This window comes from Oryctolagus cuniculus, chromosome 7 (genome assembly GCF_051225735.1).
Source record: "Oryctolagus cuniculus isolate XC-2025 breed Fujian yellow rabbit chromosome 7, ASM5122573v1, whole genome shotgun sequence".
In the NCBI taxonomy this organism is placed as follows: Eukaryota; Metazoa; Chordata; class Mammalia; order Lagomorpha; family Leporidae; genus Oryctolagus; species Oryctolagus cuniculus.
In genome coordinates, this window is record NC_142873.1 from 152,819,932 (window position 1) to 152,889,297 (window position 69,366).

The following is a 69,366-nucleotide window of genomic DNA, read 5'->3' on the forward strand; positions in this document are numbered from 1 at the left end:
GAAGAACACGATTGAATTTTATGTCCAGAAGCTTAGGTGGACTATCTTGCTAGTTCTAATAGTTTGTCAATCATCTTGGATTTTTTGTGGAAATAATTCATCGACAAGCTTTTTGGTTTTCTTTCTAAGATTTACCTATTTATTTGAAAGGAAGGCTTATAGAAAAAGAGAGGAAAGGCACAGAGAGATATTCCATCTACTGGTTCACTCCCCAGAGCTGGCCCAGGCTGAAGCCAGGAGCCAAGAGCTTCATCCAGGTCTCCCCTGTGGGTGGCAGGGGCCCAAGGACTTAGATGGTCTTCTGTAGCTTTTTCCAGGCCGGTGGCAGAGAGCTGGATCAGAGGTGGAGCAGCTGGGACATAACAGGCAGCGAAATGCTGTCCTTGAAATGTTTAATTTTTTTCCCATTGAAAAAAAATTTTTTTAAATATATTTGAAAGGCAGAGTGATAGAAAGGAGAGAGAAAGAGATCTTCCACTTGCTTGACCAGGTGGAAACCAGGAGCCAGGAACGCCATCTGGGCCTCCACGTGGGTGGCAGGGGTCCCGGCGCTCAGGCCGTCTTCCATCACCTTCCCAGGCGCATTGGCAGGGAGCAGGAGCGGAAGTGGAGCGCCGGGACTGGGACCAGAGCTCTGAAACGAGAGGTCAGCATGGTGAGTGGTGGCGTCACCCCCTGTGCCACAGTGCTGGCCCCTGCATTTGACTTAACTCAGATGGGAGAGGAAAAGAATCACACAAAATACAGTTATGCTGTCTTTTGTCTGCTAGTGACACATTCTTGGCGTTTTGGGAAAAAAAATTTTCCATTTATTTGGGGGTGGGGAGAAGAGAGAGAGAGAGCGAGAGAGAGAGCGAGCTTTCATTTTCTGGTTCACTTTCCAAATGTCCCCAAAACGCTGGGAGTGGGCCAGGCTAAAGCCAGGAACCCAGAACCTAATCGGGGTCTGCCACGTGGGGGACGGGGATCCAAGGGTACAAGCCGTCATCTGCTGCCCCTCAGGGTGCCCAGGAGCAGGAAGCTGGAGTCAGAGCAGAGCTGGGACTGGCACTCTGACATGGGGTGTGGGCTCCGGTGGCGCACCGAACGCCTGCCCCCGCACCTGGACACGTTCAACAGCAGGAAGTGGCCGCTCAGGAAATCGGATTCGGTGCCCAGGGCCATTGCTGCTGCTCTCATCCTGTCTGTCTGCCTGTGACTTCGCTGCACTGACGCCGTGATGAGTGGCCGAGGCCACCTCTGCCTGTGCAGCCCAGGAGTCAGCGACCTCGACAGAGGTTTTCTCCCAGTGTGGTCCAGCGAGTGGCCCATCCTCTGCCCAGGGGCTCTGCCTGTGCCTTCAGGGTTCCGGCCGTGTGTGGGCCTGCATTAGCCTCACCCCCTGCTCAGGCAGGCTCTCAGACTCGATTACGCTGCCCCCTGGTCGTGCACAGTCACGCACAGCCTCCTAGCCTCCCAGGAACACGAGGGCAGGTTTCAAAGTCCCCTCTGCCCATCCCTGTGCCCAGAGTTCCCTTTTAAGTTTTGGCCAAACTCGCATTTGCTCCAACCTCTCCGTGATGTTAAATAATCGCCACGGGGCCATGCTGTGGCACAGTGGGTTAACGCCCTGGCCTGAAGCGCCGGCATCCCATATGGGCACCTGTTTGTGACCCGGCTGCTCCACTTTCAATCCAGCTCTCTGCTATGACCTGGGAAAGCAGTAGAGAATGGCCCAAGTCCTTGGGCCCCTGTACCCGCGTGGAAGACCTGGGAGAAGCTCCTGGCTCCTGGCTTCAGATCTGTGCTGCTCCGGCCGTTGCGGCCATCTGGGGAGTGAACCAGCAGATGGTTCTCTCTCTCTCTGCCTCTCCTCTCTCTGTGTAACTCTGACTTTCGAATAAATAATAAATAAATTAAAAAAAATTGCCATTGGGCTGGCACTGTGGCTCACTAGGCTAATCCTCCACCTGCAGCGCCGGCACCCTGGGTTCTAGTCCTGGTCGGGGCGCCGGTTCTGTCCTGGTTGCTCCTCTTCCAGTCCAGCTCTCTGCTGTGGCCCGGGAGTGCAGTGGAGGATGGCCCAGATCCTTGGGCCCTGCACCTGCATGGGGGACCAGGAGGAAGCACCTGGCTCCTGGCTTCAGATCGGCGCAGCGTGCCAGCCTCAACATGCCGGCCGTAGTGCCCACTTGGTGAACCAATGGAAAAAGGAAGACCTTTCTCTCTGTCTCTCTCTCTCTGTCTAACTCTGCCTGTCAAAATAAAAAAAATCGCCATTAGCTGGCGCCGAGGCTCACTAGGCTAATCCTCCGCCTTTCGGCACCAGCACACCGGGTTCTAGTCCCGGTCGGGGCACCGGATTCTGTCCTGGTAGCCCCTCTTCCAGGCCAGCTCTCTGCTGTGGCCTGGGAGTGCAGTGGAGGATGGCCCAAGTGCTTGGGCCCTGCACCCCATGGGAGACCAGGATAAGTACCTGGCTCCTGCCTTCGGATCAGCGCGGTACGCCGGCCGCAGCACGGCAGCCATTGGAGGGTGAACCAATGGCGAAGGAAGACCTTTCTCTCTGTCTCTCTCTCTCACTGTCCACTCTGCCTGTCAAAAAAAAAAAAAAAAAAAAAAAAAAAAGAAAGAAAAGAAAAAAAGAAAAAAAATCGCCATTTTCTCTTTCCTTTCTTAAGATAATACATGTCTTTTAGAATTTTTAGAAATATTTATTTGAAAGGCAGAGTGATGGGGAGGGGGAGAGAGAGAAGGAGAGAGAGAGAAAGAGAGAGAGAAACTTGATTTTCTATCTACTGGTTCACTCCCCAAATACCAGTAACAGCTAGGGCTGGGCCAGGCTGAAGCTCGGAGCCAGGACCTCCACCCAGGTCTCCCACCAGCCTACAGGGACCCACGTGTGGAGCCCTTACCTGCTGCCTCCCAGGTGCGCAGTAGCAGGAAGCTGGATTGGAAGCAGAGCTGGGACTGGAACCTGGACACTCCGGCGTGGGATGCGGGGTCCCAGGCGGCGCCTTGACTGCCCCATCCCACGCACGCCTCACATAGGCGGCTTCTAATGAGAGAGCGCTGAGTCAGGTCACATGCTGGTGCCCCTGCAAATGGGACTCTCCCACGGAGCTCCCAGCCCGATGGAGTGGTGAGACTCTCTGGGGCTGGGGCTCTGTAAGGAGAAGCAAACCTCGCGCCCCAGCAGCCGCTGGCCTGCCGGTTTCCCAGCCTCTGTGCTTGCGACTCTGCTATTTCTCAAAGCTAACGTGGACCTGGGAAGAAGGGAAATTAAAACGCCACAGAGCTCGTCCATCTCACAGGACGCAGCTGCGTCCCTCGAATAAATGCTCTTGCGATTGTCACAAGCTATGGGTTAATTGGCACAGTTCAGAAAAAGTTGATTTTGATAATTTTTGCCAATGATCTTCACCGCTTTATAGAGAAGTGGATCTTGAAGGTCAGTATTACTGGTTTTTTTTTTCAACCCTAAATGAGTTTTACACTTTCTCAAATGGTTTTCTAGCCCTATTGGGATGAGAAAATGATTATTCTTCTTAAGCTGCTTCTGTGATCAGTCACTTGATAGATTTTCTGATATTGAGGTACCTTGCAGAGTGCCCAGGGCAAGGGACCTGACGTCTCTGGATTTCATTTTCCTCATTTTCAAATGGGGGGACGTGAGAGCACATTTTTTTTCAAGATGAATGTATTGGGGCCGGCACTGGGGCACAGTGGGTTAAGCCACTGCCTGGGACACTGGCATCCCACACAAGCGCTGGTTGGAGTCCCAGCTGCTCCACTTCCCATCCTGCTCCCAACTAATGTGCCTGGGAAGGCAGCAGAAGATGGGCCAAATGCTTGGGCCCCTGCAACTGCATGGGAGACCCGGGAGAAGCTCCTGGCTCCTGGCTTCAGGCTGACCCAGCCCCGACTCTTGCGGTCATCTGGGGAGTAAACCAGCAGATAGATGGTCTCTGTCTGTCTCTCCCTTTCTCTCCATAACTCTACTTTTCAAATAAATACCACGTGGGTGGCAGGGGCCCAAGCACTTGGCCATCTTTCACTGCTTTCCCAGGCGCATTAGCAGGCAGCTGGATCAGAAGTGGAGCAGCAGGGACTTGAACCGGTGTTCGTGTGGGATGCCGGCACCACAGGAGGTGGTTTCATCTGCTGCGTCGGGACGCTGGGCCCTTCGCACGGATTCTGAGTGTCAGAGAGGACTTTAGGACGATGCCTTGTGTGTGACTGAGCCCTCCACGAGGTCAGAATTGCGCACACATTCCAGGGATAGAGCCTTCGTTGTCGTGATGTGCTGTGGTCTTGAACGGGGCAGCTAAGGCTGCAATTGTAAGCTTGGGTCAGGGGTCCTCATCTTTTACCGTCCTGGCCCGGTTTGGGTGTTAAGCTTATTCTGGCCCCCAAGCTCAGGGTATGAGTGAGCAGATCCCCCACGGCGAGGGCACGGGATAGGCGGGGCTTAGGGAGAGGCGCAGGGACGGCCTCGTAGGGGTAGCTGTGAGAACGCCCCCACAGGCGGGAGTGGCCCGGAGGCTGCTGTGGGGTCTCCCAGCGCCCGCCGTCACCCCGGCAGGATGGCACAGCCAGAGGACACGACTTCCCTTCTCCTCCAAGGCCACGTGCCAGGGCTGCCGTGGAACTGGGTCAGCCCCCTGACTCAGAAGGATGTGGAGGGCTTGGGCAGGAGGTCCATAGCTTTCCTCTCACAGTGGTCCAGGCTGTGGGGACCTTGGGATCTTGTCTCCGTCCTTGAGGACAAACAGGGACGTCTCAGGAGCCGCAGGGCTCGCGTTTCCTGCCTGCCCAGCAGTGGAAGCTTGGAGACGAAGTCTAACTGACAGAAAGGTCCGAGACGGGGCGCACCGCACACCCCGTGGGGTGGAAGCAGCCGCCCACCCACTGCAGACCAAATCCTCGCTTTCCCTGCTGCACCTGTGCCTCTGTGGGCTGTGAGTGCCTACCCAGCCGGAGCCTGGCTTCACTCACGTCTGTGTCTAAAACGCACGCCATGGGGCTAGCTCCAGGCTGGTTCTCTCTTCGCCTGGCTGGAACCCCATGGGAGGCACACAGAAGTCCCCGCAGCTCGGGAAGGCTTCTACTGAGCAAGGCTTTCAAGAAATGGGTAACGGAGAGCCCTGGAAAGGCCGTGTGGTAGCCGTTACTACACCCCGGCTCCGCCTCTCTTCCGGCTCCTCGGAGGCCCCTGCCTAGGCCACGGGAGTAGGCAAGTGAACAGTCAGTCTCCCAGGCTCTCTGGCAGCCCGGTTTTAGATGGGACTTGGCTTCCACCTGCCAGACTCACCTGTGCAAGGCGGGGAGAGGCGGGGCCTGAGGGAGGGGTGGGGCTGGGAGAGGCGGGGCCTGGGAGGAGCGGGGCCTAAGGCAGCCCTGTCTGGCCTGCGTGTGCCATGGAGGGACAGTGTGGTGGAGCAGCCACCAGATTTGCTGGTTTCCTTGGTAACGGCGAGGCTTTGCTGACGACAGCAGAGACAGGCTTGTGGAGGGGGAGGTTTTCCCTCCGTGCTCAGCCCAGAGCCTGCCTCTCCTGCCCTACTGCTGGCCCGCAGCCCCCTAAGACGGCCGCTGATCCCCTCTGCTTCCTGTTACCCACAGCAAACGCAATAGGCAGTGGACTCCAGCTTCTGGAAACCTGTGACCCTTTGCCTGATCTGATTGCATTTGGAGGCCGTGAGGGGCCAGCTGGCAAGAGGACAGCACCTAGCACCAAGTGTGTGCTACGGGCAAGCCTTGACCTGCTCCTGAACTTGGAGCTTAAAGAAAGGGAGCATTCGTGACTCCAGGCCTGGTAAAGGCAGGGGGGATTCTCCGGCAGCCGTCCGAGGAGTCGTCCCCTTGGTGAGCTGGGGATGAGTTGTCCCCTCGGTCAGCTGTGAGTCCAGCGTAGCTGGGGATGAGTCGCATTGCCCAAGCCTGCAGGCCACTGAACTGCATTGCAGGTGGAATTCACAGGTCTTGGGGTGAGAGCAAGGGTACATGTTAAAGGGTGGCGCTTGAGTCCCTGCTACCCACGTAGGGGACTCAGGTTGAGGTCTGGGTTCCTGGCTTTGGGCTGGCCCAGAGGCATTGGCCATTGCAGGCATTTGGGGAGTGAGCCAGTGGGTGGAAGATCTCTCTCTCTCTCTCTCTCTCTCTCTCTCTCTCTGTCTTTCCATCTCTCTGTGTTTCTCTGCTTTTCAAATAAATAAAAAATGTATTTTTTTAAAAGAAGTGGGACTTGAAACTTTCCTGGTGCCTGGGACACTCCTCACTCCACTGAGCTTTCGGGTCAGAAAACCCTGTGTTGGTTGGAGTTCTTGGAATACCTCCCAGCTCGTGGGGGGGCGTGCCCCTCCTGGACCAGCCCACCCGCGCTGTCTGCCCCGAGAGCTGTGACTGTGACTAACGGGAGATCCAAGCCTCTTACTCACCCAAAGAATGAGAACGTTTTGCTAATTCACATTAGCAGAAAATGAGACGGGTGGGCGTGGCCTCTGAAGGTGCTAGAACAGGGAGGGAGAACGGTCGTTCAGCTTCGCATTTCTGATTTACCTCTGGGATGAGGCATCAGGAGGAACTTTCTAGAGAATCTGCATTCAATGTGCTCCCTGGAGCAGGAGTTCTTGTTTGCTGGGGCGGCCCTCAGTCTTGGAAGATGCCCACCGTGACTGCTACCCCCGGGTCTCCACCGGCTTCTGTAATCTCATCTCGTGTTGGATGGGGCCAGCCCCCGTGACTCACGTTAGCCAATGGAGTGCAGCAGCAGCCAAGGCCTGGAGCCCCTGTTTCCGTGCTCCTGTGAGCCAGAGCAGCCGTGTGAGATGCCGCAGTGTCCAGCCCAGGCGGTCACGTGCAGAAGCGAGAGCCAGCGTCAAGGTTACAGCCCAGAGGCTTGGGCTCTTGGACTGTCCACTGTCTCTGGCCAGACTTGGGTCTTTTCTCCCAAGAGCTCAAACCGGGAGGTCTGGGTTTGGTTGGACAGAGGGATGAGCTGGGGGTGGGCCAGACCCTGGCAGCTGGGCAGAGGGCTTTGCGGCTCCATGTGCCTGTCAGAGCCCAGATGCCCCTGTGCAGTTGGAGCCCGCTCGGAGTCCTGGCCTGCAGGAGAGCAGTTTCTCCAGACTCCCTGCTGGTCGTGCTGTGAGTGCCGCCCTCAGGCGCCATGACGACCGGAGTCTTGGAGACGAAGACCAGGGGTTGGCCGTCGGCAATGCCCGATAGGGCTGCCAGGTCATCAGCCGGCAGGGGGAGGGGCCGGAGCAGTCAGGTCTGTGTCCTGGGTGTGTGGAGAGCGGTGGGAAGGACACGACTTCAGGGTGGAAAGAGATGGGCATTTGGTCCTGGTTTTGCTGCTTTCCGGCCGGAGTGGTCCTCGGGCTCAGTTCCCCAGCACCCATTCCTCCTCCGCACCCAGGGGATTGGCTCAGCTGGGAGAGCAACACCTTCAGCCCTCCAAACTGCTGGGTGTAGGGTGGGGCGGTCAGGATCCCCCCGGGTGGCCTGAGTCCCGAGAGAGGCCACAGACAGCAGCTCGCGCACCGTTCGCAATGCCTGTGTTGGTGACTGACTGAGGGCTGGATACCCCTTTCCACCCGGAGCCACGCGGGGGTGGGAGGAATTCCCCTGCGGCAGAGGGAGGAGAGAATCCCCAGGAATTCCAGAAAAGACGCCCGGGCAGAGATGACTTCTCCTGCCTCCGAATGCTGTGTCTGGATAAGGTCACTTAACCTCCAGCACCCCTGCCTGTGCTGAGAATACGGGCAGGTGAGGCGCATCAATCACCCCGTGCATAGCACCCGCCCTCTCGGCTGCAACTGTTACCATTTACGTTAGTCTAACTGGATCCTGGACACTACCGTGCACACCCCAGCTTGCTCCAACGCACAAGACGACCACCAGGCTCCCCTCCCTGCACGCACCTGCTTCTCACATCAAGGGGTGGAGCTGGTTGTCTTTCCTCCCCTTTGTAACTTTCACTTTTTTAAAAATTGTTTACTTGAGAGGTAGAGCTACAGACAGAAAGAGGGAGAGGTCTTCTGGCTCCTGGTTCACTCCCCAAATGGCCTCAATGGCTGGACCAGGGCCGATTGGAAGCCAGGAGGAAGGAGCTTCCTCCAGGTCTCCCACACTTGGGCCATCTTCCACTGCTTTCTCAGCCACATTAGCAGGGAGCTGGGTCGGAAGAAGAGCAGCCAGGGTACAAGCAAGTGCCCGTGTGGGCTTAATCTACTTTCACTCCTGGGACACTGCCCCAACTTTCACTCTTGGGAGATGCCTTGAAGCCTGCTATGAGAAGCCTGTGTTGTGTGGAGAGGCCACGTGATGAAGGAAAGCTCCCAGCTGGGTGCCAGCCATTCCTGGCACTGAGCCTTCGGGGCCACGTCTGCTCAGAAGAGCGCCCTGGGCGATGGCAGCCCACCTGCGGTTGTTTTGAGCCACTAAACCTTGGGGTGCTTTGTTATGTAGCAATAGAGAACAAAAGCGGCTTCTCTCGGTGTATTTCCGCTTTCTACCGAGCTCCTCTCGACCTCCCCTCCCTCCTGCGCACCTGTGCTGTGAGTCAGGGCTCAAGGTCAGGCCCTGGCCACTCTGCTCAGGTGCGACCTTGGGCAGAGTTCTTAACCTTCCGGGCTTCGTGGTTTTCGTCTGAACTGGGGACTGGTAGTAACTTCCTCACAGAGCGGCGGGAGGGTGCAGATGGAAGAGCACCTGGGAGACACTTTGAACAGGATCAAGCGACTCTCCCTGCGTAGACACCAGGGTCATGCCCCGTGTACAGGGGCCGCTAGTCCTCGCGCTTATCCAACAGGAGCCTCATCCTAGGTTCTTACAACAAACTATCCTTTTCTCTCTCTCTGTCTCTGTCTCTCTCTCTTAATTTGAGAGACAGAGTTGGAGAGAGAGAGAAAGAGAGGGAGAGAGAGAGAGAGGTCTTCCATCCGCTGGTTCACTCCCAGCTTGACGCAAGGGCTGGAGCTGAGCTGATCCAAAGCCGGGAGCCAGGAGCTTCTTCTGAGCCTCCCATGTGGGTGCAGGGGCCCAAGCACTTGGGCCATCTTCCACTGCTTTCCCAGGCACTGGTAGGGAGCTGGACCAGAAGTGGAGCAGCCAGGACTTGAACCGGCGCCCATATGGGATGCCAGCGCCGCAGGTGGAGTCTTAACTTACCACGCTACAGTGCCGGTCCCGTGAAACACCCTTTCAGCTGCTGCAGATCGTGCACCGTCTTTGGCAGAGGAGGAAATGAGCTTGGTTGAGGTTAACCCACTTGCTCCAGAGCCTAACAGGTAAGCTGGGTGCTCACTGGGGCAGCGCACGGAGGAAAATCAGAAGGGACGGCGAACATCGGTGTGGTTCCTGCGTAAGCGAGGCACACAAACGTGGGAAGCAGTCAGGATTTTCCATCTCGTAGAAGAGGAGAGTGGGATGGGGTCACCGGGGCGAGGGTGGGGGCTCTGTGATGGGCAGGACCTATAGCGAGGGGGGCGGCTGCTCGACACGGCAGAGTGAGCCCGTCACAGTCGACAGCCATTTACGATGCGATTCAAAACAAGCAAAGCAGCAGCGCGCGTTGTTTCCTGATGCAGAGATGATAACTGTCTGGGGAGGCGGAGGTGGGAATCACTCTAATTCGATCACGGCCCACAGTAGACATGTGTCAAGTTGCCATCCTATACCCCGTAAATATGGACACGCAGGATATGCCAATTAGAGATGAAAGAATTCCAAAAAGGAAACGCACTCGGCTCATTGGAGAATTGAGAAGCAGACATAGAGGACGTCGGTTGCCCCACCCTCCACAGTTGTCCCCGCCCCCTCGGCCTCGGAGGGCCGAGGACTCGGAGGTGGACACAGCTTGGGGTGTCTGGGACGTCAGCATCATGCTAAGTGGCTCTTTAAATGTCAAGGATGGTAATGGGACTTCTGGGGGGACCCCTGCCAGCACTGGAATGGCGGCAACGCAGGCTGCATCCGGAGCCGTGGCGCCCCTGGAAGCCCGAGCCGAGGGGAGACCACGCGCCCCTGCTTTATTGCTGTGTGCAGCCGTCTTCGGCGAGCCCGGCCGGCGCTAATTAGACCAGTGCGGAAAGTTGTTCACGCTCACTGGAAGCTGTCCAAATTGCTCTCTTTGTTCCGAGGCCTGGAAGAGGATGTCTCCCCCAACTCTACCCCCGCCCCGGCTTGCCAAACCTCAAGGACCACAAATGCAGTTAATTATGTGGACTGGGCTTGGCACTGGCTTCCCCGAGAGCATCTCTCGTCAGCAGTGGCCTTCCGGCTGCCTGGCTGCCTTGGCTGCCTTGGCTGCAGGGCTGTGGGGGATGTGCTGGTTACCCTGGTGACGCAGGAATGTGGTAGGGGGGAGGCAGAGGGGGTGCACGACGTCTCCATGGGGCCTCCAACCTGACTGCTCCCCGATCGCACTGAGCCCTTTAGGGACGCCAGCCTAGTGACTTTCAGGGTATGGGGAGGAGCAGGCTCAGTCTGCTGGCCGTCTCAACTCCCGCATCTTAAAGGCACCTGCTGGGTGGCCTCTGGGGGCAAGGTTTTAAGGGCGGGCAGAAAGATTTATAAGAATTTATTGTCCCTGTTCTCTCTCTCTCTCTCTCTCTCTCTCACACACACACACACACACACTGGCCACCCAGCCCTAGCAGCTGGAGGCTCTTAGTGTCTGTGGCATTGCATTGGCACCAGTGATGCACTGGGCCAAAGGCACAGGAATGATAACTGATCTGCTTAAGAGCAAACTGTAAATTCTTTATGGCTCAAGCTGAGCTCTGAGCCCAGGAATCATGCTAAGAGGGATTGCGTACTGTGAATCTTGGATCTGTGGATCGCGCTTCCTAAACTCTCTACAAAGCTGGGAGAACATGGCTTTGAAGAGACACAATGCTACCCAGCACGTTCAGAGGCTGAGCGCCTGCGTGCCCTAGATTTTCTCACAGCACTTCTCCGAGCAGATGGTCTTTCCCTTCGGCCAAGCATGTCGCTTCTTGGTCCCAAGAAGGCTCTGGTCTTGGGTCCAAAGTGGTCGGGTGGCAGCTGACCAGAGATGCCTTGTATCACTGCCTGTCCCTTGCCGGACGCACGGCTGTCCCTAGTGTGAACGCTCGTCCTTGTTGTGTGCACCCCTGCCCCTTGTTTCATCTCCACCCATCCCTCGTATGCACACCTGTCTCTTGTACGTACAACCCCCTTGGTGTGTGTACACCTTCCGTGTTGTATGTACACCTGTCCCTTGTTGTACGTACAACCCCCCTTGGTGTGTGTACACCTTCCGTGTTGTATGTACACCTGTCTCTTGTTGTATGTACAACCCCCCTTGGTGTGTGTACACCTTCTGTGTTGTGTGTACACCTGTCCCTTGTATGTACAACCCCCCTTGGTGTGTGTACACTTTCTGTGTTGTATGCACACCTGTCTCTTGTTGTACATACAACCCCCCTTGGTGTGTGTACACCTTCCGTGTTGTATGCACACCTGTCCCTTGTTGTATGTACAACCATCCCTTGTTGTACGTATGCCATTCCTTATTGTACATACACCTGTCCCTTGATCACCCACGTTATGGCCCAGCTAATGGGAGAGGGAACAAGAATTACTTTTATTTTTTAAGGTGCACACAGTGATAATCAAATGTATTCAAACAGTGAGAAAATGAACACGCATGAGCCCAGGTTGCCCACACAGATAAATGCCAGTCACAAGTGGGCAGTGGACCAGAGGACGACCCAGAGAGAGAAGGGGAGAGGGAGAGAAGAGAGAGAGCAGCTGACAGCACGTCCAGCTGTGGGCTGTGATGAGAGAGAGCCCCTCCCACTGCTGGCCTCTACAGGAATTATATGACCCCTCCAGAAGTCCCACGTGGAGCCCAACATCCATATTTTCATGACGACCATCTTAGGTACCAGATGCATCCTGGGAAACAGGTCTCTTTGCTTGACAAGTAGGAGGATGGAACAACACAAGGGGGCTTGCGGCAGCATCCAGCTCAGCAGACCGACTCACTTCCTGCCCGCGTATCCCACATCATCCCCGACCTTGGAGATGTCCGTCCCTTCACCGTAAGGGGTGCCAGGGGATATGACCCAGCTTCTGCGTCTACTTCCTGCTGACCAGGGTCACGGGCCCTGCCTACTCCAATACATACTTTTCACCCCTCCATTCCAAAAACCTTTCTGGTTCCTCGTGTGACCAAGACTACAAGGCGAGACCAACGGCAAGCATTTCCATTTCCCCCGAAACTGGAACCACCAACATCCAGCGTCGGCTGACTTCTTGCTGAGCCATCACACGCCCAGCCTAGCCCAGGGGAGGTCAAGGGCTCATCTGCAGTGGTCGGCCAGCCTAGCCCAGGGGAGGTCAAGGGCTCATCTGCAGTGGTCGGCCAGCCTAGCCCAGGGGAGGTCAAGGGCTCATCTGCAGTGGTCGCCCAGCCTAGCCCAGGGGAGGTCAAGGGCTCATCTGCAGTGGTCGCCCAGCCTAGCCCAGGGGAGGTCAAGGGCTCATCTGTAGTGGTCGGCCCGGCAGCAACCGCAGAGCAAATCCTCACTTCCCTGGTGTTAGCAGCACTGAGAACAAGTTGGCATTAAGACCAAGATTCCCCCAAACCAACAAGATGCGGGCTTCAGCTATGATCCTTATGAAATATACAGGTGGACGGCGGATCGGTTCCTATTGACAGGAGAAAAAATATTCCCTTCTCAATTCCAGCCCAGAAAACTTGGCTGGTGTCCCGGTTGGCTGCACTACGGAGGTCGGTGCAGACAGATTTCGCCTCTCTTGTTTGCAGGAGTTACCTGTGGAAGAACAGTCAGCAAACAAGTCAGAAGATGAGCGCGCCTCCTGTACTCCACCAGAGACGGAGCTCCACGTTGGGAGTTCATGCCGACACTAACTCATGGGCGAGAGACCAGGGAGAAGCCCAGCGCTGCTCGTCTGCTTGGATCAGCCATGCGGAGACAGGCGGAGACAGGCGGGAGGCAGACGGCCCCGCTGAGCTCTGCCCCAAGGCAGGGCTGTTTCCCGCACACCGATGCTAGGACTTGCAGCCTGGTGGTCGGCGCAGGTCGGCTGTGCTTAGTCCTACAGCAGCTGATATTCGTTAATTTTCATGTACAAGCACTGTGTTAAGCATTTATTCAGCCTTGGGAGAGGCTCATCTCCACTTACGCCCGCACATCAATCCCTGGGCCTTGGAGACGGAGTGAGCACTTACACGGAGTCACCAAGCCGGCAGGCTGAGAAGCCAGCATCCGAGTTCCAGGCGTCCCCGTCTCCCCGAGCCCGTTCTGTGCTGATCACATCAGGAGGTCAGGATCTGAAGCATCAAGGCCCACAGTAGCCTCGTCTTGCAGACACTTGCATCCTGGCCTGCTGTCTGGCTGGGCTTTGGGGCAGGAGTCAAAGCAGCCTGGCCCAGCCCATGGCAGCGTCGGGGGACCGCGCACAGAGCCAGGTCAGTTGCTGGAGTGCTGTGTCCTGTTGTGAAGTCTGACCTCGCCCTGCCGCCTGCTCCCTCCAGGTTCGATGATGAGGAAGTGGATCTGAGTGGAGGCGGAACTCTGTGCTGAGAGAGGAAGTGACAGGAGGGCGGGGGAGGTACCGTGGGGCTGGGACGCAGGTGATGGCATCTCTGGGGGCTGCGCTGTACCCTAAGGTCGAGGGGAACAGAGCTGACGCCAGGGACACGACCAGCATGCTGACTACCCAGTGGGAACCCTGCTTCCCCAATACCAGAGACCAGGTGTCCCCGGAGCCCATTGTGCTCACCTGGGCAGACGGGGACACGGCTGTGTCTCGGCAGGGTGAACAGTCTGGAGCCCCTTTATGTGCGGTGATTTTGGTATCTGCTCAACCTTTTTCTTCAAAGAGAAGCTGAATTCTGGGGGCAGGCAGAGGATGATTCTTGGTGGTGGCGCTCAGCGTGACTCCACGTTCAGAAACTTCATCCAACAAGCCCAGAGGCCTCCAGTAAACACAACTCCAGCCTGTCGAGTGGTCCTCTGCTTTGCCAGAGCTTGCTGTGGTGGTTTAAAGCACATCAGGGGGCCGGCATTGTGGTGTAGCGGGTAAAGCCACCCCTTGACGTGCCAGTATCCTGTATGGGCGCCAGTTCGAGTCCTGGCTGCTCCACTTTTGATCCAGCTCTCTGCTATGGCCTGGGAAAGCAATAGAAGATGGCCCAAGTCCTTGGGCCCCTGTACACATGTGGGAGACCTGGAGGAAGCTCCTGGCTCCTGGCTTCAGATCGGCGCAGCTCTGGTCATTGCTGCCAACTGGGGAGTGAACCAGTGGATGGAAGACCTCTCTCTCTCTTTCTCCCTGCCTCTGCTTCTCTGTAACTCTGCCTTTCAAATAAATAAAATAAATCTTAAAAACAAAAACAAGGATAACGTCCATTAAAATAAAAAGTCAGAGGGGCAGGGATTTGACCTCGTCACTAAGATGCCCAGGCCCCCCGTTGGAGGGCTTCGGTTAATTCCTGGCTCCAGCCCCAGATTCTTGCTTCCTGATGATGCAGACCCTAAGAGGAGGCAGGCGATGGCTCAATCGCTGCTTCCCTGCCGTCTACACAGGAGCCTGGACTGTGTTCCTGGCTCCTGCCCTCACACTGGCTCAGCCCCCGTCACTGTTCACCAGAGGATGGGAGTTCTCTTCCTGCTTGTCCCTCTCTTTGTCTCCCTCTCTCTCCTTCTCAAAAAAAAAAAAAAAAATGTCAGAGATTGTCAGCTTGAATAAAAAGGCGTGCAGGACCCAATTAAATGCTGCATGTATGAAACCGTACAAGTGAGACACACGCTAGCGCCAACCGAAAGAAAGCTGGAGCAGCTACCTTAATATCAGGCAAAGTAGATGTTGCAATGAGAGAGTTCAGAGGAGCATTTCATAATGGTAAAAGGATAAAGTAATCTTAAATGCAAACACAACCAACAACAGAGCTTAACACACACGAAGCAGAAATGAATAGAACTGAAAGGGTAATAGCACAAGCACGAGATTATGGTTGAGCATTCCAACATGGTTCCTCCCTGGAATCGGTGGTCTTCTGTGGTGAAGGAGAATCACGTTTGCTGCTGGAACTGAGGTTGGGAATGGGCTGACGTTAGAATATGGAACGTTTGGCCTCAACGACTTGGGTCAGCCCCGCTGAATCCCAGGGGATCCTAAAGGAGTGGAGGGAGCAGGGAGGGAGGTGACAATGAGGCCCTGTGACAGGATTCAATTTGTCGCCGCTGGCTTTGACGGCAGCCACAGGGGGACCGCAAACCGGGGCATGCAGGCAGTGCACAGAAGCCGCGAAAGGCGAGGAAACAGGTTTTCCCCAAAGTCCCAGGGAAAGACTACGGTCCTACCCCCACCTTGATCTCAGCGCAATGCGATCCGCGTCAAACTGCTCCCCGGGACGGAACAGCGACGCATTCACGCTGCGAAGGCCGTGGTGATGTGCTGGAGCTGCAGTGGAGAATGGACACCACTTGCACGTCAGTGACTGAGAAAAGAAGTGGACGAACAGAGGATGAGGCCACTGCTTGCAACACCAGCATCCTGTACGGATGAGCCCTGACTGCTCCACTTCCCATCCAGCTCCCTGCTAATGCGCCTGGGAGAGCAGCAGAAGATGGCCCGAGTGCTTGGGCCCCTGCACCCACGTGGGAGACCCGGATGGAGCTCCTGGCTCCTGGCTTCAGCCTGGCCCAGCTCTGGCTGGTGCAGCTGTTTGGAGAGTGAACCACTCTGCCTTTCGCATAAATAAAACACATGTTTAAAAAACTCAGCACAGATCCAGAAAACATGGACAACACTAACAATGCAGACACAGTGGTTTGTATCTAAAGGCTAGAAGGGAACCTGGGCCGCTTCTGAAACCAGGCCAAAAGGCGGTGGAGCCTCTGCCTGGGGACCTTCCTGTCTGAGCTCTTCGGAGCTCAGTCACCGGGGCGTGAGCAAGCCCAGGTCACGTGGACAGGCTGCGTGTGGGGTCCCAGCCGGCCAGCACCGTCCCTGCCAGCTTGGGAGCGAACGTGCTTGACTTGACTCCCGTGCCCAGCCTTCAAGGCGCCCCGGCTGATGCTGACGAGAGCCGACATCAGCTGTGGCACGGGCCAGACGGCAGGTGCATGAGCTAAATGAACCTTGTCATCTTGATTCCCTCTTCGGTACTAACAAAGGGCTCTCTCTCATGCAAGAGAAGCTGAGGCAGGCAGCCCTCGGCAGCTGATCCGTCACTGGGGCCCAAGCTCCTCCTGCCTTGCTGGCCCCCTGTTGCCGGTTGCCAACTCATGGTCCGAGGTGATGTCTTGTGTTGCCAGCATCGCGGCTCATTCTAACAATAGGTACTGGGTTGGGCCATTAGCAATGCTTGGCCAACATTCCAGGCTCAGAAATACAGATACTGGGGCAGGAGGTTAACTGGCCCAGCAGTTAGGATGCACATCAAGATGCCTGGGTCCAGTCCGCGACCTCGGTGCCTGAATTGCAGCTTCCTGCTGCTGCTGACGCTGGGAGGGAGCAGTGGTGGCTCCAGTAGTGAGATCCCTGCCACCATGGGGGAGACGCCCTGCAGCTCCTGGCTCTGCTCCCGGCACTGCAGCCAGGGATCTCACTTTCTCTCTAACACAGGAATAAGTATTTAAAAATTAAGATAGCCCTATACCATGAAATTCACTGTTTTAAAGCGTACACTTGAGTGGGAGTGAGCAGACTCACAGAGTCGGGCAGCTGTCACCGCTATTTAATTCCAGAACATTCTCATCTGTCTTCCAAAAAAAAAAAATCCATTCACATTAGCAGTCATTCCCTTTTCCTGTAGCTCCTGGCAACCACTGTCCTTTGTGTGTCTGTAACTTTGCCTCCTTGGGACATTTCACGTCGATGGAATCCTGGGAAACATGGGCTCTTGTGTGCTGGCTGTCGGTAGCACCCTGTCGTCACAGAGTGTCTGTGTCGAGGCGCCCATCAGCGGTTCATCCCAGCTGTTTATCCGTCTTGCAGTCTAAAGACGTCTGGGTTGTTTCTCTGATCGGTTACGATGGCTGATGAAGCACTGGACGTTCCCGTGCAGGTACTTTGTGAACGAGTCGTTTCCAGTTCTCTTGGGCGTGCGTTTTGTGACTATGCCTCTACTTTGGAATTACTGGGTAATATGGCCACCTTTGGTTTACCTTTTTGACAAAATCTCTGACTACTTTTCTCAAGGGTAACTTCATTTCGCACCCCCACTATCAGTTTCTGAGAGTCCCAATTTCTCCAATCCTTGTTATTTTTCGCCTCTAAATCGTAGCCATCCCCGTGAACATGGAGCGCTGGCACTCAGTTTTGATTTGTGTCTCCGCACTGCCCGGTGTTGAGCGAGTTCTCACGTGCTTGCTGGCCATTGGTCTTTGTTCTTTGGAGAAATGCAGAGCACTTGCCAGCTTTTACTTGGGTCATTTGTGTTTGCGCTGTTGAGTTGCAAGTGTTCTTTATAGGCTCTGGATAGTAGATCCTTATCAGTTATATGATTTGTAAATATGTTCTCCCACTCTGAATTGGCATTTCACATTCTTGATGGCGTTCACGTCCTTGACAACGTCCAGGGTTCTCCAGAGAAACTGAAGCCATAAAAGAGATTTATTTTAAGGCATGGGCTCAATGCCATTGTCAGAAGTGGTGGGTCTGAAATTCACGGGGAGGGGGATAGAAACTCAGACAGGAATGAGGTTGCAAGTTTAAGGCGGAATTTCTCTCTCTCTCTCTCTCTCTCTCTCTCGAGATTTATTTGAAAGGCAGCACAACCAAGAGAACAAGAGAGAGAGAGAGATTTTCCATCTACTGGTTCACTCCCCCAAATGGCCACCATAGCTGAGCTTGTGCCAGGCAAAGCCAGGAGTCATGAACTACATCTGGGTCTCCCACATGAGTGGCAGGAGCCCAAGGACTTGGGCCATCCTCCACTGCTTTCCTAGGCACGCTAGCAGGGAGGTGAGTTGGGAAGGGAGCAGCTGGGACTTGGATGGACTTGGGATGCCAGTGTCACAAGTGGCGGCTTAACCCACTGTGCCACAGACAGACCCAAGGTAGAATTTCCTTTTTCTCCAATAATCCTCAAGGTTGGCCCTTAAACCGCCCAACTGATTAGGCAAGGCCCACCTGCCTGGGTGAGGTGAAGCTTCTTCAATTAAATCAGCCGATCAAAGATGTTAGTCTCACCTACAAAATACCTTCCCAGCAGTGTCTAGAGCAGGGTTCTGCCGATGTAACCGTGTCCGCTAGCTTGGCCGTGGCGACACATCACAACTGAACCATCGCAGTGTTGCTTGGCTCACACAGGTTTTAAATTTGGATGAAGTCCGATTCCTTTCTCTCTTCGGTGGCTTGTGCTGTAGATGATTAACTGAGACCACGGCTCGGTCCAGGGCTGAAGAGATTCCCACCTCTGTTTTCTTGTAAGAGTCGCATGTTTTGCGCAAGCCTTGATCCATGCTGAGTTAATCCTCTAAGGTGTGAGGCAGGGCTCCAAGACCGTCCTTGTGCACGCGATGTTGTCACCTTAACCCGCTCGGCCAAATGTTCTCCAGCTCCTTAAGATTCCAGTGATGTATTCCGGCTCTTTAAGGAGTTTCTGGCTGTAGACTGAATAATTTGCTCCTTAACCCAGTTCCCGGTCCCAAACTGGGAGAAAGCTTGCAGCTGTTAATCTCATCCCTGGCGTTCCGTGGCTCAGCTTACACCTTGAAAACCACGGGAGGGGCTGGAGCCGGTTAAAGTCCGCGTCCTAGAGAGGGATCCTTGAAAACGAGAGCGGCACACAGGGCCCGGGTTTGTTTGAACTCATACGCTGGCAAGGGAGTCTCCAGGGGACCAAACCTACAGCCATGGGCCCCGGCCAGCCCTCCGCCTGGCCCTGTGAACAGTTCCACAGGTGCACAACCCGTTTTATGGAGCCACACCCACTCAGGCACACATCGTCTGCACCTGTTTGAATTCTGCGAGGACAGAGCCGGGTGATTGTGATAGGGACTGGTCTTCAAAGCCTGCTGTGTTTACTCTCTGTCCTTGACCCTTGGTCAAGTAGCTTTAGGATGCCAGTCTTCATGTTCTTCAACATGAGAGGAGACGGGGCAGAGCAGGTGCTCTTGGCACCACGCCCGGACTGACTCACAAATCCCTTTTGTGCTCAGCTGGGCCAGGTCCTCTGCTGCTTCTGTGAGTGGCTCCAAAGGCAACTTTATTGGGAGGTTGACCTTTGGAAGGTCGAGGCCCCCTGTGTGGGGTTTGAGCCCCTCCCCGTGACTGTCTGGGGCCGGCGGCGTACACCAGAACTCTCTGTTAGACCCCATCTTAAACTGTGTTCCTTGGTGATTCCTTTTTGTCCTCTCTCCTACTTCTCTTACACCGTTGCTCACTTTTCCCAAAGCGTTTCCTCAATAAATCCCAGCCACACATGTCCAGCTCTCGGGGAAGCCAACCTGAGACAGGATGGGTCCAAATTCAAGGTCAGAATTCCACTTCCTCCCTTCCCATCGGCCTTCTTGAGTAATGTGCACCTAAGGCCATCAGGTTGGGACAAGCAAGGTGGATGTCAGCCGGGGGGACGTTTGTGGCCTGGCAGCCTGGTGGGACGTATTGGCGCCTGGGCAGACAGAAGAGGGTGTTTGCATGATGGGGGAAGTGTTGGGGTCACCTGCCATAGGGTGGCAGTGCCTTGGTAGGGGTGGAGCATGCGTGGACATTAGTTACACAGAGTAGAGTTGATCCCATAGGCAAATACATAGAGGACAATGGAATCTAGGCTTCTTCTCTTCAAAGAAATAATTACACATCTGGAAAGTAAACTGTGGTGTTGGACTGGGTTGGAGGTATCAGGGGAGCCCATGTGTGCAATATACACAGACGGGTAAAGAAGTGGATGTAGGAGTAGACACACCCAGTCACCGAGAGGGCCTGGGAGCGCTGGCATCCCGGTAGCAATGAGCACCGGAAACACTCAGCTCATGGCTTCTAAAACCTCTCTCTACCCAGAGGAGCCAGAGATCCCTGGAGAAATGATTGATTCCAGAGCTGGGTCCCAGGAAGGGCAAGGTTTGCTGGAACATTCTGTCATGCTAGAAAAGAAAGGAGATGCTCGGGGGCCGGCGCCGTGGCTCACTTGGCTAATCCTCTGCCTGCGGTGCCAGTACTCCAGGTTCTAGTCCCGGTCGGGGCGCCGGATTCTGTCCCGGTTGCTCCTCTTCCAGACCAGCTCTCTGCTGTGACCCAGGAAGGCAGTGGAGGATGGCCCAAGTGCTTGGGCCCTGCACCCGCATGGAAGACCAGGAGGAAGCGCCTGGCTCCTGGCTTCGGATCGGCGCAGCACTGGCTGTAGCAGCCATCTGGGGAGTGAACCAATGGAAGACCTTTCTCTCTGTCTCTCTCTCTCACTGTCTGTAACTCTACCTGTCAAATAAAAAAAAAAGAAAGGAGATGCTCAAAGTAGGAAGGGAGTAAGTCAGAGGACTGAGGAGCGGCCGTGCGGGGGGCCGGGGGCCCCATTAGCCAGATCTGGAACAATCTGAGCGTCAAAAAAACTCATATTTGGTCAAGACACTGCTTGGGATGTGAAGCAGTAGTGGGCGGATTCTGTCTGTCTGTCTGTCTGTCTCTATCTACTTTCAAACAAGTAATGCATTTAAAAACCCGATTAAAGTGGATTATAATCCTCTGAACAGAAGAGGCCTCCATGAATCTCCACTGACAGAAAGAAAGGAATGAATCACCCAGGGAAAGAGGAAGGTCCTACGGAAGGCCAGTAAGTAAACATGGGAGGAGCGGTGGCTTCAGAAAGCCCCCACCTGCCCCTCCCACATGGGCAGCGGGAATCCGGCCACTGAGCCAGCACCCCTGCCGCCCAGGGTCTGCGTTAGCAGGAAGCTGGAGTCAGGAGGCGGAGCTGGATGTGGGACACAAGTGTCAACCACCAGGCCCGACTCTGGCCCACAATATATCTTTTAATTTCATCTTCCATGCTTTAAAAAAAGATTTATTTATTTGAAAGGCAGAGTTATGGAGAGGCAGAGGCAGAGAGAGTCTTCCATCTGCTGGTTCACTCCGGCCACAACAGCTGGAGCTGGACCTATCTGGAGCCAGGATCCAGGAACTCAATCCAGGTCTCCTACACAGGTGCAGGGGCCCAAGCACTTGGGCCATCTTCTACCACTTTCCCAGGTCATAGCAGAGAGCTGGATCGGAAGTGGAGCAGCCGGGACTTGAACCAGTGCCCATATGCAGGTGGCGGCTTTACCTGCTACGCCACAGCACTGACTCCATACACACACTTCTTGAAATACCTTCTGAACTGGCTTGAAATCATCCAGAATGTTGAGGCCATGAACGCGAGAGGAGCTGCTCCAGACTGGAGGAGACCCAAGACATCTTCAGGGCCGCGTAGTGCTCCCTCCTGGCTGGGTTGTTCCGATGATCTGGGGTCGGCGGGTTGCCTGGCTGTGGGGCGTCAGCGTCAACATCCAATTTCCGCGGTTGCATTGTGGTTTTATTCTGGGGGGGTTTCTCCGCTGGCAGGGAAATGCTAAGGGTCTCGCGGTCATGATGCACCTGTCACTAATCTCAGGAAAAGACGTTCAGAAAAAATGTGCACGTAAAAGCTCGCGGTACTTCTGCAACTCTGCAGTGAACAGGAGAGAGGTGTCAGCTCCTGCCCCGGTCATGTCCCCACCCTCGCATCCACCTCGGAGCTGAGTGTCCCGAAGCTGGGGCCCGCTCTGCCCTCAGCCCTGGGCCTTCACTGGCGCAGGGGTCCTGGTCCGGCTTCAGCACCTCCCTCTGGCCGAGGCCTGACTTCCGGTGCCAGGGTGGCCCTGCCCACGTGCCGCCGGCAGGCAGAAGTCCCCGGGGAGTTCCATCCCCTCCCTCTGACCAGGAAGCCTCCTTTAAGCCATGACTGACAGCGCCCCCACTCCCTCTCCCCCAGGGGAGCCTGTTTTGCCCCTGCTCCCCGGGCCCCCAGCAGAACTGAGCCCCGGACCCAGCCCTCCTTGAATTCTCCCTGCACTGCCCCCGCTAGGTCTCGGGATCATCTTCTTAATGAACAGCCGTGTACAAACCCTGCTGGCACACTCAGCTTCTGGGGAACCCAGCAAGGACCCGCCCTCTCCCGTCCCGTCTACTGCTGGCTTCCTGGCCCGCCGCACCGCCCCGACTCCGCCCCTCATTTACTTACTTGCTTTTCTGCGGTGCCCAAGACAGCGTCTGGCAGGGAAGTGTGGGATGACCGTGGTGTGAGAACAGCTTCCCTTGGGGTTCGCAGAGGTCTGTGGAGTGGCGTCCCGGCCCCGCCCCCCAGCATGGGGAGGCTCAGCGGGAGGACTCCCTGGGCAGGCCCCCCCAACCCGCTGAAACTCCTGGCCACGCCCGCCATGGTTCTGACGTGGGCCTCTGTATCTTAACCTTTACTCCAGGTGCTCGCCCCCACGGAGATAAGAAGTTAAAGTAGCGCCATCCACACAGCGCACACGTGAGAGCAGGATTGATTGAACGTGAATGTCCACGCATGAGTGTGGCCACCGCACGCAGCAGACACCCATCGAGAGTGAGCCAGAGAGGGGCCTGTGAGGGCGAGAGGGAAGGGGGCCTGGGAAGGGTCCCCAAGCACGGCCATGGCCAAAGAATGACTCTCCCTGCATTATCAGTCTTTTGTTTGAGGTAGGGGTGATGTCTCAGTTGCACAAACACACAGGGTGGAGTCTCAGCTGTCTGGCAGTTTGCTGGCGCCTCCAGGTGGAGTTTACCTTCCATCAAGGCATCTGCTCGCTGGTCCCGGATGAGACACAGGTGCGTCCTGGGAGCGTAGGCGTGTTAGATTGACAGGTGAAGGACGGAGTTATAATGCAGCGTTGGCAGCGATTCCAGCTCCCCCGCCCTTATCTCACTCCCTGCCTAGCTTCCGCATGTCGGCATTGCAGGAGGTCAGGATGTGTCACCCAATACGTCACCAGCACCTTGGCACAAGCGTGTTTTTGAGCTGAAGGTCGTTGGAAATGAAGAGATGGAGGAGGAGTTTGCTGTTCTCTTTGTGCCTAAAAGCTGGGTGTGAATTCGTCTGAGGCAGGTGCCCCTCCTCCCTCCTCTGGGACGGGGGTGGGGGGTGGGGGGTGGGGGGAGAGTGGCAGTGTGACTCTGACCTTAGAGGTGGGGAGGTGATCCTGGAAGACTTGGCCTCAACAGCTGTCTCCTCCGTGAGTTCCCGTATAGTTCACAGTTATTTCCCCTCGACTGATGATCCCTGGAAACTGGCCTTCTTTCCTTTCTCCAGAGGATAAAAGGTACAGCAGGTAATGCTGCCGCCTGTGGCACCGGCATCCCATGTAGGCGCTGGTTCGATTCCTGGCTGTTCAACTTTTTTTTTTTTAACAGAGTTACAGAGAGAGGTAGAGAGAAACATTGGTCTTCCATCTGCTGGTTCTCTCCCCAGATGGCTGCAATGGCCAGAGCTGAGCCAATATGAAGCCAGGAGCCAGGAGCTTCTTCCGGGTCTCCCACATGGGTGCAGGGGCCTAAGGACTTGGGCCATCCTCCACTGCTTTCCCAGGCCATAGCAGAGAGCTGGATCAGAAGAAGAACAGCCAGTACTAGAAACCGGCACCCATATGGGATGCCAGTGCTGCAGGTCAGGGCTTTAACCCACTGTGCCACAGCACCAGCCCCTGCTCCACTTCTGATCCAGCTCCCTGCTAATGTGCCTGGGAAAGCAGTAGATGGCCCAAGTGCCTGGGCCCCTGCACCCACGTGGGAGACCTGGAAGAAGCTCCTGGCTCCTGGCTTCAGATCAGCACAGCTTTGGCCATTGTGGCCATCTGGGGACTGAAGCAGCAGATGGAAGACCTCTCTCTCTCTTTCAAATAAATAAATAAATCTTTTATATATATAAAAGGAATATAGAAGCCCTCAAGGAACTACTGGAGCATGCCAAAAAGTTTGTGGGGATAATGGAATTAAAAGATAATCGTATTTTGGTACAAAAAATTTGCATCAAATATGCACAATGCCTTTTCCATGAACTTTTTTAAGATCCCTGATGTGTATGAATTTCAATTTTTTGCACCAAAAAATCATCTTTTAATTCCATTTTCCCATAAACTTTATAAAGTTCCCTCACATAAGACTGCAAGTCTAACTACTTCTTTAAATTTCACTTATTTTCTGTGGACTTGGGCATATAAATATTAATAAAGATTGTATTTCCTTTCTCTTGTTAATCTGACTTGTTCATTTAATTTGCAGGCTCCTGCTAACTGAACCTAAGAGAGTATAAGCAAACAAAGAAATTTAAGAAATTTTTTTTGTAAAAAGCTTAAAACCACCACCATAACTCATTCAGCTCTTTTGGCAGGAAACTGAAACTTAGAGAAGTTTTGCTATAGGTAAGGAGACAGCCAGGAATCAGAGAAAGAGCGGTGGGGGACCAGGTCACCACACCCACCCCCAGCGCTGCCTCTGAAACTCCCGTGACAGCAGCCCCAAATCCCTGTTCCAGCAAAGCCATCATCTGGAATCGGCGTCGCTGGAAGCAGCCGACCTGGCTGCGGACTGAGTTGACCTGTAGCCCACTATAATATCAGTATATAAAATTTCTATGGCTGACACTTCCACTCCCATCATGCACCTGACGCCATGACACTTCAGGGACTTTCTCAAAAGACCAGCAAAACGGGAATCACCAAATTCTGGAAATCTCTGCCCAAAGCACTGCTCTGTGCCTCTGGAGTGTGCCCCCTCGTGGGCTGCTGGGGAGCATACCTGCCTGCCTTTTTTTTTTTTTTTTTTTTTTAAGATTTTTATTTTATTTACTTGAAAGGTAGAGTTTCAGAGAGAGAGAAAGGTCTTTCTTCCATCTATGGGTTTACTCCTCTAACGGCTACCACAACCGGAGCTGGGCCAGGCTGAAGCCAGGAGCCAGGAGCCAGGAGCCAGGAGCTTCTTCTGGGTCTCCCACAGGGGAGCAGGGGCCCAAGCACTTGGGCCATCTTCCATCACTTTCCCAGGGGCATTAGCAGGGAGCTGGATCGGAAGTGGAGCAGCCGGGACTCGAACCAGTGCCCATATGGGATGCTGGTGCTGCAGGTGGAGGCTTTACCTGCTGAGCTACCGTACTGGCCCCCTGCACACCCTCTTGAGTGTGTTCTCTGCTTTGCCAATAAATCTGATTCCTCTGCTAACCGTTATCTACGTCTTGTCCTTGAATTCTCTCACGTGTCAGAGACAAAAACCCGGACCCCTCAGCCCCCCGAGAGTTGGCCCCAGGTTGCTCAGATCTGGCAGCCGAGTCCAGATGGAATGAAGAGATTCCTCTCGTTCCCTAACTCAGCGGCCGCTGCTGGGGTCAGCAGGATGCCTGCGGCGCCATCCACAGTTCAGCCCCGAGTGTCCCCTCCTGTGGCCAAATCCAGGAGAAAGCAGAGGGAATCCAACTCCCCCTTACGGGTGTCGGCGCACTCATCAACTCTTCGCAACAACCCTCCGAGACAGGTGCTGCCCCCATTTCACAGATGCTGAAATGAAGGCCGAGCGAGAATTGCTTCGAAGCCTGCACACGGGGGACTTCAGCCCCTGCTATGTTCCCCGCCTCTGAGACAGGTGCGGATGCAAATGACCCGTGGGAAGAAGGCTCAGCAGTGGTGAGCGCGTTTGCCGTGTGCAGGCGGTAGGAGCTGCGGGCACGCAGTGCGCTCTCCTAAGTAGGTTAAACAGGCCCTCCTGAGGCCTTGTTCCTACTATGTAATTTCAGCAGCAAACTCGTCCTCTATGGAGCAAAGCAAACGGCGGCCAGGCCAGGCTGGGAGAAGGATTCCAGATTCGCGCAGCTCTGAGCTGCGACGTGGGAGTGTTGATGGGCCTGTGCTTGCCAGCCTCGCTAATGGGACTCCGTGGACCCGAGGGCCGCCCAAGCCATCCGTCACCCGAACTGTTAAAACATCCGATGAGAAGCGCGAGCGACTCCTTTCTGCGCCACGGACCGGCTGACGCTTTGCCAACCAGGTCTTGCCAACTCGAGGTCCTGCTGGGCCCACTTCAACAAACAGATAAGGCGCCTTTTTAATTAGCACACTAATGGTTTCTCTGCAATTGAAACGGGGAGAAGAACTTGCACACACTTTATTTTCTTAAGTGGGTTACCCCGCCGCTCCCCGGTAGCCTGTGCCCCGCGCTCCCTCGCGCAGCCGACTGTTGCCTTTGCTGCACAGCCCGTGAGTCTCCGCAACTGTGAGCTGAATGCGGCTCCCGTCTTTGAAAGCATCCAGCTTTGGGTTCGCCATGGCTGCCCGGTCCCCGCGTTCTCCACTGGGCTTCAAGGAAGAATTCGAGAGCAAGGTGAATAGCGAATTGCGAGCAGCAGGTGTCCCATGGAGAAGGCAAAGGCCCGCAGTCCACGGGCAGAGCGCGGCTGTTGGCGCAGAGAGCTGGAACAGAGGCTCCGGTCTTGGTGCAAGGAGGAATCCAGGTGCTGGAGGGGGAGGAGCGCTCAGCTGGGCAGCCAGGTTTAACGGAAGCTGAGAGTCAGCCGTGCCCAGCCATTCAGACGGGGGCAAGCAAGGTCGCGCAGTTTGATGGAGAGAACCCACCTGACCTGCCAGGCGGGCATCTCAGCAAAGAGCCGAGAGCTGGGCTGACAGAAACGCACCTGAGAGACCAGGTGGGCATCTCAAGAGGAGTGGGCGCGCAGCTGTGTCCCACTGGGGCTTACGAGACAAAGGGCGCCAGTTCTGCCCGCCGTTCCTCCTCCCTCCCTCCCACTTCCCCTGGACGAAGGGCTCTGTGGTGTGCAGGAGGCACAGTTCCCCCGAGGGTGTACTGCTCTGTTGTCAGGCTGGCAGCCCCCCTGGTGCCGGGCAGAGGGGATTCCGTGGTTTTTACTGGGTTTTATTACCCAGTGTTAGCAGGCTGCAGAGCCCGCTTGGCACTGGGCAGGGAGGATTCTCTCCTGCGAGAAGGAATATTTTCTTTTAGCTGTTTCAACCTGCTATCTAAAATCAAACGAGGAAGAAAAGAAAATACCCAATGTCCTTGTAGACGGTAACAGTGTCTGAGTGCGAGGCTTCCTGTGCAGGGTCCCTGCGGGAGTCCTGGGCTGTGGGGGCGACTTGGCAGCACAGAACACAGCACTGCTCCAAGGCTGCTCCAAGCGGCCGCCTTCCTCTCCTTTCCACGGCCGCCCTGTTTTCCCTAGGCCCCTCTCGCACACACAGGCTCATTTCTTCTTATTTCTCTCTAAAGTTAATTTATTTATGTGAAAGGCAGAGTTACAGAGAGAGGGAGAGAGGTCCTCCATCCGCGGGTTCACTCCACACATGGCCACAACAGCCTGGGCTGGCCAGGCCAAAGCCAGGGGCCAGGAGCTTCTTCCGGGTCTCCCGCGTGGGAGCAGGGACCCAAGCACTTGGGCCATCCTCTGCTGCTACTTTTCCCAGGCCATCAGCAGGGAGCTGGATCAGAAGTGGAGCAGCCGGGACACAAACTGGTGCATGTCGGCATCATGGGTGGTGGCTTTACCCGCTACCCCACAAGGCCAGCCCCTAACACAGGCTAATTCCTGACTTCCTACCTAACGGGGTCTGTTCGGAGGGGACGTCTCTGAGCTGAGTTTAACATTCAAGGCATCAGGTAACGGGAGGGGGAGTACATTCTAAAAAGGGGGATGGGCACTCTCATGGGGGAGGAACATTCGTGACTTCCCGGGGCGGAGGTGGAGAGTTCCTGGAGGCCAGGGCCCGCCTCTCTGTGCTCCTCTTCTGTGAGTTGTCTCCTGTCCTGGTGGTCGGCAGGTGCCGCATTTCGCATGCTAATGTATTCCAGTGAGCACTTAATGAGCTGCGGGCCAGCCTAGGTCAGCCCTGGCCCCCTAAATGGGGATGAGCCAGGTCCAGGCATGGGGTCTGTTATCCTCACAACAAGGGCAATCAAGTCCGTATCCCGTGGGTCTAGGGATAGCGGGCACTGCTACCTCCAGGGGGCGCCACCACTTCCCGCCGCCCCAGGTCCAGGTATTTTGTCCTAAGAACAGAACAGTGCCCTGCAACCATTCCGGATGTGCCGGGCTCTGGGAGAGAGGAGGGGGTGGTGAAATCAAACACAGCCAGACCCAGTCTCCTCGAGCCCCCTGAAGACCTGAAGACACAGGTGAGGGTGGGTGAGCTCCGCTGGCTGTCAGCAGTGGAAATCCGCGCGGGAAGACGGAGGAGGAGAAAGGGCAGGTACTGGAGAGGGTGAGGGCAGGCTGGGCAGCAGGTGTCCCCATGGCGGCTCATCACTCGCTGTCCCTGAGTCCCGTGTAGCCCAGGCTGTCGCCTCTCACCTGCGTGGTCGCAGGACCGCCCCCCCCCCCCCGCAAAGCTGGTGCCCCCGCTTCCTCTCCAAGCCAAAGGCAGACAGCACCACCCCCGCCGGCAGAGGCCTCTGGTTCCTCATATCGTTCAGCCATCAGAGGGACCAAGGCTCCTTGGAGAAATGGCAGGCTCTGGGCTGGGCAGGGCACACAGAGTCTGCAACACCGTGTGCGGCTGAAGCCAGCAAATGCTGGTGGGGGGATGCCCAAGGGACTGCCCTGGCTGGGGGCGGGGGGTGGAGGGGGGATGGGGGGTGTCCCAGGGCTTCTCCTCGAGGCGGCATGAGAGGTGGGGCCCAGAGGGGGATCAGGTCCTTGGGGTGGGGCGGGGGAAGGGGTCGATGCCGGGCTCTCAGGGCAAGTCGGAAGAGCCCTTCTCTGCTTCCAGTCTCGCCCTGGGGTCTCTTCTGCACCAGCTCCCGCCACGGATGGCAGTGCCACCTGCCACGAGGCCCTCGCCGGCTCCATGTTCTTGAATCTCCAAAGCTGTGAGCGCCATCAACCTCTTCTCTTTGTCAGTGTCCAGCTTTGGGTGTTCGCTTACAGCACCAGGAAAGTGACCAAGCCAGGGATGCGGGTGCCCCCGAGAGAGCTCCCAGTGGCCAGAGTTGGCGTCCTCGGGGCAGCAGAGTGCACAGCATACTATTGGACTGTAACCCGAGGGGTGGAGCCGAGGTCTTCCCGTCTGTTCTGATGGAAGTAGAAGAATGAATGATTACACAGTTGGGGGCCGAGAGGCAGATGTTGCCAGAGAGACTCACCCTGGAACAGTGGAACTCCCCACCTGCACGGGGTCATCGTCAGCAGTGGCATCGCTCAGGGCCGGGACTTGCGAGTTGATGGGACAAGACTGGCACTTGACCCCCCAGGCATTCAGGTCAAAAGCCACGACCTGGGCGGAGAAACCCTTAACTCCGTAAGAAAAGCATCAGGCCCAACAGAACGCAGGGGCTGTCTACCAGATACCCAACCCGCACCGCTCGAAGCTGGCGCGGTGAGCGGAGCCCGCGTGAGCCCGGGGCCCGGGAGTGCCGAGCGGAGCCTAGGGAGATGGGATGTCGCAGATGGATGTGGTGTCCTGGACAGAGCCACAGTGAGGGGCCCCGGGCGAAAGCTCGGGACGTCTGAACCGAAGGCTGATGTGTCCACATGGGCTCCTTGGGGAACGCGACCTGTCAGTGACAAGCGACTCGGAGTAGGCATTTGATGCAGTGATTATGACGATGGCACTCGGGACTGCCACAGCTCTGCTTTGAGTTCCAGCTTCCTGCCAGTGCACACCTCGGAAGGCAGCGGGTGAGAGCTGAAGTGCTTGGCTCTTTGCCGCCACCCCTGCGAGAGACCTGGAGTGCACCCCAGGCCCCGGCCCTGCCCTGGCGGTTGCAGGCCTTTGGGGAATGAAGCAGTGATGGAGGATCTCTCCCCCTCTGTCTGCTTCTCTTGATCTGTCTCTCTGCCTTTCTAATTAAAAAAAAAAAGAGGAGTGGGGGGATGGCATTGTGGTGTAGCGGGCAAAGCCGTCGTCTACAGTGCTGGCATCCCCTATGGGCTCTGGTTCGAGTCCCGGCTGCTCCGCTTCCCATCCAGCTCCCTGCTAATGCGCCTGGGAAAGTGTTAGAGGACGGCCCAGGTGGTTGGGTCCCTGCACCCACATGGGAGACCTGGGAGAAGCTCCTGGCGCTGGTCTTCGGCTTGGGTCAGCTCTGGCCATTGCTGACATTTGGGGAGTGAACCGGTGCATGGAAGACCTCTCTGTCTCTCCTCCTCCTCTCTGTGTAACCTTGCCTTTCAAATAAATAAATAAATAAATCTTTAAGAGAGAGAGAGAGAAAGAGACTGGGTGTGGGGTATATGGGAACTAAGTGTACTATGCTCAAGACTCAGGTACATTTAAAACTAACACGAAGTTAAACAAAAAGTAAAATATAAAAAAATGCTCTGAAAGCCTCTTGTACTGGGAATAAAATCCAAGCTTTTTTTTTTTTCCTTTAGACAGTCAGAGAGAGAGACAGAGAGAAAGGTCTTCCTTCCGTTGGTTCACCCTGCAAATGGCTGTCACAGCCGGCGCGCTGCACCCATCCGAAGCCAGGACCCAAGTGCTTCTCCTGGTCTCCCATGGGGTGCAGGGCCCAAGCACTTGGGCCATCCTCCACTGCACTCCCGGGCCACAGCAGAGAGCTGGACTGGAAGAGGGGCAACCGGGACAGAATCTGGCGCCCCAACCGGGACTAGAACCCGGGGTGCTGGCACCGCAGGCGGAGGATTAGCCTAGTGAGCTGCGGCCCAAGCTTTTTATCCAAAGCTCTTCCTTGCCCTGCCTCTGATGACCCACCTCTGGCTGAGGTGACCTCCTCCTGGGCTGGGACATGGGGGCCTTTGCTCTCTGTCCCCTCCCCTGGGATGCTCCTCCCGGATCTTCCAGCCCTTTCCTCCCTCTGGGACAGGTCCTTCTGGTCAGTCATATTCCGGCTCACTTGCCGCCTGTTCGGAGAAGCCATCCCGAGAGACTGCCTTGCCTGGTCCCCTGTCACTCACCCCTGGCCTTGCCTGGGGCGATGCGCCCAGCCGCTCACCACCGTGACCCTCGTGCCCTGCTAGGTGGACAGCGACAGAGGGGGACAGGTGTGCGCGTGCTGAGCTGCGCTGATGCACCAGCCGCCCTCTGGAGCTCCCGCCTCCTGGAAGCTGCCCTGCTCTTGCTGGCGCCCTGTCTACACCCTGGCCCTCCCTGTCCTGCTCATCACCCTGTGCCGCTGCAGCCCCACCCCCTGCCAGCGTGGGCGCGGTCCGTCACTGTGACGTCACAGCCCTCGGTTTCTCGGTACTAAAACCGCTGCCAACTGCGTGGTGAGGACTCGAGTGGAACAGTCGCTAGCATGTTCTAAGCCTTGTCCCTTTCCAGCTACATTTTGTCAAAGTGCCCAAAGTAACTGATTTAGCGTGGGCTTGGAGGAGGGCAGACACAGAGGGCTTTTTGTGTGTCCCTGGGGTGATGTTAGCTGACTCAGATTCTGTGGCCCCCAAGCATCCCATTGTTTGCAGAACCTTCTGGAATGAATGAGAACGGTTGGCCTCCTCCATCTCTGTGCTGATGGAGCCGAGAACTGCCACGTCGTGGTGTGGGGCTGGGGTAGGGCGTGGAGTGGGGCGGTGGGGGGAGTTGGCGTGGAACGGACACGCAGATTCCGTCCAGAGGTTGAGAGGTGGGGGTAGGGTGGGTGGTGGCGACGGTTGCACAGCAGCGTGAGGGCCCTGGATGGGCTGAGCTGCCCGCTTCCAAGTGGCTAATGAGGAAATGCCACCTTCTGTCTGCAGGAGGCCCAGGGAGAAGATTGTTGAAACTCGGCTTGCAACAGTTGTAACATTCTCACCGGGGAAGAGGGCGGCTACAATGCCCACCCACATAAGGTGCCATTTTTCTTTTTCAAATGGTGGGCAGTGAGAAACCGGACAGGAAGAAGTCAGAGCAGTCGCCGGTTGTGTCTGGGAGAGAGTGACATCCCCCCATTGTGGGCTTCTCCATGTTGTACATTCTGCTGGCATCGGCTCAGCATAGATGTGCATGGTGAGTGGACCCATTGCTACTGAACCGTGCCTTTCAAGGTGGTTACAATGGCTACAACATTCAGGAGCCCCTGGGAAGAGAGGGTGGGTTTGTGGGGGAAGGAAGTTGCTCCTCCTCTGTGGTCTGGGGGAGGAAGAGGAGCGGGGGAGCACCGGCAGGGAGGACTGTTGTGGCTTCATTAAAGGGACAGTGTCTAGTGCTCACTCCCATAGAAAACCGGAGCTCCACCCCGATGGGATCTGGGACCAGTGCAGAACAAGAGCCTGTGTTATGTTGCTCAAGGGCTGAGCGAGCTGGGGCATTTGTCCACTGGCTCCTAGGAGTCATCAACTGGGGGCTCTTCTGGGGGCAACAAATCCCTGGGCAGTGCTCCTGGCATGGGCAGAGCACCTTTTTGAGGCCCTTGTACAGAGCACGGGCAGTGGTGGCTTCGAGCTGTGCTCAGCACTGTGGCGCTGAAGGGCCACCCGCCACCCTGACTTGTGTGCCAGTGGGGGAGGGGAGGGAAGAAGGTTCCCAGTCCCTCTTGGAGACAGGACGGCGGCTCAGCCGGACAGTGCAGAGGGACTGTGGGCCGTGCTGAGCACCCCCTCCCCGCGCCCCAGTGCTGTGTGGGCCAGTGTGTTTCAAACACAGCTCTGCTGGGGCTTCCTAGGAGCCAGGCTGTGTGGCTTCCTCCAGGATCCTCATCTGAGCTGCCTCAGGGCCGTCCCCCAGCAGGATGGTTCCTGGGTCCTGGGGATGGCAGAGGGCTGAGCACAGAGCCCCATGGCTGAGCCCCTACAGGGAGCCCCAGTGCCTGGGGCCTGGCTAGAGCAGAGCCCACATCCCCCTGGGTTTGGAGCTGGTGGCGTCCCAACTCCTCTACCTCATGGCTGTGGAACCGTGGGAAAGGGCACTGCTAATGCGCTCCCTACAGGGCTCCCGGGTCACTGCCCTGGTGCTGTGGGCATGCCACCCTGAAATACAGTGGCTCCAAGGCTGGCGCCGTGGCTCACTAGGCTAATCCTCTACCTGCGGTGCCGGCACACTGGGTTCTAGTCTCAGTTGGGGCACCGGATTCTGTCCTGGTCGCTCCTCTTCCTGTCCAGCTCTCTGCTGTGGCCCGGGAGTACAGTGGAGGATGGCCCAAGTGCTTGGGCCCTGCACCCGTGTGGGAGACCAGGAGAGGCACCTGGCTTCTGGCTTTGGATCAGTGCAGCGCGCCGGCCACAGTGTGCCGGCCGCAGTGGCCATTGGGGGGTGAACCAACGGCAAAAGGAAGACCTTTCTCTCTGTCTCTCTCTCTCACTGTCCACTCTGCCTGTCAAAATAATAATAATAATAATAATAAAGAGACACAGTGGCTCCAAACCACAACCCTCTTTCCCCCTGTGAGTTTAGACACTGGCAGTTTGGGCTGGGTTCAGCCTGCTGGCTCTTCTGTGCCCTCTCTCTCTCTCTCTCTCCCCCTCTCTTCCTCTCCCTCTCTCTCTTCTCTCTCTCTCTCTCTCTCTCTCAGGTTTGTTTATGTGCCTGTGGGTGATCGGTGGCCTCAAGGTGGCGCATGTGATCAGCTGTTGACTGGGGTCACTGGGCCTGTTGCCCTGGTGATGAGCTCTGGGTTCTAAGGCCACGGGAAAGCAAAGCTGGTGCCCAAGCTCACTGAATCACAGTGGCTGGACAAGGTTACATGACCAGGTGCGGGGGGGGGGGGGCGGGGAGGGGATTAAGTGATGGGAGGGGGAGAACTTGGTGACTTTGTGACCTTCTGTGGTTGCTTTGAGGACACAACAAGGTGGTGTGAGTAATGCACCCATTCCTCTTGTGAATGCCCAATAAATATATTGCCAGTGATTAAATTTTTTCTTAAAGTTAAAAAATTAATTACATTTATTTGAAAGAGATAGAGAGAGGGAGATTTCCCAAGCACTGGCTCACTCCCAGATGCCTGCAGCTGAGGCTGGGTGGTGCTGAAGCCAGGAGCTCCATCTGAATCTTGCACGTGGGCGGCAGGGACCCAGGCACTCAAGCATTGCCCGCTGCCTCTGAGGGGCACGTTCGTAGGACACTAGAGTCAGGAGCAGAGCCAGCCATAGCCCAGGCGCTCGGATATGGGCTGTGGGTGTCCCAGGCGGCATCAGAACTTCGGGCCAAAATGCCTCCCCTTTGCTCTTCCAGCTTTTCCGAAAGGTAGAGGTGGGTGCTGTAATGACCAGTAATCGTTTCAACCCATCGTGATGAAATGGTGATTTTTAACTTTCACCCAGTGTCCTGGTGGGGCTGGCGCCATGGCATAGCGGGTAAAGCTGCCTGCAACCCAGACACCCCATATGGATGCCAGTTCACGTCCCGGCTGCTCCACTTCCAATCCAGCTCCCAGCTAATGGCCTGGGAAAGATGGCCCAAATATATGGCCCCTGCCACCCACGTGGGAGACTGGAAGAAACTCCTGGCTTCAGCCTGGCCCAACCCTGGCCATTGAGGCTGTCTGGGGAGTGAACCAGTGGATGAAATCTCTCTCTCTCTCTTCTCTGTCTCTCCTTCTCTCTCTGTAACTCTGACTTTAGAATAAAATAAATAAATCTTAAAAAAAAAAAAAAGGAACCGGCATGGGAACGGTGTAGAGCCTGGCTTGGGGAGCGAGCGAGGGTTACCAGCACAAAGTCCACGCCCCCACCCCGTGCTGGTGTTTTGTTCTCTGTTTTATTTCTACCCTGTTCCACTTTTCAAACAACCTGAGGCTCAGGGCTGTTTGTAGAGCGTTCCCCTGGGGCTGCCCTCTCTTTCCAATCCGCAGCTCCAAGCAGGTCTCCCTCCCTCTGGGTTTCGTGTGCCTGCTTCTGTCGCAGCTGCCTAGGGGCTGCTCCTGGCTGCGGCCACAGCCTCAGGGGCTCTGAGGGGAACCTGGGGACTGCAGGGCCCTTCTGGGCAAGGATTCCAAAGACAGCAAGTGCTGGGGGCCTCTGTTGGGGGCTCTAAATGCCACAGCCCAGGCCCAGCTCGAGCCAGTCCCTGTCTCTCCGAGTGGACACTACTCCCCATCTGTGACCGAGGGAGTCCTCGCCACCTTGCACCTGCTCAAGGTTTCTCAGCCCCGTGGGAAGCTGGAGAGGAGCATCAGCAGGGCAGAGGTCACAGACAGGCACCCCCACCCCAGACCTCCTCAGACAGGAAGGTGTCCCTGCAGTCTCAGACAGACAGTCTTTCCCCCGGGGAGGGGGGTCAGGGCTCCCAGAAGAGGAAGAGGAGACAGAGGCACCCCCCCCTCCGGCTGGTGCAGGGCAGCCCCTCCTCCTCTGCAACCTACTCTGCACTGCCCCTGGGCTGGGGACTTTTACAGCCCCCGACAGCCTCTTGAGGCTGGCAGTGGGAAACCCATTTTACAGATGCAGACACTGAGGATCAGAGGATTTCAGGAAGCTTCCCGTAAGTCTGGATATGGGTTGAGTCTTCCTAGAGTGCTTGTATTGGAGTTGCGTCCCCTGTACGGTGGTGGTGTTGAAAGGTGGCTGGACCTTTAAGAGGTGGAGTCTAGTGGGGGAGGAGTTTGTGAGATTGGCCCCGCCCCCTTGCTCTGCCTTCCCTTCGGGTGGTCTCCCCTCTCATCACCTTGGTGCTAACCATCAGGGCAGGAAGCAGCCAGGAGCCCCTCACAAGCAGCCTCCAAACCTGGGAGCCAAATAAACCTCTCGTCTTCTCCACTTTAAACTTTTTATTTACTGGAGTGGCACAGTGACAGAGAGAGAGAGACAGAGGTCCCAACTGCTGGTCCACTTCTTGAATGCTCCCAGGGGCCCAGAGGTCAGAAGCCGGAAATGCAATCCGGGTCTCCCACGTGGGCGGTTTGAGCCGTGGCTGCTGCATGCCAGGGTGTGCAGCGGCAGGAAGCTGGAGCCAGGAGCGTGCGTGGGGGGCGGGGCCAGGTGCTCCGACGCGGGTGGCAGGTGTCCTCCCTGGTGCTCACGGATGGACTAACACAGAGTTAAGGCTGGAAGACAGAGCGTCCCTGGTGGGTGTGGAGGGGACACAGGGGGAGTCCTGACTCCCCAGCCTCACATGCAGAACAAGGGCAGCGCCTGGCGGTGGGGAGGCGAGGCTCAGGAAATGGAAGGGCATGGATTTGTACCATTAAGACGCGTTTCCTCAGACCCTCCGAGCCTGCCTTCACCCCTGGGAGGTGGGCGTGTTGTGACAGCCATGAGGCAGGACAGGAGTTCACGTGGTCTAATGCCTGGACCAACAAGTGTGACTTCCTGTATCACCTGGCCGGGAATTCTACCGGGAAGGGGAGCTGGGGTGCCCCCACCCCACCAGCCTTGACCTTGGATGTGTCCAAGGGCGGCCAGAAAGCGGCCTCCAGGATCATTTGAACCACTCTGCTGTTTCAGACGGGAGGGATCCTGTAAATATTGATGGAGTCCCCAGAGAGGGAAAACAAAGGCTGTTTTATTTATGCTAGAAAAGGAAACCAACAGGAAAAAAAAAAAAAAACCACACAGGCACAACAGGAGGGGGGCTGTTTAAATACAGCGCGACGCGTGCACGGGATGCAGGAGAATTGTGCAGCTATTGAAATGGTGTTTACCGAGGGTTTGTACCGACACGGGAGAGGCTTGCTCTGAAGTGCGAGGTGGAAAGCAAGCACGGGACCGTGCACTCGGCATAATCGCATCTAGGCAAAGAAATCAACCGAACAGCAACGTCGCGGGAAGACTGGAAGCCACGCGCCCCAGGAGGGCAGGTCTTGGAGCGGCCAAATTGGGGAGTTTTTTTATTTTTTAAATCCTTTCTCTGTTCTCCAATTTTTTCCTACAATGGGCACGGTTGGCTTAGAGTGGAAAACAACCCAAACCCAGGGATTCTTTTTACTGCAGAAGAAATAGCACTTGTGGGGAAGGCACGGCGGACCCACGGGAGACGGAGCGACACACCGGCCGCTCTGAGGTCGGCAGACCCCACCCAGGCTGTGGAACAGGAAGCCGCTTAATGGTAACGGTGACACCCCGGTAATGAACTTGGTGCTGACCCCGATGTGGGCGAACTCTGCTTCTCTCCCCGGAATGTCGCTGGCTTCTTTCTCTCCAAGGAGTCTTGGAGATTTGTGAATGTGGATGTAATTGAATTCTTCCCCTTCTACCAAAGGCTGAGCCAGGACAGCTGGGCCCCTGCCCTCTTCCTACACCGCAGTGGCACCCCTCGGCTGCAGCCCTGCACGCCTGCTGGCGCCTGCCCCTCCCCTGCCACAGCCCCAGAGGTCCCTGCTCCGTGGCGACCTTCTCAGAGGGGCGTGGCCCCACTGTTTAACCCGGTTCTCCCATCCCCGCCTTGCTTTCTCCTAATGCGGTACAGCTTCTGTCTATTCTGTTCTGCGTTTGTTTTTAAAATTGCCTGCCTTTCTCCACGGGAATGTGAGCTCCATCAGGCAGGACCTAGAACATTCCACTTACTTCCCCACGCACAAGGAATCCCGACCACCATGGGCTTCCCGGGGCTCCTGAACCACCTTACTCCGCCGTGACGGCCCCAACCTCATCCAGCCCTAAACCCGGCTCCAGAGAACAGGCCAGGGGCGACAAATGCACCAGCTCTGATCTAAGGGCAGTGGCCGCCTGGGACATTGTGTTGGGACAGCTGGGGCCCATCAGGAAAGATACGGTGTTTGATTAGTGATGTCTGCTGTGAGACTCTCAGGGAAGCAGATGAGATGCCCAGTGGACATCATATCTCAGCCCAGGCCCGAGCTCTGCTCTCCTCTCATTACGAAAGCCACACCCACCAGCCACTGAGGTCTCCAACAAATTTTGCTGCCTTGTCCCTGGAACCACTTTCTGGTCCCCACCATGGGTGTGCAACAGGCTTCCGGACTGGGGCCAGTCCTGCAAGTGAACCTGCTTGGTGGCCGTCCAGTCCTCGCTGGGCTGCTCGCCAGCGGCACGCCTGGCTCTACCCGCCCCCAGCTCCCCGACTGGCTCTCCTCTCAAACATCCCCCTCCCCCCGCCGCCACCTGCCCAGGCTGCCGCCATTACACCAGCGCTGCCTCTGAGTCTTGGCTGAAGCCACCCTCCCCACCCCTGTGGGATCCTGGGAGATTCTCAGGCCTGAGTGTTGAACTGGCCTTGCCAGCCCTGCCTTGGATGCTCCTCCCACCTCCCTGGCTTGCGGCTGGGCTCCGGGGCTCCGCTCCATCGTGTGCCGCTCTCCTGTCCCCAGGGCTCTGCTTCATTGTGTGCCGTTCTCCTGTCCGAAGGGGACAAGTGACGACCCCACGGCACGGGGGTGCTGAGTGGTGGTGGTGTCCCAGCTTCTGGACAGGGTTGCCTGGATGGATCCTGAGACCTGGGCCCAGCGCAGCGGGCGTGGGCGGGGCTCAGAGGGGTCTTCCCCTCCCGCTCCGGAGACCTCATTTACGGGGCGAGCTGTACTCTGAACAGACCTCTCCAGGAAGAGGGCTCATTAAAGTGGATGCTTCTCTTCCGTCCAGGTAATGAGCAGAAGTAAAGCCGGCTTTGGTCAATTTACCCTGCAAGCCACAGTCCCCGGGGGCTGCTCCCGCCTGCGCTGTTCTGCTCCTCAACTCCCCCTCCCTTGGCCCAGGCTCCTTCCGGGTCCTGCTAGAGCCACCTGCCTTGATATTTTCCCCCCACCGGTGTGTTCCAGGGACCTCTGGGAACCACCGAGCTGGGGCCCAGCGGCCCAGGCTTTGGAAGGGGCACAGGTGGCTCATGGAGGCCAATTCCCTCTGCAGAGGGCCCCCGGGCCCCTGAGCTCTGCTGGGGTCCTGGTGGATCCCCCTCAACCTGGAAATCCAGATCTGAAGCAAGGTTACCGAGCGACGTGATGCCTTCTGCCCTGGGGCCCCAGGCCCGGGCTCCTGTTTTCCACAGTGGTCCCTGCAGCCCACCAAGGGTGACGATGCCTCCGAGATCCCCCAGCGAGCGAGGAGGAAGGATCAGGATTTGCCTCTTGATGACCAAATTCCTGGGCAGCTGATGGCTCAGGCGCAGCCCACAGAGCGACAGGTCGGGCGGGTGCTGCTCCTTGCCTCCTGGTTTGGCACACGGAGCCCGGCAGGGGGACTGCTAGACGCTGGTCTGAGGCACATTGGGGGCTGGCAAGGTCAGGACGGTGGGCAGGAGGGTGCCCTGGGGGGCGGGGAAGCTCTGCAGCTCGCTGGGCACAAACCTGGGCGAGATGTGGTCAGCCAGGAAGCAGAGCATGCGCCGGGGCCCCACGCAGTAGATGCGCTCGTCCACCACGGCGCACTGGAAGGCGTCCGGGTAAGGCGTCCGGGCCGTGGCGCACTCATACCAGAGCCGGGTGCTGGCGCTGCAGCGGTACACGCCGATGCCCAAGCTGCGGTGGAGGTCAAAGCGGTAGAGGAAGCCGTTGACCGCCACCATCTCGGCCGTGCGGTCCTTGCTGCCCCCCGTGGGGCCGGCCCACCAGCGCTGCTCCCGGACTGAGAAGCGGAGCAGCAGGTAGCGCAGGGAGCCCCCGGTGACGAAGATCTCATCGGCGCACGCCGTGGCTGTGTGCGCCAGGGCGAAGGTGTCATTGGGGAGTGGCGGGGCGAAGTCCCAGCGGTCCAGCCGAGGGTCGTAGCGCTCAACGGTGTTCAGACACTCGCCCCCGATGGCGTACAGGTGCCCGGCCAGGGCCACCAGCCGGCAGTGCGGGCGGGCCTGGTTCAGAGGGCACACCTCGCTCCAGATGCCCGTCAGGGGGTTGTAACAGAAGACGCGGTTGGAGGGCTGGCGTCCCGGCCCCTGGCAGCCGGACACCACAAAGACATAATTGAAGAGACTACAGATGGCACAGCCCCGGGACACAGCCTCAGGGGGCATGTGGGCCAGCAGGCGCCAGGCATCCTGTGTGTCGTCATAGCAACAGAGGCGGCCCGCGTCTCGCTGGGGGCACACGTCAGCCACCACCAGGTACTTGCGGCCGCGGAGCCGCTGCTGGAGGATCTGCTCCCGCTCCGCCCCGCTCAGGCAGCCGTAGATGTCCGGGCTGCGCAACACCTGGAGGTAGTTGTCACTCATCACCTTGTAGGCCGCCTCCTTGAGGGCCTCCAGGTTCTGCCTCTTGGCCAAGGTCAGAACCTCATAGCAATTGCCCAGATCCAGGCGGACGTCTGGGGCCGAAGCCGGGGTGAGCGGAACGTGGAAGAAATTGGTCCCGGCCACGAGCTGCACGTGGGGCTCGCCGCTGCTTCCGGCTGGGCCGGCCTCGGCGTCCTGGGCCGGGCTGGGCGGAGCTGGGGCAGCGAAGCCCTGGAGCCGGAGCTGCAGCTCTGGGTTCTCGGCGATCTGTAGGAGGCTCTCCTTCCTGCTGAAGCCGCGTGCGGAGGGCACCTGCACAAGTGGCGGGGAGGCGGCCGCTTCCGCTCCATCTTCCGTGTTCTGCTCCGGGCCTCTGGAGGCTACCACTGCCCTGGGGGGGCCTGGCAGTGCCCCAGGGGGAGGAGCCTCAGTCAAGGCTGCCGTCTGGGGGGCCCGCCTGGACACGGCCCGCGAGGTGGATTCCACGTAGTAATCGTACACCTTGCCCTTCAGCCCGAGCCCCCTCCCCTCCACCTGCTGAATGAAATTCTCCTCCACGCGGACCCGAGCCACCGACGAGAAGGTGTAGGAGGCGTCGGTGGCGCCCTCCTGCTGGTGCAGGGCCAGGCCCAAGTCAGACGCGGCCTGGAGGGCCCCGGCCTCTTCCCTGCTGACCCCCGTCACGCGGGTGAAGACCCAGCTTGGATTCATGTCACTACGGCCTGCCGCAGGGGCCATGCAGTGCTGGCGGCAGGGTTCCCGCTCCCCTGGCCCTGGCTGTCCCGGCACCGTGCCACCTCCCTGGGGAACAGGCTCACCACCCACACTGCTGCCGTCTGCGGCCGCTGCTGCGAGTCCAGCTGGGTAGCTTTTGGGTTCACTGCTCGGTGGGAGGCAGTGGGGAGGGCTGGGCTTACCGCCAACAGTTGTTCCTGCTTCGCGGCCGCGGCAGCGAGGAGGCACCTGCTCCGAGTCTGGGTGCCACCTGCCCGGCTCCTCCCTGGAGCCTCTACTCTGGGGCCTCCCGTCTTTGGAAGCAGCTTCCGAGGCCAGCACTCCGGGGCTTCCTGGATCCTCGCAGCTGCCGCCCTGGCTGACCCTCCGGCGTCTCGGCCCCGTCTGCCGCACTCCTGCAGGAGCCCCCTGGACGGCAGGCTGCCCGGAGCCCTCTGCTTCCTCCTCGGCCTTGGCCTTGGCATTGCCACTCCCCTGCTGCGCCGAGGCAGGCCTGGACTTGTACAGTCTATAGGCTGCGGTCACCAGGAGCAGGGCGGCGGCCGACAGCAGCACTCTGCCTGTCAGCTGCATGTCCCAGTGCCAGTCCGGGGCCTCCACTGCTCCCGGGAGCATGCTTCTCAGGCGGCCTGGGGCCTGAGGAATGTCAAGAATCCGATTAATAATTGCCCAATAGGGATAGGTTCCTGGATCCTGCTGCGTGCGTGGAGTGGGAGGGAGCCCTTGGGCTGGCGCTGGCCGGCTGGCTGAGAAGTCGGAGCAGAGGTGACTTTGAACTGGCAGAGGGTGACCACTGGGGCCCTGGGTTGGCAGAGCTCTGCTGCTGGTCTCCTGTGGATCCCACGATCCTTCCCTGGGGGTGGGGGCGGCCCAGGGGCTGAGCTAGTGACGCCCTGCGGCCAGAAGTCGGGGAACGGTGAGAGTGCCCGGCGGGTACACGATGGGTAGGAAGCTCTCAGCCAGTCACCTGATCCCAGGAAGTGCAGGGGGTGGTTATTTATTTATTTATTTTGAGCAAGTGCTTTGTCTTCTCTTTTGCAAATCTAATGGGCTGGAGGTCGGGTGTGGTGAGTCCTGGGGCAGGTGCAGCCAGGCAGCCGGGGCATGGACCTTGCCTACTGAGGTCCCCACGGTGGGGGTCAGCGAGTCACTGCTCAGGCCCAGGACGCAGCAGGGGAGTCCGGAGCCAGGGAAGGCGGCCAAGCCACCTGACCAGCCCCCGGAAGCCTCTGCCCTCCTTTCCCGCCTGACGAGTTTGTTCAGAGAAACCGGCCTTGTGGTGAGCAGTCTAGGAAAACACATCGCACTGGTATCCAGAGAGGAGCTGGACCGGGGGTCACCACCTCGCCCTCAGAACCCAATGACCCCTCCAACCTGACAGTGGCCAAGGGAAGACCTGCACCCCAGCCACCTGTCACAGCCCCCCACTCCCCTCACCAGTGCTGGGGGGCCCGGGTCCAGACTCCAGCTCTGCACTTACCAGCTGTGTGACCTCACGCGGGTGACTACCTCTCTGTGCCTCTGTTTTCCTTCTGTGAAGCCGGGAGGCTGACAGCACCCACGCCTTGCCTGGCTGTGGTAAGAACGGAACGGGTTAACGGGTGCAGAGCCCTGAGCCCCAGGCTGGGTCAATATTAGCTGTTCTGCTCTCCTCCCCTCTTCCTCCTCCTCCTCCTCCATCCGCATCCTCACGCTGATGTAACCGCCGTGGGGGGAGGGGCGCTTCCCAGGCACGGACTGCTTCTGCCCCTCCCCTGACCAAGGCTCCAGGGGTCTCTCCAGAACCAGTGCAGGGGCTGGGTGGGGGTGGGGGGGAATCCACCCGGCTTTTGCAGAGCTTAGCTTCCACGTGGGGATGTGAGCTCTTGGCTCCATTTTTCTAATTGAAAACCGGAAGTAGAGGCTTCACTCCTGGGAGAACATTCCGACTCCCCCCCCCCCAATCCCCCCTGCTCCCTGTCTCCTGGCTGGGTGAGGGCACAGGCCCCCGCCTCCTGCCTGGTCCGTGTGGCTCCAGCCTTCAGGGTCAGGCTGTGTCCCTCCAGCCTTTCTGCCCAGTGCCTCCCTGCTCCCGGGTCACCTCCCTCCCCTCGGGTCTCCTGATCGCCTTTGTCACGTGGGCTGTGGCGGGAAATGCGGAAATGCGCCCTGCACAGCATCTGCTCCCCACCCCCCATTCTGAGTGCCTGAGGGCCGACCCTGGATGTCACTGGGTCGGTGGCCAGCAGGGATCGGGCCCCTGTGCCAGGTGGGAGTGGGGCGGGGGCTCTGGGCGGATTGCAGCTCATGGTCCCAGCCTTGGGGAGACTGTCAGCGAGTGTCACTGTCACCCCGTTTCACACTTTGCTTGTACATGGGGACTTCCGGTCCCTGAGTGCAGGCTCCAGAGCTGCACAGAGCCGGGTGAGGTCACCACTTGGCAGGTGTGGGGGGTGGGGGATGGTTCCTTTTCTCCCCATCCAGGTCAAAATCATGGCCGTGGATCCCACAGGCACCTGATTCCCTGGATGCTCCCTAGAAGGGCAGATGTCCAGGCTCCACCCCCAGACATTCTGAGAGCAGAGGTTTGCAGGGCGGGGGGTCCCAGGAAAATCCACTTTTTTTTTTCTTTCTTCAAAATGTATTCTAGAGGCATAGGCAGACAGACAGAGATCCACCCGCTGGTTACTCCCCAAAAGGCTGCATCGGCTGGAGCTGGGCAAGGCCAAAGCCAGGAGCCAGGAGCCCCATCCAGGCTCCCACATGGGTGGTGGTGTCAGGAATCCTAGCACGTGAGCTGGCACCACTGGCTCCCAGGGCTGTGTTAGCGGGGGGCGGGGGCTGGAGCTAGGACCTGAGCGCCGTCTCTCGGCCGTGGGCATCCTAACTGGGGTCACCACCGGGCCAGAAGCCAGCCCTGACACGTGCGTTTTCACGTCACCCCGGGAGTTTCTAGCGGGTCTGGAAGTGAAAGATGAGTTAGCTTTTTCCCATCCACTGGGAGTCCCTCCCCACTCGTGGGGTGGTGGCTGAGCGACTGCTCCCTGCACACCCAAGGGGAGTGGCGGAGAGGAATGAAGTCCGGGAACCCAGGCACTGGGGCAGAATTTCGTATTCCCAGTGCTCCAGCCCCGGGGTTCTCATTCCTGTTACAGGCGAGGAAGCTGTGGCTCAGAGCACGCGGAAATTAACAAGGCATTTCCCAGCATCCCGGCGGGGACAAAGGAGTCCAGAAAGCAGCGCTCGGGCATTGAAAAAGGAAGGCGGGGCACAGAATGATTGACTGACCGACTGGCCAATATCGATCAGATGCTTCCCACGCAGCTGCACTTAGGTGTGCAGACTGTGGCCCTGCAGGGGGCGAATGTGTCGAGGGGACGGTGGGTGTGATAACGCTGGTTCCTGGAGAGGTGACAAAGTCCCTGCTCCAGGCTATGACAGACAGGGTGGAGCTGGCATTAGATGGGTGCGGTCTAGAAGGAAGTAGGTAAGAATGGGGAAGACGGGGAGCCGGGACCTAGAGCCAGGACAGGGCAGGGAGGCCTCCAGGTTGGCACCTGCGGCTGGGTGCAAGGTCGGGGGTCAGACGGCCCGGATTTGAATCCTGCGGTAGCATTTCCTGCCGTCCTCTCAGCCAACACAGCCCTAGCAGAGATGAATTCACAATGTGGGCCAGCGTTTAGCACTGTGGCTAGCACGCCGCTTCGGGCGTCTGCATCCCGTGTTGGCAGGCCTGGAATGGAGTCCTCCTCTGCTTCCCATCCAGCTTCCTGCACCCGGGGAAGCAGCAGATGATGGATCAAGTATAGCCCCCCCCGCCCCCGCTCACGGAGAAGACCCGGATGCAGTTCCAGGTTCCTGGCTTCGAGCTGGCCCAGCCCTGACTGTTGTGGGCATTTGTGGAGTAAACCAGCAGATGGAAGCGCTCTCTCTCTCTCTGTCTCTCTCTGTGTCACTCTGCCTTTCAAATAAATAAAGGTTGTAATAAAAATGGTGGGCGTTGCTGTTGCTTGGGTATGGTGGGGCCGACAGGAACTTGTTACTCATGGTTCCCAAGAGGAGGGACATAGCAGCCCTGCAGGGCCAATCAGGAGGCTCCTTGCGTGAGTGACAACTGCCCAGGAGGCAATGGCAGAGGCAGGGCAGCAGGCTCAGGGTGGCTGGTCTGAGCACCTGGCGGGGGGGGGGGGAGGGGGCTCCAGGTTGTCTTCAGATGTCGGCTCCTTGGGCCTGGGGTGGTGAGAGCAGGAACGTGGGTCCAGAGTCAGAGCCTTGGAAAGCTGGGTGCAGGTGCAGCGGGTGTGTGCGGGGTGGGGGGGGCGCCCCCTGGGCTGCTTTGCCTAGGACAGGTCTGCCCCGGCTGAGCCATTTGCTATCTTTTGGTTAGTACCCCTCCCCCCAACCCCCCCTCCCCCGCCCCCGAGCTCCTGTCAGGGAGGTCTCAGGTGCCAGGGCATCAAGACTAGAGAAACCGAGACGACGCAGAGTTAGATGAACAGAAAGAGCAGAGGGCGGAGAAGGGGGGCTCGGGGCCCCAGAGCCGCTGTCTCCTCTGCAGGGCTGGAGTGCGCTGTCGGCGGCGCCCTGAGGCTCCTTCCACATCCAGCAGGTGACACGAGACTTCCGCCAGCTGACTTCAAACTCCATAAATCACAGCTTTTCTTCCCCCCAAGTCCCTGTTTGGAGAAAGTGAAATGAACAAATGAAGACAGGAGCGAAATTAAAAGATAATTGGAAGTCTATATCGGGCTTCTGTAAATGTGCATGCGTGGCGCTGAGCTGGTCTCCCTGCGCGGGCGGAGAAACAGAGAACTCTTCCGGAGGCTCAGGGGGCGGATAAAACAGTCGGAGACAAATGCGTGCCACGCAAATAAACAGGCCCGGCTTCCCGCGGTGAGCTCTGCCTCCCCTGGTGCCCGCATCTCCTCACCGCTCAGCCAGAAGGGCCTGCGGTTTCTGCCGTGGAGGGGGCTCCAGGTGGGTGTGGCAGGTGTGGCCCGGAGGGGAGGGTGGGAGGCTGGGAGGAGGTGGATGCAGCACCTGGGGCGGGGCAGTGTGTGCAGCGAGGGGTGTAGACACTGGAGAGACACAGAGGGAGGTGTGTTCCACATGCGCGTGCGTGTGCACACACACACACACACACACACACGGACATGTGAATCCCGTGTCGTCTGCCCCTGGCCTCTGCTCTTCCCAGATCAGCACTAAGTGTCTTTTTGGAGAATGACCTTGGTCCTCCCTTAGGATCCTTGCAGGCAGCGTCCAAGGTCAAGGGGAAGACCGTTCTGAGCCTCACCTGCGTGCTATTTGCATAGGACCAAGCAGAGGCCAGGGGCAGGCGACACGGGGATTTTGGAAGGGGCAAAGCAGGCTTTGGCTTCCAGGAAGACCTGGCAAGAGAGTTTCAGAGACGCGGGGAGGCCCAGGGCGAGAGGAGACCGCCTACCGAGGATGGCCCACTAGGAGACGGGCTAGCGGTGTGCAAGGTGTGCCGGTGAAATTGCGGGGGAAATGATGTACGGGTGCGGCAAGCACCCTGATTCCTCCTCCTGGGGGGGTGGGGGAGGGAGGGAGGCCCGGGAAGGCTCCTGTGGTTTGAGGACGTGGAGACCGGCCCTGCCCGGATGCAGAGTGTTCCGAGTCAAGGTGACGGCAGTAACAGTAGCGGTGGTGGTAATTAATAAAAATACCACAGAGCCAGCACTCTGCACACTTCCTGGGCAGCAGCTCCTGACTTCTGTCAAGGCGGTAGAAGCCATTTCCCCCCAGCAGCCCTGCAAGCTTGGTGAAGATCTACCCATTCTACCTACGAGAAAACTGAGACCCAGCTTCTTGCCCCAAGCCAGCTCTGTTTTGGTTCCAAGCCCTCCATTGGAAATCCTGGCCACTTAAGGAAAGCATCGCTGAGGAGTTGGCTGGCAGGCTGGGTTCTGGCTCCAGCCCAGCCTCAACGAGTTCTGGATTGCAGGTGATTCTTGCCCGTGGTACGGGGTGCGGGGCCCTGGGAACCCCAGGATTGGCACCACCGCCCTCCCCATGCAACCCAGAAGCCAACGACTATGTGACGGCAAACGTCACCAGGAACGCCGTCACCCTTTGTGGCCCTTGCCACCTGAGCCCCTGCCAGTGCGGGGTCCTCATCTGTGCCCCGAGGTCCCGCGTCTCGGGGCGGGGGGAGGGTACTGGCAGGAAAGCCCTGAGGTGGCCGGGATTGGGCCAGGGGTCCTGGGGGGCCATCCTGGGGGCCAGCGGGCTGCCCTGCTGTGGGCTTAGGGCTCCAGGTCCATTCTCCTCATCCAAGTGAACTGCAAGCTTCCCAGGCACAGGGTGGTCCCTGCTGACAAGGGAGCCGCCCAGGCACAGAAGGGGGCGTCCAGGGAACCGTCCCCACACCTGAGGTTCAAACCAGGAGCCTTTAGAACAAAGGAGCTGGCCGGCGCCGCGGCTCACTAGGCTAATCCTCCGCCTTGTGGCGCCGGCACACCGGGTTCTAGTCCCGGTCGGGGCGCCGGATTCTGTCCCGGTTGCCCCGCTTCCAGGCCAGCTCTCTGCTGTGGCCAGGGAGTGCAGTGGAGTATGGCCCAAGTGCTTGGGCCCTGCACCCCATGGGAGACCAGGAGAAGTACCTGACTCCTGCCTTTGGATCAGCGCGGTGCGCCGGCCGCAGCACACCGGCTGTGGCGGCCATTGGAGGGTGAACCAACGGCAAAGGAAGACCTTTCTCTCTGTCTCTCTCTCACTGTCCACTCTGCCTGTCAAAAAAAAAAAAAAAAAAAAAAAAAAAAAAAAACAAAAACAAAAAAAGAACAAAGGAGCTGGCTCCCAGCAGGGCGCCCAGCCCTCACCTCCTCCACCACGTTCTCATTCTCTTTGCCACCTGGCTCCCGCCCGCCCCGTGGCTCTCTTCCGTCCCCCACTCTGCCTACCCCCCGGGCCAGGCTGCTTCCCGGCTGCGGCTTGCCGGCTCCAGGATGTCCCGTGGCTCCCCGCGGCTCCCTGCCGTCCCATCTAAATGCCGTGGCTGCTTCTCCCAGGTCTCAGCCTCATCTGTCACTGTTCCCAAACACCGTTCTGCTCCAGCCAAGCTCATCTGTTTACTGTCCCCTCGTCCCCGATGTCACACGGGCCATTTCTCCCACTCTGGGAGCCCTCTCCCGAGTCTCTGCTCTCTACTCACTTGGGCAAAACCCCAGATCAACATGGACGGCTCAAGCTGGGCAGAGGGTCTTCACAGAGGCCGGGCCCCGGGGCGCCGAGGGTCTCCTGGGAGTCAGACAAGTCCACACCCACGTAAGACCTCGCCTGCAGACTGGGGTGCCCAGGGCCTGGGAGACCCACACTAGAGGCAGGCACGTGGGGGCTCTGGGGTAGGAGGCGCATATTTCAAAAGATTTGCTATAAATTTATTTTGATGCAGATAATTTTTCAAATCCATTCATACCTTTTTTTTTTCATAAAATGAATTTCCCATAAACCCTCTTGAGACCCCTCAAGAGGCATAGATTTCAAAAAAATTCATACCAAAATAAGCTCATCCTTGAATGCGGCTTTCCAACAACTTTTGGAATCCCCCGTCCTGTGCATCAGCTCGGCCTATGGGGTGAGAACCTGCCGAGGGTGGGCCGTGCTGAAGCATGGGTTTTGGGTTTGCCTTCACGTGAAAAAGGGTCTCCTGGCCAAAGACGTTGAGGAAACACTGCGCTGTGACCTCTGACCTCAGCTTCTCCATCTGCAAAATGGGACCAGCAACACCTGCTCCTGCATAAGCTGCGTATGCTCGAACGAGAAGGCTGCATGAGGAGTCCCCTGCCACTCAGACCCCAACATCGTGTGAGACCACCGGCAAGGAGGTGAGTGGAGACCCTTCCTGCCCACCCCCAGGGGTGGGAGCCTGGCGGGGTGTGGCCCAGCTCCTCCCCCAAGCCCGGGAGAGGCTGTGGGAGAGGGGGAGGGTGGGCCAGGGGCCCTGAGAACAGGTCTGAGCTCCGCCCCTCACTCCCAGAGATCCCAGAGCTGGTGCCGGCTGCACAGGGGCAGCCAACAGAGCTCGCGCAGCGCTGCCCAGGGCCTTGCTGGCAGGTGAGAGCCCCCACCCCAGGCCGGCTGCAGATCAGTGCTGGGAAAGAGCCCAGGCCCTGGGGCAGAGGTGAGGAGAGCGGCCCCAGGCAGGGCTGGAAGGAGCTGGAGGAGAGAGGGGCGGCTGGGGGCCAGGCAGCCAGGTGGGCCTGGGCCAGGCTGCAGGGGCGGTGCCACTATTCACCTGAGTGTGTGTGTGTGTGTGTATGAGTGTGTGTGTATAAGAGAGAGAGAGAGGGAGGGAGGCTGTGGGGTGCTCTGGCCAGAGGAGTTGGCACAGGAAGGAGGGCAGGGCAGGGAAGCGCCCTAGATAGGCAGTGTGGGAGCCAGGCCTGGTCCTGGCCGCAGCCCTGACTTGCTGGCGTCCCCGCGAGTGCTGAGCCCCCTCTCTGGGCCCAGGGATCCCCCTGTGTGGCTAAGATGGGCTAAATGTCCTCCAGGCTCCCGCCTCAGGGTCCTCATCTGGAGTGTAACGGGTTAGGCCTGCGGAGCCGGCATCCCCTATGGGCACCAGTTTGAGTCCTGGCTGCTCCACTTCCAATCCAGCTCCCTGCTAACGTGCCTGGGAAAGCAGCGGAGGGTGACCCAAGTCCTTGGGCCCCTGCATCCACGTGGGAGACCTGGAGGAAGCTCCTGGCTCCTGGCTTCAGCATGGCTCAGCCCTGGCTGTTGTGGCCATCTGGGAAGTGAACCCGCAGATGGAAGATTCTCTCTCTCCCCTCTTTTTCTCTCTGTAACTTTCATTTGCAAATAAACAAATCTAAAAAAATAATAGTAAGAGGATGCCAGGCACAGAGGGACCTCCGACTTGGCTTCCCAGTGAGATCCACCCTGGAGGCAGAGGGCAGCGGGCCTAATTAATTCAGCTGTTGGAGCATCTGCCTGGGCCAGCTGCAGCCGAGGGGCGGGGGCTGGGAGGAGGAGCGAGCCCAGCTGCGCCCGCGAGGAGCCCGGCGTCCAGAGCAGGGCGGTTGTACTGCGGGGAAGGTGTGGACAGGGCTCAGGCCCCGGGAGGAGAGGCCAGCGAAGGCTTGTGGAAGGGGCGTGGGTCGAGGACGGGAGCAGAGTCCACGGCCGCAGCCGAGGGCAGCCGCCGCCAGGGGGCGCTAGCGCAGCCGCGTTACCTCTCCCAGCGAAGGGGATGAAGGCGCTCCGGGGGATGTGGGAACCAGGATGGGAAGGGACGGCCGAGGTCGTCTTGTCCGATGGGCTCTGCCCGGGGTGGGGGGGCTGCAGCACTTCAAAGGCTCTCGTCAAGGGCAGCAGAGGAGTCGGTAGCACTTTGAAGATGAAGCCCTGGATGGCTGCGCTCCGTGACCCGCACGGAAAGTTGCAGGAGCCGGGGAGTCCTGGGGGACCGGCCACACGGGTGGGAAATGCAGATGAGCGCGAGGCGCTGCAGAGGCCGCGGCGAGCAGCCACCTGCCCCCGGAACAGCACAGCACGGGGCGGCGCTGTGGCGCAGGGGCTTCAGCCGCCGCCTGGGAGTTCCGCATCCCTAATTGGAGCGCAGGTTCGAGTCCTGGCCACCCTGATTCTGATCCGGCTCCCTGCGCACGTGCCTGGGAGGAGGCAGTGGCTGATGGCCCCAGTGCTTGGGCCCGTCACCCATGTGGGAGACCTGGATGGAGTTGGTATCTGGGGCAGGCATTGGGTGCAGGGGGTGAGCTGCTTCGTGAGACACGGGCATCCCTGGTTCGAGTCTCCACTCCTCCACTCCCTATCCCAGCTTCCTGTAAAAGTGCACCCTGGGAGGGGACCGGTGAGGACTCAAGTACTCTGGTCCCTGCCGCCCAAGTGGGAGATGTGGGTGGAGTTCCTGGCTCCTGGCTTTGGCCCTGGTTGTTGAGGGCCTTTGGAAGATCTCTTGTCTTCTCTGTCTCTCTGCCTCTCAAATAAAATGAAAACAAAGCAAACAACTGAACACCATCGTTGAGCCCTGCTCTAGGCATCTGCTTTGTGCCAGAGATTTTACTGGGTCCTTCGAGGGGCGGGGATTCTCATCCCCATTTAACGCACGTGCACCCCAGAGCTCTGACGTCCCCAAGGTCACACAGCTGGCAAGGAGCAGGGCAAGCCACACGCTCAGTCCCGCCTGCCCCGTGGTACTTTGGTTGCTGCTTTGGTTCTGTGCCACGCTCTGCTTGGCCCTGCCCCATGCAGTGCCCAACAGCCGGATCTTCAACATAGCTATTTGCTGAAAGCAGGGCCCAGGAATTTTGCAAATCATTTGCTTTGCTAAAAACAATAGTGTGTGCGTGGAGGGGGCGGTGACTGTGGCCAGCAGGTGCGGCTGCGGCTTGTGACACCCACATCCTTTTTCTGAGACCCGGCTGCTCCACTCCCGTCCAGCTCCCTGCTGATGCGCCTGGCCCAGGTGCTGGGGCCCCTGCACCCACGTGGGGGGCCTGAATAGAGCTTCTGGCTCCTGGCTTCAGCCTGGCCCAGCCCTGGATTTTGCAGCCATTTGGGGAGTGACCCAGAGATGGAAGATCTCTCCCCTACCCTCCCATCTCTATTTCTCTGTTTTTCAAATCAATCAATAAATCTTTTTTAAAAATATAAATAGGCAGGAGTTCGAGTGGGTCCAAGGTTAACCGTGGCAGCAGCAGGTAGGTGGTCTCTGGCATCTTTCTCTCTCTCTCTCTCTCTCTCTCTCTCTCTCTCTCACACGTACGTTTTCTAAAAGTGGATCTTTCTTGATCATAATTTGCTCTATTGTGAACATGAGGTTAAATACAAGAGAAATGAAAGTTGTGGCCTGAAATATGAATGTGAAATGCAGCAGATTCGTAAAGAAAAGGCTGATGGGCCCCAGAAGACCCGGCTGCCTCTCGGAGTCCATTTTCCTGGATTTCTTCCTGGATCAGAATTCGGTTCGTGCACAGTTGCTAGCATGCTGCACAGACCATATTGCATCCTATTTTTCTCCTATTTTTTTCTCCCCCAAATTGTATCATAAACATTTCCTTCGCTGCTTCAACTTCCTTGTAAACATTTGCCAACACAATCTTCATCATTCTGAATGAGTTTATTTAACTGAGCTCCCGTGCTTGAGTATTTAACTCGTTTGCATGTTTTTTCCATACAGCACTGGAAAGGGCCCCTGCCGGATGAAGGTGGAGGTGGCGGCGGCTTCCTCTGGTTTCTGCTGACGCTCGCCAGCGCGTCCGTGAGATGGGCGAGCACCTGCTAGGAGCTTCTCCTGCATTTTCCCACTGATTTTCTTGCAACAGGATGGAGGCAGAATGTTTTCCCTGTTTTTAAGAAACATTTTTTTAAAAAAGATTTATTTTATTTATTTGAAAGACAGAGTTACAGAGAAGGAGAGACAGAGAGAGAGGTCTTCCATCTGCTGGTTCACTCCCCAGATGGCTGCAACAGCCAGAACTGAGCCGATCTGAAGCCAGGAGCCAGGAGCTTCTTCCAGGTCTCCCAAGTGGGTGCAGGGGCCCAAGGACTTGACCCATCCTCCAGTGCTTTCCCAGGCCATAGCAGAGAGGTGGGTCGAAGAGGAGCAGCTGGGACTTGAACTGGTGCCCATATGGGATGCCGGCACTTCAGGCCAGGGCTTTAACCCGCTGTGCCACAGCACCGGCCCCAAGAAACATTTTTCATTTTTATTTATTTGAAAGGCAGAAGGAGGGAGAGGGAGCCTCTATCCCCTGGTTTACTCCCCAGGTGGGACTGGGGCTGTGCCTGGCCAAAACCAGGAGCCTGGAACTTCATCCTGGTCTCCCTTGGGTCTCCCACAGGGGTGGCAGGGGCCCAAGTCCTTGGGCCATTTTTCGCTGCTTTCCCAGGCGCAAAAGCAGGGAGCTGGATGGGAAGTGGAGCAGCCGGGACTCGAACCGCCACTCAGATATGGGATGCCGGTGGTGGCGCAGGCAGCAGTGCAACCAGGCCCTGCTCTCCCCATTTTGCAGAGGAGGAAACTGAGGCTCAGGGGGTGGAGAGCCGAGCAGCACCAGGATGGTGACTTAAACCGGCCTGACTCCCAGGACCGCGTCTCTCTCTGCCCCACGACGTTTGCCCCAGGTGAGACCTGGAGACCGGACGACCGCGGCCGTCTCTCCTCCAGTGGACATAAAGACTCTGCCCTCAGTCGGGGGCAGGGACTGGCTCCCAGCCTGCAGTCTGGGAGACACAAATGCTGCCCGGGGCGTCCACTTCCACTCTGGTGACCTCTCCTCATTTGCATCCCGCCAGGGACTGTTGTCAGCCCAGGTTAACCTCGAACCCACTCTGATCCCTGTATGTTTTTTAAACAAAGCAAGTGATTTGCCAATTTTAGTTAATAGCCAATAGCTTGGGGAACACTCCTGGTGCATCGTGGTACCCAGCTTGAGAACCCCCCCAAACGGCATGCAGATGAGACCCAGGAAGGAAGTGCTGTGAGAGCTCAGGCTGCTAAAAATAGCCCTTGACACCCCGAACACCAAGGCACCTGCACTGGGGGCTCAGGGGAGGCGCCCAGCTTCCCGCCCAGTGCAGAAGGTTTCTGTGTCCCGCCGAGGACTGCAGCGAGGGTAGATGCAGTGATACAAGGAACTTCAAAAAGTCTGTAGAAAGTGGAAGTAAAAGATGGGTTCATTTTGGTGCAAAGCATCTTGAAATCCATGCATTTTTTTCTTAATAAGCTTTCCCCACCAGCTCTCTGAAGACCCCCTGTAGGCACAGATTGCAAAAACGTATTTAAGTTTTTATTTATTGATTTTGTTTGAAAGGCAGAGGGACAGATGGAGACAGAGGAGAGAGAAGGAGACAGCCCGAGTGCTCCCAGCTGCCGACTTACTCTCCAAATCCTGCGACGGCCAGGGCTGGGCCAGAGGCCTGGAACTCCATCCGGGACCCCCACGTGGGTAGCAGCCGTCACCTGCCGCCTCCCAGGTGCACCTTACCGGAGCTGGGCCTGGAACCCAGGTGCTGTGGCGCTGTAGTGGGGACGAGGACACCCAAGCCACGGCTTAACCACTGTACTAGATATTCACCCTGGATTTCAAATGCTTGGCACCAAAAACCCCTCATATTTTCCGACGAACTTTCTGAAATCCCTTGTAGACAATAACCGTAGGTTAAGAAGTACTTCACCTGGAACAATAGCGCACCCTCACACACTCGCAGCTTTGCCCTGCACTGGGCTGAGCTCCGGGGGGCCCAAACCAGCCAAGCTGGGAGAGGTGGCTGCCTAACTGTGGGTTCTCAGGTGTTAGTGATGGCACAGAGTGGGGGTTGTAGGGAGCATGGCGATGCCCGGGACCTCCCACGGGGCCTGGCACACAGTAGGGCTCCAGTGAAGGTTTGTTGAGTGACTGAGAGAGTGTAAAGACAGAGACAGGAACATAATGGAGGCTGAGACCCACCCCCCATGCCTGTTCAGAGCTGGGACCGTCCGTCCTCCCTGTTGGGGTCTGGGTCTTGGGGATTATTGGGGTCCCTGGGGCCCCTATGCTTGTACCTCCCTGACTCACCCACGCAGCCCGGTTACGACCACTCCCAAGGGTGGAGCTGGATCTGTGCTGGGGGACAGCTTCTTGTCCATCCCTTCATCCCTGTGTCCTACACCAAGGCTCCGTGGGGATGGCCGGGCCCCTCACTGTCCAGGGCTCAGCACGGTTTGGGGGACCTGGGACTGATCAGGGGGCGTGTAAGCCCTCCCACCTTCATCTGCAGAAAGAGACCAAGAATCCTAACACTTCTGCTTCGAGGCGCAGGAAGCGGCCCACGTAGAGCCCTGCGTACGGGGCCTGGTGTCCAGCAGGTGCTCAGCCACACCAGCGCCGTCCAGGCGAGGACGGCTGAGGCGGCCCCTACAGGAGTCGGCACCGCTGTCCCTGTGTCCCACAGCCACCGGGGAGGTGCGAAGACCGGGCCTTGCTTGGGGCAGTGATGTGTCCTAGGGCAGCCAACCAGGAAGGGACGTGCCTCTGCCTCCAAATCCACTCCTCCCACCCAGAAGGCGACATTGCCAGTGGTGGGGCAAAGGGAGGATGGACCCAGGAGCGAAAGCCTCCTCTTCTCTGGGGCTGTTGGGGATTCCGCCGTCGACCAGGGTTCTGGGAACTTCTGCCAGGTATAGAAGTGACTTTGACCTCTGCTTTCCTGGAACAGCGTTACTGTGCTCCCACTGGGAACTGCTGACCCAGAGTGTACGTGTGCATGTGTGTGTGCGTGTGCACATTGCATGTGTACACATGTGTACGTGTGCATGCGTGTGTGTGTGCGTGTAGCACAGCTGTTCCTTGTTTCTCAGGGCAAGGTTGTGCCGTCAGGGGAACGTCCATGGCAGGCAGTAGGGCAGGGGCCTGGCCGACCCAGGGGTCCCCTCAGGTCTTTTCCGGGTCTGCCTCTGAGGCTGTCACACCCCAGGTCCTCAGAGCCAGCGTCGCTCCTCCAAAGGCCGGAAGCTGTTGTTTTGCTACCGTTGGCTGCGGGCTGGGTCATCCCCTCCGAGTGCTCAGGGTAGGCAGACTCACTTCAATGGTGGCTGCGATAAAAGCGCATTGAGGAGTTAAATCTACAGTGAGGAATGACTTCCGGGTCCCCTGCTGCTCCTGGAACCTCTGCCGGGACCCCCCCTGCCTGCCTGGATCGCCCGTACCTGTGTGCGTGCTTGCATGGCTCTGGCAAGGGCTGGGTGGGGCTGTGAGGCGCAGGCTCAGCTCCTCTGCCAGGATGGGGCCTGGCCCGCTGGGGAGGGGTCAGCCCGCTTGGTGGTTATGTTACTGGTGAATGGCAGGTTCTTGTCTTTGCACAAGAAAGAATTCAGGCAAGAGACAGAGTAGTGGAAAGTAAAATAGCAAGGTTTATTAGGGAAGGGACATCCATAAGAACGGATGGGCACCTCTCCAGACAGGACCTGAGAGAGAACGCCCAGTCGCTCAGCCTGGGGGAGAACGAGGTTACATGGCTGAGTGGAGAGAGTACACCTGGCCAGGCAGGCGGGCGGCTCAGCAGCGAGGCAGAGGGCTGAGCGTGCAGTCCGGTTGAGGTCGGGGTTTTTAAGGAGATGGGTCCTGCTTCCCCACCTCTGCTCCTCTTGGAACAAAGGACTTTTTGGATGTCAATATGAAAAATTGCTTTCTGAGTTTTCCCCTGAAGTTATCAGACGGGGGAAGCCTGGCTGGCGTCGCCCCGCCTTAGAGGAGCCTTAGAGGAAGGATGGTTATGGGTAGAAGGGCAGGGCAGGATGCATATTTGAAGTGCAGATACTGGGCTGCACCTGGAAAATTACCAGGCAGAAGGGCAGGGAACCCCCACCTGGCAGGTTATCGGGTAGGAGGGGCAGGGCAGGAGGTAGATAAGGTTATCGGGATAACTTTGAGATGCATGTGCTGGACATAGACGGCTTCTCTTCAGGCCTTTGTCACACACGTAAGCTCACATCTGACTTCCGACCTAACAGTCAGCACGTGTCTGACGGGTTGGGCTGCAGGAGGAGGGAAGTCAGGTCCTTTGATGAAGCTCCAGATGCAGAAGCGACTGATTGGGAGAGAGAAGCATCCGTTCTGAAACGCAGGCTGGGAAGAAGAGGTGCTAACCAGAACCTGGAGGCCAGACTCTGCAGGAAGGGGAGGGGGGAGCAGAGGAGAACCCAGTCCCACTGTCCAGAACTCCCGGCGCCCGGCGGCTCAGGCATACAGAGCTGTGGCTACCCTGGTTTCCTGTTCTCTTACTCCCAAGTGTCTATTCATTTGTGACAATGTGGTAGGCAGTGTTCCAGGCAGTGAACATACAAGGGTAAACCCACCAGACGCTGACATCTCTGCTCCCAGGGAGGAGTAGGGTAAAGAGTCTGGTGTGACCGGCTCTTGCCCTACGCAGAATGCAGTGTGGGGCAAGTGACTTTGACCTGGAGAGATCCAGAGAGGGCTTCCTGGAGGAAGTGATGTACAGGCTCAGACCTGAAGTGTGGTGTGCTTAGTAATAGTCACAACAGAAAGCTTTCTCCTGTACTCACTGTGCGCAAACGGTGCTCTAAGCAAGTGAGCGGCCCTCTCTCATCTAATTTCCATGACAATTATCTGCTACCTCTGCTCTCAGGTGAGAAAACCAAAGAAGCAAGTTGCTTGTCAGGTCACCAACTAAGAAGTGAGAGATAGGGGCCAGCACTGTGGCCCATTGAGTTAAGTCGCTGCCTGCAGCATCCCACATGGGCGCTGGTTCGAGTCCTGGATGCTCCACGTCCAATCCAGCTCCCTGCTATGGCCTGGGAAAGCAGCAGGAGATAGCTCAAGTGCCTGGGGGCCAGCACTGTGGGAGACCTGGATGAAACTCCTGGCTCCTGGCTTCAGCCTGGCCAAGCCTTGGGCATTGCGGTCTTTTGGGGAGTGAACCAGTGATGGAAGATCTCTCTCTCTCTCTCTCTCTCTCTCTCTCTCTCTAACTCTGCCTTTCAAATAAATAAATAAATCCTTGAAAAAAAAAAAAAAGAAGTGAGGAGAGGGACGTGTTGCTTCCAAACAAGGGTGCAGCTGGTGCGACATTGTGCAGGCGAGAGGGTGCAAGGAGGGATGTGGGACCTGAGAGGCCGGCAGATCCCAGCAGACTCTGTCTGGAAGGTGTGACGGTGGGAGGGGGGCCGGGGTGGGGGAGCTGAGTCCCACAGATGTACCCTGCCTGGGGAGAACTGAACTTAGCCACACGGAGGCGGGACCTCGGCAAGGCTGGCCGGAGCGCCTGGGAGGATGGGGTGGGGGGCATTGCAGGGATCGGTTTGACATAACTGCAGGCATCGTGGGGTATCCACCATCTTCTCCAGGTGGCCCTGGCGGTCACCCAGACCCTAGGGGACACACAGTCATTAAGATAATCGAGATAACTCTTACCTCACTCCCGGAACGTTTCTACTGAGAAAGCGCAGAGGGACCCTGGTCAGCCATGGACCCCCTCTGGCTACAAAACCCTTTCTCTCCCGCCTTGCAGTGCGGGTGCCTCGTCTTACAGCCACCTAAGACGATGCTTCTGTCCCGAGGTCCCTGCTCAGTTACATTCTGTGTGGCTCCGGATTTGTCCGCTGTTCTCCTGGTTCTCACAGCCTCTTCCGCCTTTGGCTGTAGTCCTTGGGTACCAGGGGTTCCAGCAGCACCAGCTCCTCCCTCAGCAGGGGGGGGGCGCTGCTCTGTCCTGGGGACTGAAGACCACTGAGCACCCTCCTGTCCCGGGGTCTGAGCGAGCTGCGAGGGCTAGGAAGCTGCTCACTAGGAGAAGGAACCAAAGTCTGGGTCCAAAGCCAAGGCGCTGGCTCGTGAGCTCTGTGAGCTTGGGCACGGATCCCAACCTCTCTGAGCTGTAAAACGGGGATGATAATGCTCTCTCAGGCCTCCCATGTGGGCTGCCTTCCTACCCCGTTCCCTCTTCTTCCTCCCCAAGGACACTCCCGTTTGGTTCAAGCGCTCATTCCATCCTCATGGAGCCCATTTGCGTGCAGGAAGCAGACCCTCCCATGTTGGGTGTGAGTGGTCCTGATGAGAGCCATCAGGTGTGGTCATCCTTGCCAGTGATTGGTTAGGAGTCTAGGCCTAAGGCAATCAGCATATGGCATTCCACATGGGTGGCCCAATCAGACTAAAGGAAGCATCTTGTGTTGGGCGGTTGGTGGGGTTGCCTCCTTTCTGTCTCTCCCATTGGCTGGAAGCGGTAAAGCCTCTCGCTCTCTTTTCTTTCTCTTTAAAGATTTACTTATGTATTTGAAAGGCAGAGTTATGAGGGGCAGGAGAGAGAGAGAGAGAGAGAGAGAGAGAGAGATACAGAGAGAGAGAGAGAGAGAGAGAGAGAGATCTTCCACCCACTGGTTCACTCCCCAAATGTCTGGGACCGCTGAAAGCCAGGAGCCAGGAAGTGCATCCAGGTCTCCCACATGGGTGCAGGGGCCCAGGTACTTGGGCCATCTTACGCTGCTTTCCCAGGCGCATTAGCAGGGAGCTGGATTGGAACTGGAGCAGCCGGATCTCGAACTGGCTCCAGCATCCAGCAGTGGCTTAACTGCGCCTGCCCCCTCTAGCTCTCTGCCAACAGCAGCCGTCACATGCCCGAGAGAGTAGTCAGTCTGAGGACAGGTCCTCCGGCTGGAGAAACACAGGGCTGGGACAGGCGCAGAGCAGTTGAGCCAGAGTCCCGCTCAGCACGCCCGGAGGCTGCCTGCCTGGTCCCCTCTCCGGTGAGCCCAGGTGGGCCGGGTGGCGCCTCCTCTGTTGCTGTCGCAGGCTGGCATGGGGGGCTTTGCAAGCTGTCGCCAGCGTTTCCTGTACCTGCTCATGAGTATTCAGTGAGCATCTATCGCAAACCACTGTCTTAGTGGGCAGTGAGACGGCTCTCACCGGAGATGAGGAGAGCTGAGTGTGTGCGGACAGGAACCTTGCTGGAGGATCCGCGATGCGGCAGGGCCCCCCTGACGGCTCCGCGGCTTCCCCAGGGAGGCCAGGATGCTCTGCTGTTGGAGCAGAGGTTTTCCTGGGGCCGGCATCAGGGCACAGCGGGTTAACCCCCACCTGTGATGCCGGCATCCCATGTGGGCACCAGTTCGCGTCCTGGCTGCTCCACTTCAGATCCAGCTCCCCGCTAATGCGCTTGGAAAAGTAGCAGAAGTTGGCCTAAGTGTTTGGTCCCTGCCACCCACATGGGAGACCAGGGTGGAGTTCTTGGTTCCTGGCTGCAGCCTGGCCCAGCCCTGGCTGTTGTAGCTATTTGGGGAATGAACCAGCAAAATGAAAGATCTCTCTCTCTCTCAATCTCTCTTTCTCTCTTTCTCCCCCTACTCTCTGTCACTCTGCCTTTCATAAAAATAAGTACATCTCTTTTAAAAAATAGCTTTTCTTGGTTCTTGGTGTCTGGCGGGCTTGGATCAGGAGACACATGATGGCCACTGGGGAGGGTCTGTGAGGGGGCGTGGCCAGGAAGGGCCCCCAGGAAGCGTGAGGGGGGCCAGGAGGTGGTTGGGGGGGAGTGGGTCTTTTTCCCAGGCAGCAGGAGAGGGTGTGGCATGGTGAGCGAGGGAGGGCCTGGCCGGCTTGAATGGTTCCAGGGGCTCCGGGGTGTAGGGAGGGGGGCAGTGACCCAGCTCCCAGGCCTAGGGTGACCAGGGCGGGGGTGACAGATGAGAAGGTGGCGGAGGAGACAGCTGCTTACTGGCTGTCTGAGGCCAAGCCCTTCTGGGAAAGGAGCCAGGGGAACGGAGGCACAAGGGCTGGTGGTTCAGGCCAGCGCCAGCCTCTCTGTCCACCCCCCTGACACCTGTCAGCCAGCTAGAGCTCCTTGAAGGGAAACACAGTGCAGCCCGGAGGTGAGGCCCAGGTCGTCTCAGCACAGTCTGGGTTCAGGTTTATCTCTGCCGCGTATTGGCGTGGCCACCTTGTGGAGTACCCCTGCTTCTCTGTCCCTCAGTGGCCTCATCTGGGAAATGGGGAGAACAGCAGTGTCTGGCTCCAGGCGGCCGGGAGGGTTGCACGTGGGTGTGTTTGTGTTTTAATGCAGAGCCTTCGTGGACACACACATGCACTGGTCGCGGTCGCCAGTGGACCCGGCCTGGCATCCGCGATCGTGCAGTGGCCAGGGGTTCAGAGGGGAGTGAAACCTGGGAATGCGTTCAGCGCAGCGTGGACGCCGGCAGGGAGGAAGCGTGCGCTGCGAGGGAAACTGAGGCTGAATTCAAGGAGGGTGGATTGATGGTGAACTGACGGTGAATGCTACCTCCACAGAGCTCTTCTGGGGCAGCGCGTGAAATCACCGCTCGTCACCGCTTACGAAGCCGGCATCCCAGGGCACAGCTGCTCCGCCTCCAGCCCAGCCCCTGCTCATGCGCCTGGGAAAGCAGCAGAAGATGACCCAAGTGCTAGGGCCCCTGCACCTGCGTGGGAGACGTGCCTCCTGGTGCGGACGTTGCGATGACGTCGTCCCGAGAGGATGAGCTGCTCAGATGGGCTGGAAACCAGGCAGAAGCTGGGGGTCCCCGGAGCTGGGAGCTCTCTCTGCTTGCGCTGGGCTGCACAGAAGGGCGGGGTCCAGGGAGACCGGCCACTGGCCGAGGCCGCCCCCTTCCCCGCCGCCCCCATGCTGGCTGTGCCGGCTCTGGGGCCACCAGAGGCTGCCTTCACGGTGGAGGTCACCAGGCCCCCGCCCCGAGGACGCCCCGCGTGAGAATCCCCAGCAGCAGCAAGCTCACTGCGGTGGGGAGCCCAGACGGGCGCCTCCCAGGCGGGAATCTGCGTTGCCGCCCACAGCTTCCCTGCCCGCCCGCTGCGCCCCTGCAGGGAATTTTAATAAATCCGACTGGGCTAGTTCTCTGCTCTGCCCGCGACGCTGGCCTCGCTCCTCGCTTCCTGCACCATTCACGAGGCTTGCTCCTAACGGAGGAGGCTGACACTCATCAAACAACCCCACAAAGAGGGTGAAATTGCAACCCTGATCAGCGATAAAGGAGAGGGTCTGCTCCAGGTCCCGTCTCAGCGAGAGGCTCAGCGACAACCTCTGGCACCCAGGACAACCAGGCAAGACCTGGAGCTACCGAGCAAAGCAGGCGGGCAAAGGGTTACGCAGGCAGCGGGCAGAGCGCGTGTAAAGGCCCTGTGGCAGGGAGCTGCGTGTGAACAGAGGCTCTGGGAGGTGGTGATGGGGCTCAAGAGGTACCACTCCCCAAATATGACTGCAGGAGGCCGGGGCGTGGCACCCTCAGATAGGCTGCTGAGCGCATTATTTTGAAAAACTGCAGACACAGCAGTAGCGTTTTGTGAGAGAACTTTCCACCTGCTACAAAGACACCTCCCTGTAAGGGTCTCTCCCTGCTCGCGCCAGGAAACAGAGAGTTAAAGATGGAGAAGGTGGGGCAGCCGCCTGGCCTTCTGAAATGCCCACATCCATTTTTTGAAATATTTATTCATTTATTTTATTTGAAAGTCAGAGTTAGAGAGAGAGAGAGAGAGAGAGAGAGATCTTCATTCAGTTGGTTCACTCCCCAAATGGCTACAACAGCTGGAGCGGAGCCAATCCAAAGCCAGGACCCAGGAGCTTTTTCCGGGTCTCCTGCGTGGGTGCAGGTTCCAGAGCACCTGGGCCATTTTCTGCCGATTCCCCAGGCGCAGTAGCAGGGAGCTGGATCAGAAGTGGAGCAGCCGCTTCTCAAACCGGCTCCGTAAGTGGCGGCTTCACCTGCTGTGCCACGGCACCAGCCCCAGTAAATGAATTAAAAAATAAATAAAAACACCAAGAAGTGGGGTCCAATGGTAATAACCCAGGCGGAGGAGTAGCCGGGCCTTCGGGGAGTCCTCTCCGTGTCCCTGTGTCTTCCGGGACAGGCTGTGCCTCGCCTGCAGGTGCAGGGGGTGTCTCTGGGTCGAGGGCCCCCTGCCTCACTCCTGGGGAAAGTCGGGGAGTCCTTCCTGGGTTTTGGGCCCCCCTTCAGGCACAGGGCTGGGAGAGGTGACAGGAGTTCTCTGCGGTGCCAGAGGACACTATCTGGGGGGCTGAGCCCCGCCCCCACGTCTGGGTGCTTGCTTGGATCCTGAGAGCAGCCGGCAACCTTGTAGAAAATGCAGCCGGGAGACGAGGAACCACACCAAGGGCAGCGGGGGCCAGGGCGCAAGTCGCATGCCCCCCCCCCCCCACCATGGGGCCGCTGACGCTGAGCCGAGGGCTGGGCTGGGCGCATCCTGGGGCGGTGGGGACTCGCGCGTGTACCCCAGCCTCTTCTCCTGGGATTCTTTGTGCTGACACAGGTAAGCCTTATTCAGAAGGTGAGAACGTGAACACGCACGGACATGAGCGTGTTCGTGAGCACAGGGCGCCCCACGCAGAGAGATGCCCGTCACGAGACAGCCGCGGTCCCAAAGGAGAACAGGTGGAGGAGGGGAAGGCGAGCGCATCTCCCAGTGCCTCTTTTTGTGAGGTGCGGGGGGGGGGGCACGCCCCTACAGACCTGATACTTCCAGCAAATTCTATGTGGGACCCAACATCCGGGCATCTTCCCCGCTCAAGTCCTGGACGAAGCAGAGGCACCCAGGAGAGGGGGTGTTCTGTTGGGCAAGTGGCAGGATAGAATTACACAGGGAGTCACCCGGATGGCCCTGTGAGCGGGTGTGGAGAAGCAGGGAGGACAGAGCGGGGGCCCTGGGGTGGAGAAGGGGCTCCAGTCTGCCGGGACCCCCGAGAAGCCAGCGCAAGCCTCCCATGGGCGCCTGGGACACCGTTGTCACTGCTGCCTTCGTGGGTGAAGGGTTGTCCCCAGGTGTCCCCTGCCCCCATGCCAGAGGAGCTCTAAAGCTGAAAGGGACGGCAAACAGCGCACGCGCGGGGCCAGACCAGCTCAGAGGGCTGTGGGTCAGGGCCCCAGGACCCGTCCACCCGCGCTGTGCAGGCAGTGAGGAGAGGCTGGGCGAGGAGGGTGGTGCAGCCCCAGGTGGTGGCCGGGGCAGATGAGGGAGGGGCACGGACCCCTAGGGTGGGGTGGGTGAAATCAACCCAGGCTCAGGATCGCCGCCTCCTCCTCCTCTTCCTCTTAAAGATTTATTTTATTTATTTGGAGGACAGAGTTACAGAGAGGGGGAGAGAGAGAGAGAGAGAGAGAGAGAGAGAGAGAGAGAGAGGTCTTCCATCCACTGGTTCACTCCCCAGATGGCCACAACGGCTGGAACTGGGCTGATCAGAAGCCAGGAGCCAGGAGCTTCTTCTAGGTCTCCGGTGCAGGTGCAGGGGCCCAAGGACTCAGGCTGTCTTCTACTGCTTTCCCCAGGCCACAGCTGAGAGCTGAATCAGAAGTGGAGCAGCCGGGACTTGAACCGGGGCGCATATGAGATGCCGGCACTGCAGGCGGGGGCTTTACCAGCTGCGCCACAGCGCTGGCCCCTAGGGGCTCTTCTTGAGGACCCCAGAGGAGTTGCACCTGCTGGGGGGGGGCGTGGAGGGAGGGGCGGCGGTGCATCCAGTGTCACACCCAGTCATCGGTCATCAGGAGGTGCCTTTGAGTCGTCCCAGGGGAGCTGCCCAGGGTGCGGAGCGGGAGCCTGGGGAGAGGCCGGGGCTGCAGCCGCAACAGTGTTGAGTCAGAGTCCAGGGGAGCTGGGAGCAGGTGAGCAGGAGATCACCTGGAGAGAGGACGGAGGAGTCCCCACCCTCCCCGCCCCCACCTGCAGCCCCTCCCCCTGCCTCCCAGGAGGGAGTGACATTTCAGCACTTGTGATTCTAATTGAATTTAATTGTCTCCTCCAAGTTGCGCTAAAACCTTTTCAAAGTCCCCAGAAATTAGGGAACATCGATAACACCACTCCTTGGGGTTTTAATCTGTCCTCCCAGGAAGGGTGATTAATTTTTTACAAGCTAATCATATCTCTTAGGCAGGCTGTCAGCAGAGGAGCCGTCATCGCTCATCAATAATGAAGCGATCCGCTCCCGCTTCTCCCCGCAGTCTATTGCATTATTCACCAGGAGGCCTTCAAACAAAGCAGCCGCGGGAGGGGGCCCTAATCGGGGTCCTCCGCAGATGTCCTGGGGGTCTGGGAGGGGCGGACGGGGCTATAAAACTGATTGATGCACTCACATCTGGCTCCCCTTCTTAGCATGCTGTCACCTGCCTCCACCGTCTGTCTTCTGGGCCCAGCCTGCCCCCCTCCTCGGACTACTTCATTGGCTCTCTGTCCCCTGCCCTTCAGCGTCCCTGTTTGTTCCTCCCTGTGCCCCTACTGCACTTGATCGCTCGGCCAGATTCTGCCTTTGCCCCCACAGCGTCCCATGAAGCAGAGAAACGGCTTTGGTCCCCATTGGAGAGATGGGTAAACTGAGGTCTGAAGAGGGAAGGCGACCTGCTCAAGGTCACAGAGCACGAGACCCACAGGCTGCTGTCGCCGAGACCTGGCCGTCTGTACAGGTGGTCGTCCACTGCTCATGGGGTTACATCCCGATAAGCCACCGCACACTGAAAATACCCCAAGTCGAAAGTGCATCGGAGCCTCCTAAACTCGGAGCCTCCCAGCTTGGCCTCGGGGCGCACGGTGGAGCTCCATGGTGGCCCTCTGTGAGCTGGGGGCTTGCTGCGGGCTTCGCCCAGCATCTCCAGAGGATGGGACAGAGCACCAGCCTGGGAAAGGGTCTGAATCCCAAACTCTAGCACCCTTCCTTCCTTCCTCCCTCCCTCCCTCCCTCCCTCCCTCCCTCCCTCCCTCCCTGCCTTCCTTCCTTCCTTCCTTCCTTCCTTCCTTCCTTTTTCTTTTTAAAGATTTATTTATTTATTTGAAAGGCAGAGTTACAGAGAGGCAGAGGCAGAAGCAGAGAGATTGAGAGAGAGAGAGAGAGAGAGAGAGAGAGAGAGAGAGAGAGAGGTCTTCCATCTGCTGGTTCACTCCCCAATTGGCCACAACAGCCGGAGCTGTGCTGATCTGAAGCCAGGAGCCAGGAGCTTCTTCCAGGTCTCCCACGTGGGTGCAGGGGCCCAAGGACTTGGGCCATCTTCTACTGTTTAACCAGGCCACAGCAGAGAGCTGGATCGGAAGTGGAGCAGCTGGGACTTGAACCGGCGCCCATGTTGGATGCTGGCACTGCAGGTGGCGGCTTTACCCGCTACACCATAGCGCTGGCCCCTAGGCACGGTTTCTACTGCACGTGTGCTTCTCTGTACCGTCGTAGAGTGGCAGAATTGTGAGTGGAGCCATCAGAAGCCGGAGTTTGGATGCTGGAGAGGAGCGCTCAGTGCACTGCCCCCGGGGGGTCACTGCCCCACGTGCAGAGCCGGCTCCAAAATCCTTCCCCCTAGGCTCATGGCTCTGAGGCCGCGGAGCAGAGCCAACAGTGCTGGGGCCGGGGGAGGGAGGACGTGAGGAAGGCGGACACAGAGCTGCTGTCCTTTCTCCTGACTGGCGCAGCCCTGCCCCCACCGGCCAGCGGGCACATTCCAGAAACCAGGGGCTGGCCCGGGGCAAGGCAGTCCTCCAGCATGAGTTGGTTTGCTCACACTTAGGCCTGCAGCGGAAGTTTCTGGAAGTCTCCGGGGGCAGTGGAAATGCGGGGAAGGCAGGCCCCGTCCTTGGAGGGGTGTCTCTCACTCTCACGCGTGGCTCAGGGACTGGGCAGCTCCCAGGGGTGTCTCAGGTCTCTGTGGGGGAGCCCCACATCTGGGGCTTGGGCTGACTTTGTGCCAAAGCCACAGCTGGTGGGGCCTGCTCAGCGCACCCAGAACACTTCCCCTCCCCGCAACCCAACCCAACCATCCAGCCAGCTGCCCCCCACCCCGACCTTTGTCCTGCTTCTGGGTCACTGCTGACCCATTGTCATGGTTTACTCAGGATGAGCGGGTCTCTCCAGGGACCTGGACTTTGCTTTACAATGGGGAACCTTGGGGCCGGTGCTGTGATGTAACAGGTAAAGCCTCCACCTGCAGTGCTGGCATCCCATGTGGACACTGGTTCGAACCCTGGCTGCTCCACTTCCAATCCAGCTCTCTGCTATGGCCTGGGAAAGCAGTGGAAGATGGCCCAAGTCCTTGGGCCACTGTACCTGTGTGGGAGACCTAGAAGAAGCTCCTGGCTCCTGGCTCCTTGGCTTCGGATCAGCACATGCTGTGCGGGGGTGAGGGGGGGTGGTGCAGGCACGGGTGCCTGGTCACGTGACCGTGCCCAGTCAGCGGTCACTCTCACGACCATCATTCCTGGGGCCTGCTCGCAGATCAGGGTGCAGCCCTGCCCGAGCCAACCCCCTCTCCCGAGGGTGCTGTCCTGGGTAGCCTGGGTCCCGCTCCCCAGCCTGGCCTCTCCTTACCCCTGAGGCCCACCAAGGGCAGGAAATCTGGGTGCTCTTGACCCCCACAGGGCACAGCAAGTGCTGTGTACTGAAAAGCCAATGGCAACTGTCGCCCACGCCTGTGGCGGTCCCCCAGGCACCAGCCGCTGTTCCCTGTCCCGACTTCCGGGAACTCCACTAAGCACCAGATCATGGACCTTACAAGGCAGACGCTCCTTTTACAGGTATTTTAGGTCCAGAAGCAGAAGCTCAGAGAACCCAACTCACTCACCAAAGGGATCACGGGAGTTAAGGAGTGGGGTGCGGGGCCAGTGTCATGGCACAGCAGGAGTTAAGACTGCAGCACTGACCTCCCGTAAGGACACCTGTTCAAGTCCCAGCTGCTCCACTTCTGATCCAGCTCCCTGCTGATGCACCTGGGGAAGCAGCAGAAGATGACCCAAGTCCTTGGGCTCCTGCACTCACACAGGAGACCCAGATGGAGTTCCAGGCTCCTGGCTATGGCCTGGCCCAGCCCTAGCTTCTCTCTGTGGTCATTTGTGGAGTGAACCAGTGGATGGAAGACCTCTCTCTCTCTCTCTCTCTGTAATGTAAGATAAGTCTTTAAAAGAGGCCTGGGGGGGGGGGGAGTGCAGATTTTGGAGTCAGATTTGGGCTCAAATGGGACTCTGGTGCCCCACCCCCACCACGCCGGGAGGGTCTTCACTGTCTGAGTCTAAGTTCCCCCCTGTACAAAGAAGGATCCCACAGCCCCCTCCGCGGATCTCAGGAGGAGGAAATGGTGTCTTCTCTGGCTGGCAGGTGCTCGGGGAGACCCTGGGCGAGTGCTAGGTTCGTATTTGCATTCAACTCCGTTTCTGGGCCGCTGGGTCCCAGTTCAACTCAGGGATATCGCCCGGTCCTTTGGGGTGCTGGGGGTGCCACTCAAAGCAGGCAGCCCAGGCTTTGAGTGCTGGCTGTGGGATTTGCCAGCTGCACATGTGACCTTGAGAAGGTCGTGTTGCCCTGGGCCAGAGAGCAGCATCTGCGCCCAGCGCAGGTGTCTGGAAGGGCGACAGTGGACGGAGAAAGGCAGGGCGCTGACCCACCGTCCATCGCTGTCCAGCCCCGAGTGCCGGCCTGTCTTCTCCGGGCCTGACTGGTGTCTGTCGGGTTAACTGTGGCCCGAGGTGGTCCAGGCAGGCGGGAGCAGAGGGAGAGGCAGGGAGATGGCGCTGTTAATGCGGCTCAGCTCCTCGGTTCCAGGCGAGATCGCTGCATTTGCATTTAAATGGAGGTTTGGAAGTGTGTAAATCTCCCTTTCCCCTCCGCGGAGGCCTAATGGTTGTTTAATCATGTTTAGATGAACCCGGAGCACTGGGGGTGCCACGTCTTAAATCCACACGAGGGACGGGGATCAGACAGGGGGAGGGGCGCCCAGAGGACTCGTCCCTCAGCCACACCAGCTCTGCAGGGTTCTGGGCAGCCCTGACTCCCAGCCCCTCCAGGAAGGCTTCTGGGATTACTCCGAAGTAGCTGTCACTCAAAGTTCCTGCAAAGAGGACGCCCACAGCCAGTGGTAGCCGGCGGCTGAGATGCGGCTTCAGAGAGGCCGGATCCTGAGTAGCCGGGGACGGCTCACTGAGCTCTTCCGGGGCCCTGGTCTGCGTGCTCACCTCCCAGATCATGTATGTAAAGAACCTGGCACACAGTAGGAGCTTTTTGAGCAGCGCTCAGTGTGCCTCCAACCACCTTTAAACCTGAGCGGGACTTCCTATAGAACTTGTCTAAAATGCCACCCACACCCCATTCTGACTTGAACTGTGCAGTGAGGTGGCCGCAGCACCCGAGGGGACCGCGAGTCTGGGCAATGAACGCGTGTGGCGCTCTTGGTCCAGCGCCTGGCACACGCCAGGAAGTCTTCTCACTGGGGCACCTGGCACCCCGCCCCTGCTGGGACCGAGAGCCCTTCCCTTGACCTGAAGGGGCCGGAGTCTTCCCCAGGGTGACCCCTGCCTCCCCAGGGCCCCTCCCCCAGATCAGGGTCCCCTGCCCCCAGCTCTGCCCTCACCCCCGCTCAGCTCAGCAGCCCCCAGCAGACTGGGGCTGTGTTTTAGCTCGGAACTCGCCCCTCTCCGAGGAAGCAACTAAGCTGCTCACCAGAGCAAGAGGAGGCTGTCCATATCCACCATTGCCACGTCCACCATTGCCATGTCCACCATTGCCACGTCCACCATTACCCAGCCGTATCCTGTCCTACTGCTCCTGGCTTCTCCCAGGCCCTCGAGGGGGTTTGCACACTCGGTAAAAACAGAACTCAGGAAAGTGGGGGGAGGACCGGCAGCGGTTCCAGGCCAGCCCCAGGGGTCTGGATTGAGCAAGGAGGGCTGAGGGCCAGTGGGGGGAGGGGGAGGGCTTCCTGACTTGGAGGTGCCCCTGCAGGGGTGCATCTTCCTGTCTCTGTGGGCGGGGCAGGGCAGGGCAGGTCACTGCCCCTGAGCCAGGGGGCCGGGCTGCTGCTCAGAGGGCCTGGAGCTGTCTGCCGACGGTGCCTCTCTCTGTATACAACCTTCACTGCCTCCCTAGTGCCCTCACCAGTGCTTTCCCTCTTGTCCTGTCCCTTCTCCCCTGCCTCCGAGGGGCTACGTGGCAGAGTCGACCACACGCTGAGAGTCAAACTGCTGACTCTGTTACGGTCCCTGTTTGGGCTTCCCCGGAGTGGACTGTGACAAAGGACTTACGTACATTTGTTTACTTGGGAGGGGGTTTAGGAAGCACAGTGAGGAACAGGGGAGAGAGAAAAGTCTGGGGAAGATGTGTGAGCGATGGCTTCTGGCTGCGGGCAGCTGGGCTCCAGCCTTCGGGGACGGGGGCAGGGAGCATCTTGCAGGGGTTCTGCACTGCAGTCCCAGCATGCACTGGGAGGCTGCCAGCCTTGTCC

The 69,366-nt window shown here is 58.1% G+C and overlaps 1 protein-coding gene across 1 annotated transcript; it reads right to left on the reverse strand.

Annotated features, from left to right (window-relative positions):
- Window positions 1-35,414: 35,414 nt before the first annotated feature.
- On the reverse strand, window positions 35,415-42,246 carry KLHDC7A (kelch domain containing 7A). Its single transcript, XM_089299242.1, has one exon. The coding sequence runs from the start codon at window positions 41,286-41,288 to the stop codon at window positions 38,976-38,978; it is 2,313 nt and encodes a 770-aa protein (XP_089155368.1). The 5' UTR covers window positions 41,289-42,246; the 3' UTR covers window positions 35,415-38,975.
- Between the last annotated feature and the right edge of the window lie 27,120 nt (window positions 42,247-69,366).

Excerpts from the sequence above, each read along its gene's own strand:
- KLHDC7A (XM_089299242.1), bottom strand. The coding sequence starts at position 41,288 with ATGCTCCCGGGAGCAGTGGAGGCCCCGGACTGGCACTGGGACATGCAG.